The 72,089-nt window shown below is 44.2% G+C and overlaps 2 protein-coding genes across 4 annotated transcripts in view; one reads left to right on the top strand and one right to left on the bottom strand.

The window, feature by feature from the left end:
* Nucleotides 1-14,613: 14,613 nt before the first annotated feature.
* rgs20 (regulator of G protein signaling 20) lies at nucleotides 14,614-35,696 on the bottom strand. The gene is made up of 5 exons (XM_036986799.1): nucleotides 35,616-35,696; nucleotides 24,104-24,309; nucleotides 17,628-17,705; nucleotides 16,516-16,750; nucleotides 14,614-16,439 (listed from the first exon to the last, which is right to left on the bottom strand). The coding sequence occupies exons 1-5, from the start codon at nucleotides 35,676-35,678 to the stop codon at nucleotides 16,251-16,253; spliced, it is 771 nt and encodes a 256-aa protein (XP_036842694.1). The 5' UTR covers nucleotides 35,679-35,696; the 3' UTR covers nucleotides 14,614-16,250.
* Nucleotides 35,697-67,939: 32,243 nt separating this feature from the next.
* LOC110531054 (V-type proton ATPase subunit H) overlaps nucleotides 67,940-72,089 on the top strand; it is a 103,921-nt gene continuing 99,771 nt past the window's right edge. For all 3 annotated transcript variants that reach the window (XM_036986797.1, XM_036986796.1, XM_036986798.1), the window contains exon 1: nucleotides 67,940-68,069. The gene's annotated coding sequence lies outside the window, so the exon portion shown is untranslated. The remainder of the gene's footprint in view (nucleotides 68,070-72,089) is intronic.

Raw genomic sequence — 72,089 nt, 5'->3', positions numbered from 1 at the left:
ATAGGCTGGGATCCACACTATACAGCTGTTATTCTATAGGCTGAGATCCACACTATACAGCTGTTATTCTATAGGCTGGGATCCACACTGTTATTCTATAGGCTGGGATCCACACTATGCAGCTGTTATTCTGTAGGCTGGGATCCACACTATGCAGCTGTTATTGTATAGGCTGGGATCCACACTGTTATTCTACAGGCTGGGATCCACACTATGCAGCTGTTATTCTATATGCTGGGATGCATACTATAAAGCCGTTATTCTATAGGCTGGGATCCACACTATGCAGCTGTTATTCTATAGGCTGGGATCCACACTATACAGCTGTTATTCTATAGGCGGGGATCCAGACTATGCAGCTGTTATTCTATAGGCTGAGATCCACACGATGCAGCTGTTATTCCATAGGCTGGGATCCACACTATGCAGCTGTTATTCTGTAGGCTGGGATCCACACTATGCAGCTGTTATTCTATAGGCTGGGATCTACACTATGCAGCTGTTATTCTATAGGCTTGGATCCACACTATGCAGCTGTTATTCCATAGGCTGGGATCCACACTATGCAGATGTTATTCTATAGGCTGGGATCTACACTATGCAGATGTTATTCTATAGGCTGGGATTCACACTATGCAGCTGATATTCTATAGGCTGGGATCCACACTATGCAGCTGTTATTCTATAGGCTGGAATACACACTATGCAGTTGTTATTCTATAGGCTGGGATCTAAACTAAACAGCTGTTATTCTATAGGCTGGGATCCACACTATGCAGCTGTTATTCTCTAGGCTGGGATCCACATTATGCAATTGTTATTCCATAGGCTGGGATCCACACTATGCAATTGTTATTCCATAGGCTGGGATCCACACTATGCAGCTGTTATTCTATAGGCTGGGATCCACACTATGCAGCTGTTATTCTATAGGCTGGGATCCACACTATACAGCTGTTATTCTATAGGCTGGGATCCACACTATGCAGCTGTTATTCTATAGTCTGGGATCCACACTATGCAGCTGTTATTCTATAGGTTGGGATCTACACTATACAGCTGTTATTCTATAGGCTGGGATCCACACTATGCAGCTGTTATTCTATAGGCTGGAATCCACACGATGCAGCTGTTATTCTATAGCCTGGGATGCACACTATGCAGCTGTTATTCTACAGGCTGGGATCCACACTATGCAGCTGTTATTCTATAGGCTGGGATCCACACTGTTATTCTATAGGCTGTGATCCATACTGTTATTCTATATGCTGGTATCCACACTATGCAGCTGTTATTTTATAGGCTGAGATCCACACTGTTATTCTATTGGCTGGGATCCACACTGTTATTCTATAGGCTGGGATCCACACTGTTATTCCATTGGCTGGGATCCACACTATGCAGCTGTTATTCTATAGGCTGAGATCCACACTATGCAGCTGTTATTCTATAGGCTGGAATCCACACTGTTATTCTATAGGCTGGGATCCACACTATGCAGCTGTTATTCTATAGGCTGGGATCCACACTGTGCAGCTGTTGCAAGAGCGCATAGTTTCAAAAACAATGATTTATAGGGTTCAAATACACATTTAGGTATGTGAACAGCCATCCACAACAACCACAATCTGTAAGGCACAAATAGCTAAATGAGAGAGCAGCAGTGTGATTCACATCAATGCTCTATATAGATATCAATAATAAGTGATACCCGTATCGCCGTAGACTACACCACTGCTGTCATCCTCACCTCCAAGAGTTTATTCAAGTTGGATAATCTTTGGACGCCGACAGCAGTCGCACCATTGGAAGACATAGCTTGGACTGTAGCCTACAAAAGCCTATTTCTGCTCTCTTTTCCCACGATCCATCAAACACATTTGGTGTGTCATCATAGCTGTCTCTGACATGTGGTCAGACTTGCTAGGGTGGAACAAACTTAAACTTGCTGATTTTAATGTCGTCATTGAGAAAACTGAAGTGTCAAAGATGTTTTTCCCGCAAAGCATCCTTTCTGAATTTAAAAGACATCTAGTTTTTCAAAATGATCAATTCTGATTACAATATTTTTGCTGACAATGTAACGGAATACAGTTACTGTTTTTTTTAGTGATCCGTTACTCCCCAACCCTGACCTGTCAGGTGGATGGATTATCTTGACAAAGGAGAAATGCTCAAAAACAGGGTTTGTGAACATTTGAGAGAAATAAGCTTTTTGTGCATATGTACAATTTCTGGGATCGTTTATTTCAGCTCATGAAATATGGGACCAAGACTTTACATGTTGTGTTTATATTATTGTTTAGTGTATATAATTTCTGTTCCCCTTCATTGATACACTGTAATATATATAGTCGATGTTCCTGTCCATTGATGTTGTGTCATTGAGTCTGGTCTGATGAATGTTAATATCCCCGCATATGGATGAGGCCAGATAACTGCTTGGAGGGCTGTGATTGGTTGAGCCAGTAGGACACAATAGAGCCTCTTCCTTTGTGGTGTCCAGGTGCAGACACTTCAAGGCATGAAGAGAGGTGGGGGCTCTGTACTCTTCTACACACAACACTGCAACAAACACACCGGATCACCCACAGAAGAACAAACAGTCCAGGAAGGAGTCACTCTCCTCCAGCCTGTTTTAAACAATACATTACCACCCAGTACAATAATTGTGCTTAATTTGATCTTTATTTTATCTTAAAGACTTTAAATGCCCACATCATTTTCTTGGAATAAAACAGAAAAAAACTAAACCATATATACTGTAAACATTCACATTTGATTAAAAGGTATCCCCTAGTTAGTAAACTTACCACAAAAGAGCACAGTTGATTATGAACAGAAAACATGAACCTGTATAGCAGTGGCTCTCCAAACCTAAACCTTTGCATTTTGAAGTTGATCTATGTTCAATTCATCAGCTCGTCCCAAATGGCACCAATAGTGCTCTACTTTTGACCAGGGCCTATAGGGCTCAGGTCAAAGGTAGTGCCCTATATAGGGGCTAGAGTGCCATTCGGACACATGATTTCCCAACCCTCCTGGGGAAACACCAGGCTGCAAGTATTAGTTCTAGCTCTGCCCTATTTGACACCTAGGTCAGCTGACCAAGGGTTTGGCGGTGAGGTAATCAGGTGTGTTAGTATAGGGCTGGAACAAAGATGTGGACTGTCTGGTCTCCCAAGACGAAGGTTGAGACGCTGTTGTAGAACAATTCGAAGTACTGTACCACCATGAAGCATGATAGCAGACCGAGGACTGCACACGGATACATCCCGATCCTCCAAGGATGCACTTGCACACTCCACATTGTGGCTTTAAAGGCTAGAGGGAGTTTCCACCATTGTGAAATCCATGACCGTTTGCACCTGTGCACTTCGGAAGAAGGGTAGAGAATCGGGACACAGTCAACCTCTCCATCCTTGCCTCATAAAGGTCTAGCTCATCAAAGAGAGTCAACCTGTCCTTCTCTGATTCATTAAGAAATGTGATTCCTTATCCCTCCATGATAGATGAACCTAACCTGAGGACTAGTGTTTTTCCTTCCCCACTCATAATGATAGATGAACCTAACCTGAGGACTAGTGTTTTTCCTCCCCCACTCATGATGATAGATGAACCTAACCTGAGGACTAGTGTTTTTCCTTCCCCACTCATGATGATAGATGAACCTAACCTGAGGACTAGTGTTTTTCCTTCCCCACTCATAATGATAGATGAACCTAACCTGAGGACTAGTGTTTTTCCTTCCCCACTCATGATGATAGATGAACCTAACCTGAGGACTAGTGTTTTTCCTCCCCCGTCCATCGTGATGATAGATGAACCTAACCTGAGGACTAGTGTAAGATCCAAAGCTAGGGCCTATCAAGCCTCTAGCTCTGTGGACGAATGTGGTCTTGAGGCACTCAAATGACTCTGGTTCGATACCCGGTTTGTTTGGTCACGTCTAGAATGAATAAACACAAACCTCATGCAGTCCTTCAGCCAATTAGAAGGACTGGTCTCCCCAGCACCCTATTCCCTATATAGTGCACTACTTTAGAGCAGGACCCATTATCACCCTGTTCCCTATAAAGTGCACTTCTTTAGAGCAGGGCCCATTAGCACCCTGTTCCCTATATAGTACACTAGGGTACCATTCCCGATGCAGACGTGGTAAACACTATTGCCTGGTGGAGAAATGACGTCACAACAGGAGCTGATGTCAAGGCACTTCCCCAGAGAGAGAGGATCTTATTTTTCAGTGTCTGTGAGGCACCAACATATTAAACTAGATAATAAAACAGAATAATGTCATTATTAAACACTTGGCTAGTTCAGAGAACTGGATTTCTAAATAATAATAATAACACTGTTTATTTGGTAGGTTTGGTGTAACTTTTAAGCTGGCGAGCCTGGTCTGTTGCTGGGCTGTCTGCATTTGGTAGTCCCTTTTGATTAGAAACTCATCTGGCTTTTGAAACGCAGCACTAACTGTGAGATATACTGTAAGGGACGGTATCCTGGTACACAGATTAAGCTTAGTCCTGTATCAAACACCAATCTCATTTGAGAATCTTCATTGAAAGTGGGTTTTTTTCATCCAGGAATAGGCTTAATTTCTGTTCGGAAAACAGGCCACAACTGTGGAGCCGTTGCAGTGTCACACCGCTGTTCAACTGGCCATCAGGAGAAACTATTGTTAACAGATCATTATCTAGCCCTAACTGGGCTACTGTTAACAGAGATCATTATCTAGCCCTAACTGGACTACTGTTAACATGTCATTATCTAGCCCTAACTGGACTACTGTTAACAATGGTATTATCTAGCCCTAACTGGGCTACTGTTAACAGAGATCATTATCTAGCCCTAACTGGGCTACTGTTAACAGAGATCATTATCTAGCCCTAACTGGACTACTGTTAACAGAGATCATTATCTAGCCCTAACTGGACTACTGTTAACAGAGATCATTATCTAGCCCTAACTGGACTACTGTTAAAAGAGATCATTATCTAGCCCTCACTGGAATACTGTTAACAGAGATCATTATCTAGCTCTAACTGGACTACTGTTAACATGTCATTATCTAGCCCTAACTGAACTACTGTTAACATGTCATTATCTAGCCCTAACTGGACTACTGTTAACATGTCATTATCTAGCCCTAACTGGGCTACTATTAACAGAGATCATTATCTAGCCCTAACTGGACTACTGTTAAAATGCCATTGTCTAGCCCTAACTGGACTACTGTTAACATGTGATTATCTAGCCCTAACTGGACTACTGTTAACATGTCATTATCTAGCCCTAACTGGACTACTGTTAACAATGGTATTATCTAGCCCTAACTGCGCTACTGTTAACAGAGATCATTATCTAGCCCTCACTGGAATACTGTTAACAGAGATCATTATCTAGCTCTAACTGGACTACTGTTAACATGTCATTATCTAGCCCTAACTGAACTACTGTTAACATGTCATTATCTAGCCCTAACTGGACTACTGTTAACATGTCATTATCTAGCCCTAACTGGGCTACTATTAACAGAGATCATTATCTAGCCCTAACTGGACTACTGTTAAAATGCCATTGTCTAGCCCTAACTGGACTACTGTTAACATGTGATTATCTAGCCCTAACTGGACTACTGTTAACATGTCATTATCTAGCCCTAACTGGACTACTGTTAACATGTCATTATCTAGCCCTAACTGGGCTACTGTTAACATGTCATTATCTAGCCCTAACTGGGCTACTGTTAACAGAGATCATTATCTAGCCCTAACTGGACTACTGTTAACAGAGATCATTATCTAGCCCTAACTGGACTACTGTTAACAGAGATCATTATCTAGCCCTCACTGGACTACTGTTAACAGAGATCATTATCTAGCTCTAACTGGACTACTGTTAACATGTCATTATCTAGCCCTAACTGGACTACTGTTAACATGTCATTATCTAGCCCTAACTGGACTACTGTTAACAGAGATCATTATCTAGCCCTCACTGGACTACTGTTAACAGAGATCATTATCTAGCCCAAACTGGACTACTGTTAACATGTCATTATCTAGCCCTAACTGGAATACTGTTAACAGAGATCATTATCTAGCCCTAACTGGACTACTGTTAACAGAGATCATTAACTAGCCCTATCTGGACTACTGTTAACAGAGATCATTATCTACCCTTAACTGGGCTACTCTTAACATGTCATTATCTAGCACTAACTGGACTACTGTTAACAGAGATCATTATCTAGCTCTAACTGGACAACTGTTAACATGTCATTATCTAGCCCTAACTGGACTACTGTTAACATGTCATTATCTAGCCCTAACTGGACTACTGTTAACATGTGATTATCTAGCCCTAACTGGACTACTGTTAACATGTCATTATCTAGCCCTAACTGGACTACTGTTAACAATGGTATTATCTAGCCCTAACTGCGCTACAGTTAACAGAGATCATTATCTAGCCCTAACTGGACTACTGTTAACATGTCATTATCTAGCCCTAACTGGACTACTGTTAACATGTCATTATCTAGCCCTAACTGGGCTACTGTTAACATGTCATTATCTAGCCCTAACTGGGCTACTGTTAACAGAGATCATTATCTAGCCCTAACTGGACTACTGTTAACAGAGATCATTATCTAGCCCTAACTGGACTACTGTTAACAGAGATCATTATCTAGCCCTCACTGGACTACTGTTAACAGAGATCATTATCTAGCTCTAACTGGACTACTGTTAACATGTCATTATCTAGCCCTAACTGGACTACTGTTAACATGTCATTATCTAGCCCTAACTGGACTACTGTTAACATGTCATTATCTAGCCCTAACTGGACTACTATTAACAGAGATCATTACCTAGCCCTAACTGGACAACTTTTAACATGTCATTATCTAGCCCTAACTGGACTACTATTAACAGAGATCATTACCTAGCCCTAACTGGACAACTTTTAACATGTCATTATCTAGCCCTAACTGGACTACTGTTAACAGAGATCATTATCTAGCACTAACTGGACTACTGTTAACAGAGATCATTATCTAGCTCTAACTGGACAACTGTTAACATGTCATTATCTAGCCCTAACTTGACTACTGTTAACTTGTCATTATCTAGCCCTAACTGGACTACTGTTATCAGAAATCATTATCTAGCCATAACTGGACTACTGTTAACAGAAATCATTATCTAGCCATAACTGGACTACTGTTAACAGAGATCATTATCTAGCCCTAACTGGACTACTGATAACATGTCATTATCTAGCCCTAACTGGACTACTGTTAACATGTCATTATCTAGCCCTAACTGGACTACTGTTAACATGTCATTATCTAGCTCTAACTGGACTACTGTTAACATGTCATTATCTAGCCCTAATTGGACTACTGTTAACATGTCATTATCTAGCCCTAACTGGACTACTGTTAACATGTCATTATCTAGCCCTAACTGGACTACTGTTAACATGTCATTATCTAGCCCTAACTGGACTACTGTTAACATGTCATTATCTAGCCCTAACTGGACTACTGTTAACAGAGATCATTATCTAGCCCTAACTGGACTAGTGTTAACAGAGATCATTATCTAGCCCTAACTGGACTACTGTTAACATGTCATTATCTAGCCCTAACTGGACTACTGTTAACAGAGATCATTATCTAGCCCTAACTGAACTACTGTTAACATGTCATTATCTAGCCCTAACTGGACTACTCTTAACATGTCATTATCTAGCCCTAACTGGACTACTGTTAACAGAGATCATTATCTAGCCCTAACTGGACTACTGTTAACACGTCATTATCTAACCCTAACTGGACTACTGTTAACATGTCATTATCTAGCCCTAACTGGACTACTGTTAACAGAGATCATTATCTAGCCCTAACTGGACTACTGTTAACATGTCATTATCTAGCCCTAACTGGACTACTGTTAACAGAGATCATTATCTAGCCCTAACTGGACTAGTGTTAACAGAGATCATTATCTAGTCCCAACTGGACTACTGTTAACATGTCATTATCTAGCCCTAACTGGACTACTGTTAACATGTCATTATCTAGCCCTAACTGGACTACTATTAACAGAGATCATTACCTAGCCCTAACTGGACAACTTTTAACATGTCATTATCTAGCCCTAACTGGACTACTATTAACAGAGATCATTACCTAGCCCTAACTGGAAAACTTTTAACATGTCATTATCTAGCCCTAACTGGACTACTGTTAACAGAGATCATTATCTAGCACTAACTGGACTACTGTTAACAGAGATCATTATCTAGCTCTAACTGGACAACTGTTAACATGTCATTATCTAGCCCTAACTTGACTACTGTTAACTTGTCATTATCTACCCTAACTGGACTACTGTTAACAGAAATCATTATCTAGCCATAACTGGACTACTGTTAACAGAAATCATTATCTAGCCATAACTGGACTACTGTTAACAGAGATCATTATCTAGCCCTAACTGGACTACTGTTAACATGTCATTATCTAGCCCTAACTGGACTACTGTTAACATGTCATTATCTAGCTCTAACTGGACTACTGTTAACATGTCATTATCTAGCCCTAATTGGACTACTGTTAACATGTCATTATCTAGCCCTAACTGGACTACTGTTAACATGTCATTATCTAGCCCTAACTGGACTACTGTTAACATGTCATTATCTAGCCCTAACTGGACTACTGTTAACATGTCATTATCTAGCCCTAACTGGACTACTGTTAACAGAGATCATTATCTAGCCCTAACTGGACTAGTGTTAACAGAGATCATTATCTAGCCCTAACTGGACTACTGTTAACATGTCATTATCTAGCCCTAACTGGACTACTGTTAACAGAGATCATTATCTAGCCCTAACTGGACTACTGTTAACATGTCATTATCTAGCCCTAACTGGACTACTGTTAACAGAGATCATTATCTAGCCCTAACTGGACTACTGTTAACACGTCATTATCTAACCCTAACTGGACTACTGTTAACATGTCATTATCTAGCCCTAACTGGACTACTGTTAACAGAGATCATTATCTAGCCCTAACTGGACTACTGTTAACATGTCATTATCTAGCCCTAACTGGACTACTGTTAACAGAGATCATTATCTAGCCCTAACTGGACTAGTGTTAACAGAGATCATTATCTAGTCCCAACTGGACTACTGTTAACATGTCATTATCTAGCCCTAACTGGACTACTGTTAACAGAGATCATTATCTAGCCCTAACTGGACTACTGTTAACATGTCATTATCTAGCCCTAACTGGACTACTGTTAACAGAGATCATTATCTAGCAATCACTGGACTACTGTTAACAGAGATCATTATCTAGCCCAAAGTGGACTACTGTTAACATGTCATTATCTAGCCCTAACTGGAATACTGTTAACAGAGATCATTATCTAGTCTAACTGGACTACTGTTAACAGAGATCATTATCTAGCCCTAACTGGACTACTGTTATCAGAGATCATTATCTAGCCCTAACTGGGCTACTCTTAACATGTCATGATCTAGCTCTAACTGGACTACTGTTAACAGAGATCATTATCTAGCCCTAACTGGACTACTGATAACATGTCATTATCTAGCTCTAACTGGACTACTGTTAACATGTCATTATCTAGCCCTAACTGGACTACTGATAACATGTCATTATCTAGCTCTAACTGGACTACTGTTAACATGTCATTATCTAGCTATAACTGGACTACTGTTAACATGTCATTATTTAGCCCTAACTGGACTACTGTTAACAGAGATCATTATCTAGCCCTAACTGGACTACTGTTAACATGTCATTATCTAGCCCTAACTGGACTACTGTTAACATGTCATTATCTAGCCCTAACTGGACTACTGTTAACAGATATCATTATCTAGCCCTAACTGGACTGCTGTTAACATGTCATTATCTAGCCCTAACTGGACTACTGTTAACATGCCATTATCTAGCCCTAACTGGACTACTGTTAACAGAGGTCATTATCTAGCCCTAACTGGACTAGTGTTAACAGAGATCATTATCTAGCCCTAACTGGACTACTGTTAACATGTCATTATCTAGCCCTAACTGGACTACTGTTAACAGAGATCATTATCTAGCCCTAACTGGACTACTGTTAACAGAGATCATTATCTAGCCCTAACTGGACTACTGTTAACAGAGATCATTATCTAGTCCTAACTGGACTACTGTTAACATGCCATTATCTAGCCCTAACTGGACTACTGTTAACAGAGATCATTATCTAGCCCTAACTGGACTACTGTTAACATGTCATTATCTAGCCCTAACTGGACTACGGTTAACAGAGATCATTATCTAGCCCTAACTGGACTACTGTTAACAGAGATCATTATCTAGTTCTAACTGGACTACTGTTAACATGTCATTATCTAGCCCTAACTGGACTACTGTTAACAGAGATCATTATCAAGCTCTAACTGGACTACTGTTAACAGAGATCATTATCTAGCCCTAACTGGACTACTGTTAACATGTCATTATCTAGCCCTAACTGGACTACTGTTAACAGAGATCATTATCTAGCCCTCACTGGACTACTGTTAACAGAGATCATTATCTAGCCCAAAGTGGACGACTGATAACATGTCATTATCTAGCCCTAACTGGAATACTGTTAACAGAGATCATTATCTAGTCTAACTGGACTACTGTTAACAGAGATCATTATCTAGCCCTAACTGGACTACTGTTAACAGAGATCTTTATCTAGCCCTAACTGGACTACTGTTAACATGTCATTATCTAGCCCTAACTGGACTACTGTTAACATGTCATTATCTAGCCCTAACTGGACTACTGTTAACAGAGATCACTATCTAGCCCTAACTGGACTACTGTTAACATGTCATTATCTAGCCCTAACTGGACTACTGTTAACAGATATCATTATCTAGCCCTAACTGGACTACTGTTAACATGTCATTATCTAGCCCTAACTGGACTACTGTTAACATGTCATTATCTAGCCCTAACTGGACTAGTGTTAACAGAGATCATTGTCTAGCCCTAACTGGACTACTGTTAACATGTCATTATCTAGCCCTAACTGGACTACTGTTAACAGATATCATTATCTAGCCCTAACTGGACTACTGTTAACATGTCATTATCTAGCCCTAACTGGACTACTGTTAACATGTCATTATCTAGCCCTAACTGGACTACTGTTAACATGTCATTATCTAGACCTAACTGGACTACTGTTAACAGAGATCATTATCTAGCCCTAACTGGACTACTGTTAACATGTCATTATCTAGCCCTAACTGGACTACTGTTAACATGTTATTATCTAGCCCTAACTGGACTACTGTTAAAATGTCATTATCTAGCCCTAACTGGACTACTGTTAACATGTCATTATCTAGCCCTAGCTGGACTACTGTTAACAGAGATCATTATCTAGCCCTAACTGGACTACTGTTAACATTTCATTATCTAGCCCTAACTGGACTACTGTTAACATGTCATTATCTAGCCCTAACTGGACTACTGTTAACATGTAATTATCTAGCCCTAACTGGACTACTGTTAACAGAGATCATTATCTAGCCCTAACTGGACTACTGTTAACATAGATCATTATCTAGTCCCAACTGTACTACTGTTAACAGAGATCATTATCTAGCCCTAACTGGACTACTGTTAACATAGATCATTATCTAGTCCCAACTGGACTACTGTTAACAGAGATCATTATCTAGCTCTAACTGGACTACTGTTAACAGAGATCATTATCTAGCCCTAACTGGACTACTGTTAACATGTCATTATCTAGCCCTAACTGGACTACTGTTAACATGTCATTATCTAGCCCTAACTGGACTACTGTTAACATGTCATTATCTAGCCCTAACTGGACTACTGTTAACAGAGGTCATTATCTAGCCCTAACTGGACTAGTGTTAACAGAGATCATTATCTAGCCCTAACTGGACTACTGTTAACATAGATCATTATCTAGTCCCAACTGGACTACTGTTAACAGAGATCATTATCTAGCTCTAACTGGACTACTGTTAACAGAGATCATTATCTAGCCCTAACTGGACTACTGTTAACATGTCATTATCTAGCCCTAACTGGACTACTGTTAACATGTCATTATCTAGCCCTAACTGGACTACTGTTAACATGTCATTATCTAGCCCTAACTGGACTACTGTTAACAGAGGTCATTATCTAGCCCTAACTGGACTAGTGTTAACAGAGATCATTATCTAGCCCTAACTGGACTACTGTTAACATAGATCATTATCTAGTCCCAACTGTACTACTGTTAACATGTCATTATCTAGCTCTAACTGGAATACTGTTAACAGAGATCATTATCTAGCCCTAACTGGACTACTGTTAACATGTCATTATCTAGCCCTAACTGGACTACTGTTAACAGAGATCATTATCTAGTCCTAACTGGACTACTGTTAACATGTCATTATCTAGCCCTAACTGGACTACTGTTAACATTTCATTATCTAGCCCTAATTGGACTACTGTTAACAGAGATCATTATCTAGCCCTAACTGTACTACTGTTAACAGAGATCATTATCTAGCCCTAACTGGACTACTGTTAACAGAGATCATTATCTAGCCCTAACTGGTCTACTGTTAACATGTCATTATCTAGCCCTAACTGGACTACTGTTAACATGTCATTATCTAGCCCTAACTGGACTACTGTTAACATGTCATTAACTAGCCCTAACTGGACTCCTACACCGGCTCTGATGCTCATCGAATGTGGCATGGCTTGCAAACTATTACGAATTACAAAGGGAAGCCCAGCCGTGAGCTGCCGAGTGATGCATGCCTGTCAGACGAGCTAAATTACTTATATGCGCGTTTTGAGTCAAGTAACACTTAATCATGCATGAGAGCACCGGCTGTTACGGACGACTGTGTGATCACACTCTCCGTATTCGATGTGTGTAAGACCTTTTCAACAGGTCAACATTCACAAGGCCGCAGGGCCAGATGGATTACCAGGACTTGTACTCAGAGCATGGGCTGACCAACTGGCAAGTGTCTTCACTGATATTTTCAACCTCTCCCTGTCTGTAATACCGTCAAGGTAACCTGCCTAAATGACTCCTTACCCGTAGCACTCACATCTGTAGCCATGAAGTGCTTTGAAAGGCTGGTTAAGGCTTAAGGCTCACATCAACATTATCATCCCAGAAACCAGTAGCATACCACCCTGCATCCCACTGCTGGCTTGCTTCTGAAGCTAAGCAGGGTTGGTCCCTGGATCGGAGACCAGATACTGCTGGATGTGGTGTTGGAGGGCCAGTGCTGTTCATTGACTACAGCTCAGCGTTCAACACCATAGTGCTTACGAAGCTAAGGACCCTGGGACTAAACGCCTCCCTCTGCAATTGGATCCTGGACTTCCTGACGGGCCTCCCCCAGGTGGTGAGGGTTGGCAACAACATATCCACCACGCTGATGTTCAACACAGGTTCAGTCCCCTCCTGTACACCCTGTTCAACCACGACTGCATGGCCAAGCATAACTCCAACAGTTTGGTGCTAGGCCTGATCACAATGGTGCTAGGCCTGATCACCCACAATGATGAGAAAGCCCATAGGGAGGAGGCCAGAGACCTGGCAGTGTGGTGCCAGGACAACAACCTCAACTTCACCAAGACAACAGAGCTGATTGTGGACTATGGGAAACTGATCACACCCCCATTCACATCAACAGGGCTGTTGTGGAGCGGGTCGAGAGCTTCAAGTTGCTCGGTGTCCACATCACTGAAGATCTATCCTGGTCCACACACACCAACACAGTCGTGAAGAGGGCACGACAATGGCTCTTCCCCCTCAGGAGGCTGAAAAGATTTGGCATTTGGCTTTCAGATCCTCAAAAAGCTCTACAGCTGCACCATCGAGAGCATCCTGCCCGGTTGCATCACCACCTGGAATGGCAGCTGCTTGATATCCGACCGTAAGGTGCTACAGAGGGTAGTGGGTACGGCCCAGTACATCACTGGGGCCAAGCTTCCTGTCATCCAGGGCCTCTATACCAGGCGGTGTCAGAAGAAGGCCCTACAAATTGTCAAACACTACAGCTACATAGACTTTTCTCTCTGCTGCCGCATGGCAAGCGCTACCGATGCACCAAGTCTGGAACCAACAGGACCCTGAACAGCTTCTACCTTCAAGCCATAAGATTGTTAGTCTGGGTAGCTACTGGTTAACTATTTAACTATCTGCATTGACCCTTTTTGCAAACACTTTTTTTTTTACTCATCATATACGCTGCTGTTGTTTATTATCTATCCTGTTGCCTAGTCACTTTATCCCTACCTACATGTACATATCTACCTCGACTACCTCGTACCCCTGCACACTACCCCGTGTATATAGCCTCGTTACTCATTGACTTGGTACTGGTACCCTGTGTATATAGCCAAGTTATCTATCGTTACTTATTGTGTATTTACTATTACTTTTATTATTGTTATCTTTTCTATTATTTTTCTATTTTCTCTCTCTGCATTGTGGGGAAGCATTTCACTGTTAGTCTACACCAGTTTACGAAGCATGTGACGAATATAATTTGATTTGATTATTCCCATAGATTATAATGTAGTAGTGCTCTATGTAGGGGATAGGGAGCCATTTTGGAGGAAATAAATGTATAACGTAGATTTGACTTGGGTCCCAAACTGCACCCTATTGCCTATATAGTTCACTACTTTAGACCAGGGCCCATTAGGCAGTGCACTATATAGTGAATCAAGGGTGTCAATTGGGAGACCCACTTGATTCTCATATGCAGTTTACCCACAATTCCCTTTTGTCTATTTACAAACGCATAAATATATATAATATTGCCCACAAGTAGGCATCATTTGCCCGTCCAAACAATTATACAAATAATAAACAATCATAACACACAATAAAATAACTTGTACACAAATAAAATGTAGATTATTTTTTTCTAAAACTATATATTCCTTTGGAGTGTGTTGATCTGGAGCAGTAATGGTGGTGTGGAGTAGAGCCCTGGGGGGAATGGAGCCTTAAGGGAGCAGAGCCCTGGAGGGAATGGAGCCTTAAGGGAGTAGAGGCCTGGGAGGAATGGAGCCTTAAGGGAGTAGAGCCCTGGGGGGAATGGAGCCTTAAGGGAGTAGAGCCCTGGGGGGAATGGAGCCTTAAGGGAGTAGAGCCCTGGGGGGAATGGAGCCTTAAGGGAGTAGAGCCCTGGGGGGAATGGAGCCTTAAGGGAGTAGAGTCCTGGGGGGAATGGAGCCTTAAGGGAGTAGAGCCGCTGTGGAATAGAGAGCTGGGACCGTAGAGCCTTAGGTGGAGTAGAACCCTCACCCTCAGGGGAGTACAGCCTTCAGAAGAGTAGAACCCTCAGAACAGTAGAGCCCTAGGTGGAGTAGAACCCTCAGGACAGTAGAGACCTAGGTGGAGTAGAACCCTCAGGACAGTAGAGCTCTAGGTAGAGTAGAACCCTAAGGATAGTAGAGACCTAGGTGGAATAGAGCCCTTGGGGAGTAGAGCCCTCGGGAGAGTAGAGCCCTCACCCTCAGAGGAGCTGAGCCCAGTAGAATAGAGCCTTCAGAATAGTATAGCCCTAGGCGAGTAGACTTCTCGGACAGTAAAACCCTGAGTGTCTTTAGTCAGGTGACATCTCTGTAGCGCGGAGCCAGGTCATGGGGACAGCGCTAGGTCAGGTCAGAGGCCCGCTTCACATCCTCTACACTCCTGGAGAGCTACTGGGTGTGCAGGCAGTTATAGCACACCTAATAGCTCTCCAGGAGGAAGGTTGGCCACCCCTTCTCTTCACTAACATTCAAACCAAATGGAAATGAGAAAAGAGAGACGATCCCAGGTTTATTGTCACCTAAGACTCTAGAACAAAGAGTGTTGACTTAGGACTCGGAGACCTACTCTGAGATTGCTGAGTTAGGACTCAGGGGCCTGCTCTGAGAGTGCTGAGTTAGGACTCAGGGGCCTGCTCTGAGAGTGCTGAGTTAGGACTCAGGGGCCTGCTCTGAGAGTGCTGAGTTAAGCCTCGGGGGCCTGCTCTGAGAGTGCTGAGTTAGGACTCGGGGGCCTGCTCTGAGAGTGCTGAGTTAGGACTCAGGGGCCTGCTCTGAGAGTGCTGAGTTAGGACTAAGGGGCCTGCTTGACAGTGCTGAGTTAGGACTCAGGGGCCTGCTCTGAGAGGGAGTTGAGCAGGTTCTTGTAGGCGGGGGAGTTCATGTATCGGGGGTAGGAGTCTCTTTGCATCAGCGTGTAGATCTGCACCTGAGCATCAACGAAGGTCTGGGACGACGGCTCCAACATGTTCTTGTTGATCACCTCCCGAACACGGGAGTCCAGACTCACCTGGGGAAACACAGCATGAAAAGACTAGATACATATAATATCACATGAAGAAGAAGGAGGAGAAGTCTTTACTCACCTCTTTGGGTGAGAGGATGGAGACGTAGTCCTCGTAGATGACCCGTGCCTTCTCCTCAATGGAGGTCTTGTTGGTTTCCTTGGTGAACTCCTCACAAGCCAGCCAGAACAACATGTTCTCCTCACTGAACTCTGTACACAGGAACAACCTAAACGCCACTCGGCCAGCAGCGCACGACATCAGTCGGTCAAACGACTGGGCCCAGGAACGGACCTCCTCCAGAGTGGGAGGGGGGCTGCAGAGAACACATGCCAATCAGAGAAGAACAGCAGGCACCAGGTAAGGCACTAACACACTGGACTTACAGGGGCTGACACCGTTTCACCAACACCAGGCACTAACACACTGGACTTACAGGGGCTGACACCGTTTCACCAACACCAGGTACTAACACACTGGACTTACAGGGGCTGACACCATTTCACCAACACCAGGCACTAACACACTGGACTTACAGGGGCTGACACCATTTCACCAACACCAGGTACTAACACACTGGACTTACAGGGGCTGACACCGTTTCACCAACACCAGGCACTAACACACTGGACTTACAGGGGCTGACACCATTTCACCAACACCAGGCACTAACACACTGGGCTTACAGGGGCTGACACCGTTTCACCAACACCAGGTACTAACACACTGGACTTACAGGGGCTGACACCGTTTCACCAACACCAGGCACTAACACACTGGACTTACAGGGGCTGACACCATTTCACCAACACCAGGTACTAACACACTGGACTTACAGGGGCTGACACCGTTTCACCAACACCAGGCACTAACACACTGGACTTACAGGGGCTGACACCATTTCACCAACACCAGGCACTAACACACTGGGCTTACAGGGGCTGACACCGTTTCACCAACACCAGGTACTAACACACTGGACTTACAGGGGCTGACACCGTTTCACCAACACCAGGTACTAACACACTGGACTTACAGGGGCTGACACCGTTTCACCAACACCAGGCACTAACACACTGCTAGCCATTAAGCCCTTGATCAGTTATCCAATGTACTAATGCAGGACTGGAGGTGAGCAACTCAACAGAACTCATCTTTAACATTCTCTACACAGGAATACTGCTGTGACTAACCTGTCCTCACAGTCGGCCGTTCCCTCAGCCTTGAGGTCGTAGGATGCCCGCCGGTTCCTCTCCTCACGCTCCTCGTTCCTATAGGAGAGAACGATGGGCAACAGGACAGAGCTCAGACGACATCTAGGAGTGAATATATATGATGTACCAGTCAGGAGGTTACACATGTCATCACTGACCCTATCAACCTCATAATGATGCACATCCAATCAACTGTGTGATGATGTACTGTAGGGTGATGTACTGTAGTGTAGTGTATTGTAGGGGGATATACTGTAGGGTGATGTGTAGATGAAGGGTGCTGTGTGGATGAAGGGTGCTGTGTAGATGAAGGGTGCTGTGTAGATGAAGGGTGCTGTGTAGATGATCCTATGTACTGTAGGATGATGTACTGTAGTGTATTGTAGGATGATGTACTGTAGTGTATTGTAGGGGGATGTACATTAGGGTGCTGTGTGATTATTTATTTATTTTTCACCTTTATTTAACCAGGTAGGCAAGTTGAGAACAAGTTCTCATTTACAATTGCGACCTGGCCAAGATAAAGCAAAGCAGTTTGACACATACAACAACACAGAGTTACACATGGAGTAAAACAAACATACAGTCAATAATACAGTAGAAAAATAAGTCTATATACAATGTGAGCAAATGGGGTGAGATAAGGGAGGTAAAGGCAAAAAAAAGGCCATGGTGGCGAAGTAAATACAATATAGCAAGAAAAACACTGGAATGGTAGATTTGCAGTGGAAGAATGTGCAAAGTAGAGAGAAATAATGGGGTGCAAAGGAGCTAAATAAATAAATACAGTAGGGGGAGAGGTAGTTGTTTGGGCTAAATTATAGATGGGCTATGTACAGGTGCAGTAATCTGTGAGATGCTCTGACAGCTGGTGCTTAAAGCTAGTGAGGGAGATAAGTGTTTCCAGTTTCAGAGATTTTTGTAGTTCGTTCCAATCATTGGCAGCAGAGAACTGGAAGGAGAGGCGGCCAAAGGAAGAATTGGTTTTGGGGATGACCAGTGAGATATACCTGCTGGAGCGTGTGCTACGAGTGGGTGCTGCTATGGTGACCAGCGAGCTGAGATAAGGGGGGACTTTACCTAGCAGGGTCTTGTAGATGATCTGGAACCAGTGGGTTTGTCGACGAGTATGAGGCGAGAGCCAGCCAACGAGAGCGTGCAGGTCGCAGCGATGGGTAGTATATGGGGCTTTGGTGACAAAACGGATGGCACTGTGATAGACTGCATCCAATGTATTGAGTAGGGTATTGGAGGCTAATTTGTAAATGACATCGTCGAAGTCGAAGATCGGTAGGTGCATTTAGTTTTACTTGTATTTTAGAGCAATTGGAGGCCACGGAAGGAGAGTTGTATGGCATTGACATTCGTCTGGAGTGTTGTTAATACAGTGTCCAAAGAAGGGCCAGAAGTATACAGAATGGTGTCGTCTGCGTAGAGGTGGATCAGAGACTCACCAGCAGCAAGAGCGACACCATTGATGTATACAGAGAAGAGAGTCGGTCCAAGAATTGAACCCTGAGGCACCCCCATAGAGACAGCCAGAGGCCCGGACAACAGGCCCTCCGATTTGACACACTGAACTCTATCTCTACTCTCTCTAACTAGTTGGTGAACCAGGCGAGGCAATCATTTGAGAAACCAAGGCTATCGAGTCTGCCGATGAGGATGTGGTGATTGACAGTCGAAAGCCTTGGCCAGATCAATGAATACGGCTGCACAGTATTGTCTCTTATCGATGGCAGTTAAGATATCGTTTAGGACCTTGAGGTGTGGCTGAGGTGCACCCATGACCAGCTCTGAAACCAGATTGCATAGGGGAGAAGGTATGGTGGGATTCGAAATGGTCGGTAATCTGTTTGTTGACGACTTGGCTTTCGAAGACCTTAGAAAGGCAGGGTAGGATAGATATAGGTCTGTAGCAGTTTGGGTCAAGAGTGTCCCCCCCTTTGAAGAGGGGGATGACCGCAGCTGTTTTCCAATCTTTGGGAATCTCAGACGACACAAAAGAGAGGTTGAACAGGCTGGTAATAGGGGTTGCAACCATTTCTGCAGATAATTTTAGATTTGTAGGGGTCCATATTTTGCAGCTCTTTCATCAGCTGACTGGATTTGGGAGAAGGAGAAATGGGGAAGGTTTGGGCAAGTTGCTGTGGGGGGTGCAGTCCTGTTAACCGGGGTAGGGGTAGCCAGGTGGAAAGCATGGCCAGCCGTAGAAAAAGGCTTATTGGAATTCTCAATTATAGTGGATTTATCAGTGGTGACAGTGTTTCCTATCCTCAGTGCAGTGGGCAGCTGGGAGGAGGTGTTCTTATTCTCCATGTACTTTACAGTGTCCCAAAACTTTTTTGAATTTGTGTTGCAGGAAAAATCTTTAAAAAGTTAGCCTTGGCTTTTCTAACTGCCTGTGTATATTGGATTCTAGCGTCCCTGAAAAGTTGCATATCACGGGGGCTGTTCGATGCTAATGCAGAACGCCATAGGATGTTTTTGTGCTGGTCAAGGGCAGTCAGGTCTGGAGAGAACCAAGGGCTATATCTGTTCCTGGTTCTACATTTCTTGAATGGAGCATTCTTATGCTTATTGATGATGAACTATAGGGTGATATGTAGATGAACGGTGCTGTACTATAGGGTGATATGTAGATGAATGGTGCTGTGTAGAGTTCTGTACTATAGGGTGATGTGTAGATGAATGGTACTGTACTATAGGGTGATGTGTAGATGAACGGTGCTGTGTAAAGTGCTGTACTATAGGGTGATGTGTAGATGAACAGTGCTGTACTATAGGGTGATGTGTAGGTGAACGGTGCTGTGTAGAGTGCTGTACTATAGGGTGATGTGTAGCTGAATGGTGCTGTGTAGAGTGCTGTACTATAGGGTGATGTGTAGATGAACAGTGATGTACTATAGGGTGATGTGTAGAGTGCTGTACTATAGGGTGATGTGTAGATGAACGGTGCTGTACTATAGGGTGATGTGTAGATGAATGGTGATGTGTAGATGAATGGTGCTGTGTAGAGTGCTGTACTATAGGGTGGTGTGTAGATGAACAGTGCTGTACTATAGGGTGATGTGTAGATGAACAGTGATGTACTGTAGGGTGATGTGTAGAGTGCTGTAATATAGGGTGATGTGTAGATGAACAGTGATGTACTGTTGGGTGATGTGTAGAGTGCTGTACTATAGGGTGATGTGTAGATGAACAGTGATGTACTGTAGGGTGCTGTGTAGAGTGCTGTACTATAGGGTGATGTGTAGATGAACAGTGATGTTCTGTAGGGTGATGTGTAGAGTGCTGTACTATAGGGTGATGTGTAGATGAACGGTGCTGTACTATAGGGTGATGTGTAGATGAATGGTGCTGTGTAGAGTGCTGTACTATAGGGTGATGTGTAGATGAACAGTGATGTACTGTAGGGTGATGTGTAGTGTGCTGTACTATAGGGTGATGTGTAGATGAACAGTGATGTACTGTAGGGTGATGTGTAGAGTGCTGTACTATAGGGTGATGTGTAGATGAACAGTGATGTACTGTAGGGTGATGTGTAGATGAATGGTGCTGTGTAGAGTGCTGTACTATAGGGTGATGTGTAGATGAATGGTGCTGTGTAGAGTGCTGTACTATAGGGTGATGTGTAGATGAACAGTGATGTACTGTAGGGTGATGTGTAGAGTGCTGTACTATAGGGTGATGTGTAGATGAACGGTGCTGTACTATAGGGTGATGTGTAGATGAATGGTGATGTGTAGAGTGCTGTACTATAGGGTGATGTGTAGATGAACAGTGCTGTACTATAGGGTGATGTGTAGATGAACGGTGCTGTGCAGAGTGCTGTACTATAGTGTGATGTCTAGATGAACAGTGCTGTACTATAGGGTGATGTGTAGATGAACAGTGATGTGTAGAGTGCTGTACTATAGGGTGGTGTGTAGATGAACAGTGTTGTACTATAGGGTGATATGTAGATGAACAGTGCTGTACTATAGGGTGATGTGTAGATGAACAGTGATGTACTGAGTGCTGTACTATAGGGTGATGTGTAGAGTGCTGTACTATAGGGTGATGTGTAGATGAACAGTGCTGTACTATAGGGTGATGTGTAGAGTGCTGTACTATAGGGTGATGTGTAGACGAACGGTGCTGTACTGTAGAGTATTGTAGGGGGATGTACTGTAGTGTATTGTAGGGGGATATACTGTAGTGTATTGTAGGGGGATATACTGTAGTGTATTGTAAGGGATGTACTGTAGTGTAGGGGATGTACTGTAGTGTATTGTAGGGGGATGTACTGTAGTGTATTGTAGGGGGATGTACTGTAGGGTGACGTACTGTAGGGTATCTACTGTAGGATGACGTATTGTAGGGTGATCTACTGTAGGATGACGTATTGTAGGGTGACGTACTGTAGGGTGACGTATTGTAGGGTGATCTACTGTAGGGTGACGTACTGTAGGATGACGTATTGTAGGGTGATCTACTGTAGGGTGATGTACTGTAGGATGATGTACTGTGTGATATACTGTAGTACATTAGGGTGCTGTATGATTCCTAATTGTTTACATGTATTTAACTAGGCAAGTCAGTGAAGAACAAATTCTTATTTTCAATGAAGGCCTAGGAACGGTAGGTTAACTGCCTTTTTCAGGGGCAGAAAGACAGATTTCTACCTTGTCAGCTCGGGGATTCGATCTTGCAACCTTTCGGTTACTAGTCCAACGCTCTAACCACTAGGCTAGCTGCCACCCTATAGTACATCACCCTACAGTACATCCCCCTACAATACACTACAGTAAATCACCTTACAGTACATCCCCCTACAGTACATCACCTTACATCTACACAGCACCCTACAGTACAGCACCCTACAGTACAGCACCATACACCTACACAGCACACTACGTCACACAGCACCCTTCATAGCACACTTCATCACACAGCACCCTTCCTCTACACAGCACCCTACAGTACAGCACCCTACATCACACAGCACCCTACAGTACATAAGGGTAGGGTTATGTACTGTAGGGTGCTGTGTGATGTAGGGTGCTGTACTGTAGGGTGATGTACTATAGGGTGCTGTACTGTAGGGGGATGTACTGTAGGGGGATGTACTATAGGGTGATGTACTGCAGGGTGATGTACTGTAGGGTGCTGTACTGTAGGGTGCTGTACTGTAGGGGGATGTACTGTAGGGGGATGTACTGTAGGGTGATGTACTGTAGGGGGATGTTCTGTAGGGTGCTGTACTGTAGGGTGCTGTACTGTAGGGGGATGTACTGTAGGGTGATGTACTGTAGGGTGATGTACTGTAGGATGATGTACTGTAGGATGATGTTCTGTAGGGTGCTGTGTAGCTGTAGGATGATGTACTGTAGGGTGCTGTGTAGATGTAGGGTGGTGTACTGTAGGATGATGTACTGTAGGGTTATGTACTGTAGGGTGCTGTGTAGATGTAGGGTGACGTACTGTAGGGTGCTGTGTAGATGTAGGGTGATGTACTGAAGGCTGGTGTGTGATGTAGGGTGCTGTGTGATGTAGAGTGATATCCTGGAGGGCGTTGTGTGATGTAGGGTGCTGTGTGATGTAGGGTGTTGTGTGATGAATGGTGCTGTGTGATGTAGGGTGCTGTGTGATGAAGGGTGCTCTGTGATGAAGGGTGCTGTGTGATGTAGGGTGCTGTGTGATGAAGGGTGCTGTGTGATGTAGAGTGATATCCTGGAGGGTGTTGTGTGATGTAGGGTGCTGTGTGATGTAGGGTGCTGTGTGATGAATGGTGCTGTGTGATGAAGGGTGCTGTGTGATGAAGGGTGCTGTGTGATGAAGGGTGCTGTGTGATGGATGGTGCTGTGTGATGAATGGTGCTGTGTGATGTAGGGTGCTGTGTGATGTAGGGTGCTGTGTGATGTAGGGTGCTGTGTGATGGAGGGTGCTATGTGATGAATGGTGCTGTGTGGTGAAGGGTGCTGTGTGGTGAAGGGTGCTGTGTGGTGAAGGGTGCTGTGTGATGAATGGTGCTGTGTGGTGAAGGGTGCTGTGTGATGAATGGTGCTGTGTGATGAATGTTGCTGTGTGATGAATGGTGCTGTGTGATGAAGGGTGCTGTGTGATGAATGGTGCTGTGTGATGAAGGGTGCTGTGTGATGAATGGTACTGTACTGAAGGGTGCTGTGTGATGAATGGTGCTGTGTGATGTAGGGTGCTGTGTGATGAAGGGTGCTGTGTGATGAATGGTACTTTACTGAAGGGTGCTATGTGATGAATGGTGCTGTGTGATGTAGGGTGCTGTGTGATGTAGGGTGCTGTGTGGAACAATGCTGGGTGTGTGACACACTACTAGAAGTGCATGACAGAGTTTGCGTCCCAATGGCACCCTATTCCCCATAGGATTTTAATCAAAAGTAGTGCACTATAAAGCAAACCAGGTGCTGTCTGGGATGAATCCATACTGTTCGTACCAGGAACAGCTACAGCAGCAGCACCAGCAGAAGCAACAGGCGTTGTTCCCTCTCTGGTTCACCTGGCTCTGATTCCCCTGGTTCTGGTTCCCCTGGTTCTGGCTCTGGTTAGGGTCCTGCTGGGTCGGTGTCGTGCCACCCGCCATCGACTCCTGCTGCACCGACATCTGACGCTTTCGCATCTCCATACGCTCTGATCCCATGGGCTGGAGGGACACAGAGATACAGAGAGTTACAGCCCATGGGCTGGAGGGACACAGAGATACAGAGAGTTAGAACCCATGGGCTGGAGGGACACAGAGATACAGAGAGTTAGAACCCATGGGCTGGAGGGACACAGAGATACAGAGAGTTAGAACCCATGGGCTGGAGGGACACAGAGATACAGAGGGTTAGAGCCCATGGGCTGGAGGGACACAGAGATACAGAGGGTTAGAGCCCATGGGCTGGAGGGACACAGAGATACAGAGGGTTAGAGCCCATGGGCTGGAGGGACACAGAGATACAGAGAGTTACAGCCCATGGGCTGGAGGGACACAGAGATACAGAGGGTTAGAGCCCATGGGCTGGAGGGACACAGAGATACAGAGGGTTAGAGCCCATGGGCTGGAGGGACATAGAGACACAGAGAGTTAGATCCCATTGGCTGGAAGGACATAGAGACAGAGGGTTAGATCCCATTGGCTGGCGGGACACACATGGTTAGATCCCGTTGGCTGGAGGACAAAGAGACAGAGAGGGTTAGATCCCATTGGCTAGAGGGACACACAGAGGAGTGGGACAGACAGACAGGGCTGATTCTATGGGGCTAAGACAGACAGACAGACAGACAGACAGACAGACAGACAGACAGACAAGGCTGATCCCATGAGGCTGAGGACAGACAGACAGACAGACAGACAAGGCTGATCCCATGGGGCTGAGGACAGACAGACAGACAAGGCTGATCCCATGGGGCTGAGGACAGACAGACAGACAGACAAGGCTGATCCCATGGGGCTGAGGACAGACAGACAGACAAGGCTGATCCCATGGGGCTGAGGACAGACAGACAGACAGACAAGGCTGATCCCATGGGGCTGAGGACAGACAGACAGACAAGGCTGATCCCATGGGGCTGAGGATAGACAGGCAGACAGACAGACAAGGCTGATCCCATGGGGCTGAGGACAGACAGACAGAGGAGGATAATATGCTGCATAATATTGTAATAACAGTCATGTGATGACATGCAAATGAACTAAGACTAGGTTTCTATTATACAGTATTAGTCTTTGAAACAGCATCAGTAATACTACAACCAATCTGGCCTTGCAATATGTGTAACACAAAGCTAGAGCTCCATCAGTGCTCTACTGTATGGTCCTGATAATGTCGCTACAACATCTACGGACGGTTCCTTCATGGTATAGTTTCTGCTATGACACGCTCTGTTGGGACCCTATAGTGGACTCCAACAGTATTGGGACAGTGAGACGTGTTGTTTTGGCCTCCAGCACTTTGAATTTGAAATGATACAATGATTATGAGGATAAAGGGCAGGCTGTCAACTATAATATAGAGGATATTTTCATCCATATTGGGTGAACCGTTTCGAAATTACACAACGTTTTGTACATATTGGCTCCATTTTAGGGGAACAAAAGTATTGGGACAAATTCACTTATGTGTATTAAAGTAGTGAAAAGTTAAGTATTTGGTCCCATATTCATAGCAAATGGTGACTACATCAAGCTTGTGACTCTACACATTTGTTAGATGTATTTGCTGTTTGTTTTGGTTGTGTTTGAGTTTATTTTGTGCCCAATAGAAATTAATGGGAAATACACTGAACTAAAATATAAACGCAACATGTAAAGTATTGGTCCACAGCTCGCAGAAATGTTCCATACGCACAAAGATTATTTATCTCAAATGTTATGCACACAAATGTTAACATCCCTTTCAGTGTACAAAAATACAGTGACAAAATCCCGAGGCCCATTGTGAAATCCATAGATGGTTTTATTTAACCTTTATTTAACCTTGGCAAGTCTGTAAATACGAAATTGTTCTTAACTATGACGGCCTACCCCAGCCAAACCCTCCCCTAACCCGGACGACGCCCTATGGGACTCCCGATCACGGTCGGTTGTGATACAGCCTGGGATCAAACCAGGGTCTGTAGTGACACCTACAGCACTGAGATGCAGGGCCTTAGACTGCTGCGCCACTCGGGAGCTAAATTACAACCTAATAAATGAATTTATATCAATTGACTGATTTCCTAATTTGAACTGTAAAATCAATGAAATTGTTGCATGTTGCATTATATTTTAGCTCAGTATAATTAATTGTAATTCTTTTGTAATTTGTATTGTAAATAAGAGTATAATGTTTCTAAACACTTCTACGTACATTAATGTGAATGCTACCATGGTTACAGGTAATCCTGAATGAATCGTGAATAATGATGAGTGAGGAAGTTACAGATGCACAAATATCATACTCCTAAGACATGCTAACCTCTCACCATTACAATAACAGGAGAGGTTAGCATTTTATATCATACCCCCAAGACATGCTAACCTCTCACCATTACTATAACAGGGGAGGTTAGCATTTTATATCATACCTCCAAGACATGCTAACCTCTCCCCATTACTATAACAGGGGAGGTTAGCATTTTATATCATACCCCCAAGACATGCTATCCTCTCACCATTACTATAACAGGGGAGGTTAGCATTTTATATCATACCCCCAAGACATGCTAACCTCTCACCATTACAATAACAGGGGAGGTTAGCAGTTTATATCACACCCCCAAGACATGCTAACCTCTCACCATTACTATAACAGGAGAGGTTAGCATTTTATATCATACCCCCAAGACATGCTAACCTCTCACCATTACTATAACAGGGGAGGTTAGCATTTTATATCATACCCCCAAGACATGCTAACCTCTCACCATTACAATAACAGGGGAGATTGGCATTTTATATCATTCCCCCAAGACATGCTAACCTCTCACCATTACAAAACAGGGGAGGTTAGCATTTTATATCATACCCCCAAGACATGCTAACCTCTCACCATTACAATAACAGGGGAGGTTAGCATTTTATATCACACCACCAAGACATGCTAACCTCTCACCATTACTATAACAGGGGAGGTTAGCATTTTTTGGGGGGTATGATATTTGTGTGTCTAACTTTCTCACTATCCGTTATCATGGTAGTATTCACATTAATGTAGAAGTGTATAGAAACATATTCTATTCTTATTTACAATAAAAGTGAATCCAAAATGACACAATACATTATTTACCATTAATTTCTATTGGTCACAAAATAATCTAAACAACCTAAACAAACAGCAAATGCATCCAACAAATGTGTAGAGTCACAAGCTTGATGTCATCATTGTGTGCTGGGAATAATGGACCAAATACTCAACTTGAGTCATTGTATCATTTCAAAGCGCTGGAGTACAGAGCCAAAACAACTAAACATGTGTCCCTGTCTCAACCCTTTTGGAGCTCACTGTATATAGACGTGTGTTTCTTTCTAAATCATGTATTGGCCAAAGGTGGTCTCCAATCACGTTTTAGTGATGTGGTCTCCAATCAAGTTTTAGTGATGTGGCCTCCAATCACGTTTTAGTGAGGTGGCCTCCAATCACGTTTTAGTGATGTGGCCTCCAATCACGTTTTAGTGAGGTGGCCTCCAATCACGTTTTAGTGAGGTGGCCTCCAATCACGTTTTAGTGATGTGGCCTCCAATCACGTTTTAGTGATGTGGCCTCCAATCACGTTTTAGTGAGGTGGCCTCCAATCACGTTTTAGTGAGATGGCCTCCAATCACGTTTTAGTGATGTGGCCTCCAATCACGTTTTAGTGATGTGGCCTCCAATCACGTTTTAGTGTTTGGAGGTTTTCACTTTGTCATTATGGGGTATTTTGTATGGATGGGTGAGGGAAAACAAATGTTTAACCCTTTCATGCGTTAGTTCCAAATATCTGTAACGGTCGCGTGAGTTTTTATGCACGTGATGTTAGAACGTTCCTTCCATTCCAGAATGTGATTGTTACTCAACAGTACATTTTATTCATGCTGCCCTCAAACCAAGGCACGCAGCCTGTTTTTATTTATAGGTTGTTTTCAACTTGTCAATTTCAAATTATTTTCGAGCAAGTTTTTTATTTTCTAAGAACAGCTTGAATTGAGGTGGGTTCCGCCTAATTCATTCACTGTCACGACTTTCGCCGAAGTCGGTCCCTCTCCTTGTTCGGGCGGTGTTCGGAGGTTGACGTCACCGACCTTCTAGCCATCACTGATCCATTTTTTGTCTTGTCTTCCTTCACACCTGGTTCCAATCCCAATTCTGATTCCGGATCGCGGTGGAAACATGGGAGGCCGCCCATGTCCACCTTCAGCGCGCCGTACTGCGCCAGAAAGTTGGCGCAGACTGTCACCGCAGTGATGCACCGGGGGACCGGGTCTGGCTCTCGACCCGAAATGTGCCCATCCGCCTGCCCTGTCAGAAGCTGGGTCCGCATTTTGTGGGGCCATTTAAAGTCCTGAGGAGAGTGAACGAGGTATGTTACAGGTTACAGCTTCCCCCCAATTACCATATTAACCCCTCGCTCCATGTGTCTCTCCTCAGGCCGGTGGTGACTGGTCCACTCCAGGAGTCTGAGGTGCGGGAGGTTCCTCCGCCCCCTCTGGACATCGAGGGGGCCCCAGCGTACTCTGTTCGCTCCGTACTGGATACGAGATGTCGGGCGAGGGGCCTTCAGTACCTCGTGGACTGGGAGGTGTATGGTCCGGAGGAGAGATGCTGGGTTCCGGTGGAGGACGTGTTGGATCCTTCTATGCTGCGAGATTTCCACCGTCTCCATCCGGATCGCCCTGCGCTTCGCCCTCCTGGTCATCCCCGAGGTCGGGGGGTACTGTCACGACTTCCGCCAAAGTCGGTGCCTCTCCTTGTTCAAGTGGTGTCCGGAGGTCGACGTCACCGACCTTCTACCCATCACTGATCCATTTTTCATTTTCTATTGGTTTTTCTTGTCTTCCTTCACACCTGGTTCCAATCCCATCAATTACATGTTGTGTATTTAACCCTCTGTTATCCCCTCATGTCAAATCAAATCAAATCAAAGTTTATTTGTCACGTGCGCCGAATACAACAGTGAAATGTTTTCTTACAGGCTCTAACCAATAGTGTGGAAAAAAGGGTCCTTGTCGGAGATTGTTTTATTATATGTGTTGAGGTATGTGTTGGTGTGCAACGGGTTTTGTACCCACTTTTGATATTTTGTATATTTTGGAGGTCTGTCAGCACTGATTAAACGACTCCATTTATAACAAGTTTGTTCTCCTGCGCCTGACTTCCCTGCCACCAACACACAGCTTTTACATTCACATAAAAATACTCATTTTTACTTTTACTTTTGGACCAATTCATTTTTTAGACATTTCTGACCCGAACAAAATTCCCCAAACACTTCCCAATTGTTTGTGCAATTCAAGTCTGCAGACATTTGCTCATCTCCTGTCCTGCACACACTTGTTCACATTTTCCGTCTGTTGCCTGCATCTCAGTCATAGTTGTTTTCATAACAAATAATAACTTTGGAAATGTGTGCGTTTCTATCAAAGTAAGTGTCTTATTACGTTATAATAGTTTCTGCATGTCGTTTCTACTGTAGCATAATATATTTGTGTATATTCCTTATAACCATGGACACGAAAGGTAACGTTACTAATTTCATAACCTTTGTGGTGTATTCAATGCTTAGGTAGCTAGCTACAATGCTAATTGCTTCAGAGAAGTATTAGCATGTGTTGTATTTTGACGCTACCCTGGCCTTATGACTCCCAAGTGGCGCAGCTGTCTAAGACACAGTGTCTCAGTGCTAGAGGTGTCACTACAGACACCCAGCTTCAAATCCAGACTGTGTTTCTATCAAAGTAAGTGCCTTATTACGTTATAATAGTTTCTGTGTGTTATGTTATACCGTTTCTACTGTAGCTCACTGTGTGTATGGAGCATAATATATTTGTGTATATTCCTTATAACCGCGGACAAGCGAGGTAACGTTACTAATTTCATAAGGTCAGTTAGGATCACTACTTTATTTTAAGAATGTGAAATGTCAGAATAATAGTAGAGATAATTATTTATTTAAGCTTTTATTTCTTTCATCACATTCCCAGTGGATCAGAAGTTTACATACACTCAATTAGTATTTGAAAGCATTGCCTTTAAATTGTTTAACTTGGGTCAAAGCTTTCGTGTAGCCTTCCACAAGCTTCCCACAATAAGTTGGGTGAATTTTGGCCCATTCCTCCTGACAGAGCTGGTGTAACTGAGTCAGGTTTGTAGGCCTCCTTGCTCGCACACACTTTTTCAGTTCTGCCCACAAATATTCTATAGGGTTGAGGTCAGGGCTTTGTGATGGCCACTCCAATACCTTGACTTGGTTGTCCTTAAGCCATTTTGCAACAACTATGGAAGTATGTTTGGGGTCATTGTCCATTTGAAAGACTAATTTGCGACTAAGCTTTAAATTCCTGACTGATGCCTTGAGATGTTGCTTCAATATATCCACATAATGGATAATCCACATAATCCACATTTTTTTATGGCGGTTTTGGAGCAGTGGCTTCATCCTTGCTGAGCGGACTTTCAGGTTATGTCGATATAGGACTCATTTTACTGTGGATATAGATACTTTTGTAACTGTTTACTCCAGCATCTTCACAAGGTCCTTTGCTGTGTTTCTGGGATTGATTTGCACCTCATACCTGAGCGGACTTTCAGGTTATGTCGATATAGGACTTGTTTTACTGTGGATATTGATACTTTTGTAACTGTTTACTCCAGCATCTTCACAAGGTCCTTTGCTGTGTTTCTGAGATTGATTTGCACTTTTCGCACCGAAGTACGTTCATCTTTAGGAGACAGAACGTGTCTCCTTCCTGAGCGGAAGGATGGCTGTGTGGTCCCATAGTGTTTATACTTGCATACTATTGTTTGTACAGATGAACGTGGTACCTTCAGGCAATTGGAAATTTCTCCCAAGGATGAACCAGACTTGTGGAGGTCGACAATTTTTTTCTGAGGTCTTGGCTGATTTCTTTTGATTTTCCCATGATGTCAAGCAGAGGCACTGAGTTTGACGGTAGGCCTTGAAATACATCTACAGGTACACCTCCAATGATGACAATTAGCCTATCAGAAGCTTCTAAAGCCATTAAATAATTTTCTGGAATTTTCCAAGCTGTTCAAAGGCATAGTCAACTTTGTGTATGTACATTTCTGACCCACTGGAATTGTGATACAGTGATTTATAAGTGAAATAATCTGTCTGCAAACAATTGTTGGAAAAATTACTTGTGTTATGCACAAAGTAGATGTCCTAACTGACTTGCCAAAACTTTAGTTTGTTAACAATACATTTGTGGAGTGGTTGAAAAACGAGTTTTAATGACTCCAACCTAAGTGTATGTAAACGAGTTTTAATGACTCCAACCTAAGTGGATGTAAACTAGTGTTAATGACTCCAACCTGAGTGGATGTAAACTAGTTTTAATGACTCCAACCTAAGTGTATGTAAACTAGTGTTAATGACTCCAACCTGAGTGTATGTAAACTAGTTTTAATGACTCCAACCTAAGTGGATGTAAACTAGTTTTAATGACTCCAACCTAAGTGGATGTAAACTAGTTTTAATGACTCCAACCTAAGTGTATGTAAACTAGTGTTAATGACTCCAACCTGAGTGGATGTAAACTAGTTTTAATGACTCCAACCTAAGTGGATGTAAACTAGTTTTAATGACTCCAACCTGAGTGTATGTAAACTAGTTTTAATGACTCCAAGCTAAGTGTATGTAAACTAGTTTTAATGACTCCAACCTGAGTGTATGTAAACTAGTTTTAATGACTCCAACCTAAGTGTATGTAAACTAGTTTTAATGACTCCAACCTAAGTGTATGTAAACTAGTTTTAATGACTCCAACCTAAGTGGATGTAAACTAGTTTTAATGACTCCAACCTAAGTGTATGTAAACTAGTGTTAATGACTCCAACCTAAGTGGATGTAAACTAGTTTTAATGACTCCAACCTAAGTGTATGTAAACTAGTTTTAATGACTCCAACCTAAGTGTATGTAAACTTATTTTAATGACTCCAACCTAAGTGGATGTAAACTAGTTTTAATGACTCCAACCTAAGTGTATGTAAACTAGTGTTAATGACTCCAACATGAGTGGATGTAAACTAGTGTTAATGACTCCAACATGAGTGGATGTAAACTTCCGACTTCAACTGTATACGTTGAAAATTCCACATAGAAACTTTACACTTCTTTTTCATCCTATCTTCAATATACTGTATATCGGGTTGTTGAAATTGTTGAATTTTATATTTGATTAGATCTTGTTTCAATGTCATGCCATAAATCTAAATAAAGAGCTATATTGAAATAAAGTAAGAAGCCACAGTATTTTCTGAACAGAGACTCCTAATAGTATATGAGGGGTAATGCACTTCAAAACAAGTCTGCCATCCAGATGCCTATCTCTACAGACCCTGCTTGGCTTTGTAAACAATTGTGTACGTTTCAGCTGAGCTATCATGCCAACACGTTTAGACATTGGTCAGCCTCCAACCTCATTTGTGCGGACTACCTAAATAACATTGAATATTGGAAAGGAACTCCTTTAACTTCTCTTACACAGGCTGTATGAGGTTGGGTTTATGTAGGCTACATTGCCATGTGATTTGCCCAATACCATAATTTCAACGTGACGCTAGATATGCTATCATTCATCCATGGTTGATTCAATCTTTGGAAGCTTATAAGTAGTTATCATTCACCCTATAAATAGGATGCCAAAGATATTAATAATACAATTTCCTTTGGATATTGTCTTGTATATTAAGGATGGTTGGTTGATTTCAAATGTAATCTACAAGTTTTTAAAATGTTGGATTCACGCCTCCATCTCAACCAAAAATCCAAGTTAAAGAATAGGACTACATCAAATCAAACTTTATTTGAAGTGCATTTAAAGTTTGATTTGCGCAACATGATGGTGTTGGGCAAATCAGATGTCAACGTAGCCTACATAAACCCAACCCCAGCTAACAACAAACATTCCCCCAACTTTAGAGTTCCCTTATTAAGAGTCTCTTAAGAGGTTTTCATATGAATGTTCCCGTGATGTGCATGGAATGTTTTCAAGAGACCATTCCCTTAATATGAAGTAGAACTTAGCCAGAACATAGTTACCATGTTCTCAGAACCTACTATATTAATGTTCTAGACATGTTTCATTGGAACGTTGCAAGAACATTGGTGTCCGAAGAAAAAATCTTTACACATCACATTACCGAGCCAATCAAGGCCCTGATTGGTTAACCACTGATCCATTCATAGCTCTCTGTCTGTTGGCAAGGTTAGGGATACACACACACTGTTTTAACATAGTGTTTTTAACATTTCATTTTTAACATATAGTGCTTTTAACATTATTTTTTAAACATAGCGGTTTTAACTTACATATTTGACTTACATGATTACATTGTGGATGTTCATTTATAAAGTAATTATTATTCAGCATGTCCTCACCTGGGATTTGAACTCCCAACATTGGTTCACGGTACTCCGATCTCTGTTTCAGGTATTAGTTCATCTGACTATTCTTATCATTGATTTGATCAAAGGCCCTTTCCTGAAGAAACCCTACCCCCTCCTCCCTAGGTACTTGTGTAGATCTGAAACAACCTGATTGGTGTAATCAATAGGGTGAATGCACTTTGAAGTCAGTCTCAGCTCTGTTAAAAGTACACTCATGGTGATTCAGGAGTATCATTAAAACAGGTTAACATGCCCCACCAACATTAGACAACAATACAGAAAACCATTCAATTGTTGAAATAAGTAAATCAAATCAATGATGAGAGAACAGTCAAATTGACTGCTAACTGACAGACATGGTGGTGGAGCAGGAATATCTGAAAGCTGTAAACCAAGAGGTTGTTTTGAGCTCAGATCCCAGGTGTTGGATAATAATTACTGTATAAATGAACATTCACAATGTAATCAGGTATGTCAAATATGGAAGTTAAAAGCACTGTGTGAGTATCCCTAACCAACAGACAATGTCTAAATGATAACTCCACTGTCTCGAACATAGATGGGTTACAAAGTTAACAGGGTACACAGAGGTAGGCATCTGGGTTAGAGCTGGTCGATATGGACAAAAATCCATATTGCATTAAATTGCCTGAATTGATACGGTAAATAGAATGCTTTAGAACACCCTGGACCACTGTTTCTACCCTTGAAACTACTACTACTAATGTGGTGGTTGTAGCCATTCATTGTCCCATTAACAATCACCCATATTAGCAAACTTATTTCATTTTAAACTTCACATGTCTCTAGTATAGGCTTCTTATCATAATGAACAAAATCAGCAAAATGCCTGCGATAAGTGGTCAGTGTGGTCGGTGTTGAAAATGGTTTGTTTATCATCCCGGCTCTAATCTGGATGGTACATTTGTTACCGCTCATATACCAGTAGGAGTCACTGTTCAGACAGGAAATGTAGGACTGTGGCTCCACATTTTATTTCAATATACCACTAATGTTTACTGTGTTTAGGTTCATTGAAACAATCTTTTTTACATTTCTGTGTGAAATTTTCAATGCAATTTTCAATGTATACATAGTTCTGATGATTATGTTGAAATTAGATTGACTTAATCGGGTTGTTACATCAATGTTAATTAAATTGAAGTTTTGCCCCAATTTACAACGCTGGTTGAAATGAGATGAAAATAGCACTGGTTGATGACTTTTTAAAACCAATGTATTTTTTTTACATTGATTCCACGTCACAATACGTTGGCAAAGTGCATTGAAACAACGTTGATTCAGCCAGTATGTGCCCAGTGGGTGGTGTCTGCATGTTCGCTAGTAAAATGGACCCAGACCAGGGAAAATAGGGAGATGGGGGATGATATTTGGATATTTGTAGCATTACCAAACAGCCTCTTTACGATTTGTATGTTGGTTCATTAAGAACTGACATACGAGGAATATCGGTAGGCTGACTTCACCATCACCAGCTGGATGGGGGTGGAGGAGGAGGAAGAGGAGGAGGGGGGGATTCCGTACAGGAAAAAAATCCTGATGTCACTCAATCACAACTCGTATTACAGAATAAAACCTATAGATATCTACATGGCATAGGCTGTTGTGCGAGACGAACACAGAGAACCCGTTGAATAACCATCAGCCCAGAACACAACATCACATCAATAGAAAGTGCCATGATGAAGAGTGAACAGAAAAAGACGCAGTCGTTACGAAGCTTACAGCTCCATCCATCCATCGCCCTCTACCACCACTCGGCACAACCACCGTGACAGACCGTTTTAACCCGCCTAGCCCGCTCTTCTCCCGACCAGACCAGACCAGGACCCATCGGGAAACCAAATACTCACAGTTTCACCATGTATGCCCAGGGAGAAGAGGGAATTCTCTGCCAAGATTACATCCGTCGGCATACGACTTCTTCCACCCGACCGGCTGGGTGCTGTCAGTGCGCATGCGCATTCTGTAGTAGTAGTAGTAGCGGGAGCATAGCTCGGACGGTGGATGTCACAGATTGATCTCACAGCTCTACAGATGGAGACTGCTGCTGCTGTGCAGTATTTTAGATACCGAGGCGGTGCTACCGAGAGAGATGGACTCTCACTGTGGTGGAGGGGGGATTGGGCTAGGGTACTTCTGCTGTCATCTCGAGTCATATCCAATATGATGGACATAGGCCTTCCTTCATGTGTTTAGTAGAGGGACAGTCAAGCATAAGTATGTTCAAGCCAGAAACATAGGCTAGAACCCGACATGATCAGAAAGAAACCACAGTGTTCTCAGTGGATTAATAGGTTCCGATGAGAAGATACACAATTAAAGTCATGCTGCTGTCTATGGTGCTGAAACAGCAAGGCTTGAACAGACAACTGGAGTAACCAGTTAAAAGGTTCACAGTAGCAGTCTGGTTAGAAGGGTTACTATAGTTCCTAACTCTAGGAGTCTGAAACAGGTTCACAGTAGCAGTCAGACTGGTTAGAAGGGTTACTATAGTTCCTAACTCTAGGAGTCTGAAACAGGTTCACAGTAGCAGTCAGACTGGTTAGAAGGGTTACTATAGTTCCTAACTCTAGGAGTCTGAAACAGACTGTATCCTCTGGAATGAGCTGATCACTCTCCTTCAGTGACATCTTCTGTCCTCATAGGCCTACAGTCTGTCACTGAGGTGAAAGACAACAGTGATCTCTACAGGATAACTGGCATACTGGAGCAAACTCAAACCTTGCTTAAAAAATTATTTATATGCCTTTATTTAACTAGGCAAGTCAGTTAAGAACAAATTATTATTTAGAATGACAGCCTACCCCAGTGAGCCACCCTATGGTTCTCCGAATCACAGCTGGTTGTGAACCTGCCTGGATTTGAACCAGGGTGTCTGTAGTGACACCTCAAGTGCTGAGATGCAGTGCCTTAGAGTGCTGTGCCACTCAGGAGCTCCCTGAGTTTCAGTGGAATAATTAGCTGGAATAATGTTTGAAACATGTTTGTGTCTTCATGTTTTCCAGATGTCTCAGTAGAGTTGTGTGAAAACAGGTAGCCTGTTGGTATGTTGCATTTATGTGAATGAGTGAGTAAAAAATAAATAATACTCACACAGTGCTGAGGATGTTCTCTTTTTAACAAGCTGAATATGACGCATTGTTGAGCATAATCTCAATCACTAGACGGACACTAGATGGCCCTGTGTGCTCACCAACACACTATCAGACACTACATATACTAATACTAAATGCAGAATGTTGTAAAAAAAGCAATCAAGCCTGGAATTCATGTCATTTTGGCATTTGTCTGTTACGGCTACTGACGTATCAGTTATGGTAGCCTATTGGTAATCTCTACTACATGACCAAAGGCTTTCCACTAGATGTTGGGACATTGCTGCGGGGACGTGCTTCCATTCAGCCAAAAAAGCATTAGTGAGGTCGGCACTGATGTTGAGCGATTAGGCCTGACTCGCAGTCGGCGTTCCAATTCATCCCAAAGGCTTCGATGGAGTTGAGGTCAGGGCTCTGTGTAGGACAGTCAAGTTCTTCCACAAACCATTTCATTATGGACCTTTGTGCACGGAGGCATTGTCATGCAGAAACAGGAAATGGCCATCCCCAAACTGTTTCTACACGCTTGGAAGCTCAGAATTGTCTAGAATGTTATTGCATGCTGTAGTGTTAAGATTTTCCTTCACTGGAACTAAGGGGCCTAGCCCGAACCATGAAAAACAGCCCCAGACCATTATTCCAGTGCCAAACTTTACAGTTGGCACTGCATTCGGGCAGGTAGCGTTTTCCTGGCATCCATCAAACCCAGATTCGTCTATCGGACTGCCAGATGGTGAAGTGTGATTCCTCACTCCAGAGAATGCATTTCCACAGCAATGGCGGCGAGCGTTACATCAATTCAGTCGACGCTTGGCATTGCACATGGTAACCTTAGACTTGTGTGCGGCTGCTCGGACATGGAATCCCATTTCATGAAGCTCCCGGCGAACAGTTCTTGTGATGACGTTGCTTCCAGAGGCAGTTTGAAACTTGGTAGTGAGGTTTGCAACCGAGGACAGCACTCCGCCCTTCAGTACTCTGCGGTCCCGTTCTGTGAGCTTGTGCGGTCTACCACTTCGCAGGCTGACCCATTGCTGCACCTAGATGTTTCCACTTCACATTAACAGCACTTACAGTTGACCAGGGCAGCTCTAGCAAGGCATGGCTGTGTGCTCGATTTTATACACCTGTCAGCAATGGGTGTGACTGAAATACCAAAATCCACTAATTTAAAGGGGTGTCCACATACACTATACTGCATATACAAAGTATTTCCAAAGTTAGTCCTATTATATGTTAGATCTAAGACAGGTCTTGTCTTGCCATTGAGTTCACATTGGTTTCATCCAAAATGGCACCCTACTCCCTATATAGTGCACTTGCCCTGGTCAAAAGAAGTACACTGCATAGGGAATAGGGTAGCATTTAGGATGCAGCCCCCCGACAGTCCCTGAGTACTCCCTGCCTGGGGGAAGTGTATGATCAGAAAGACAGGAGGGTGATGGATCCATATGAAGTCTGTGGAAACACCCCAGCAGAAGTTCTGACTACTAGATAGTCAAATCAAAAAGTATTTGTCACGCGCTGAATACAACAAGTGTAGACTTTACCGTTAAACACTTACTTATAAGGCCTTTCCCAACAATGCAGTTAAGCAGTAAGAAAATGAACACATAGATACAAATAAAATAACACAATAAAATAAAGACCACGAGGCTATATACAGGCTATACAGGAGTACTGGAGTACTGGTACTGGGGCAGTTGGGGTGAGTGATTAAAGTACTATGTACATGTAGGTTTGGTTAGGTGATTGATTGAGGTAATATGTACATGTAGGTTTGGTTAGGTGATTGATTGAGGTAATATGTACATGTAGGTATGGTTAGGTGATTGGGGTATTATGTACAGTCGTGGCCAAAAGTTTTGAGAATGACACAAATATTAATTTCCACAAAGTTTGCTGCTTCAGTGTCTTTAGATATTTTTGTCAGATGTTACTATGGAATACTGAAGTATAATTACAAGCGTTTCATAAGTGTCAAAGGCTTTTATTGACAATTACATGAAGTTGATGCAGAGTCAATATTTGCAGTGGTGACCCTTCTTTTTCAAGACCACTGCAATCTGCCCTGGTATGCTGTCAATTAACTTCTGGGCCACATCCTGACTGATGGCAGCCCATATTTGCATAATCAATGCTTGGAGTTTGTCAGAATTTGTGTGTTTTTGTTTGTCCACTCGCCTCTTGAGGATTGGACAATGGGATTAAGGTCTGGGGACACAAAATATCAATGTTTTGTTCCCCGAGCCACTTAGTTATCACTTTTGCCTTATGGAAAGGTGCTCCATCATGCTGGAAAAGGCATTGCACGTCACCAAACTGTTCCTGGATGGTTGGGAGAAGTTGCTGTGCTTTGGCAAAGTGGGTGGGGTTATATCCTTTCTGTTTGTCCCTGTCTGGGGGTGTCCTCGGATGGGGCCACAGTGTCTCCTGACCCCTCCTGTCTCAGCCTCCAGTATTTATGCTGCAGTAGTTTATGTGTCGGGGGGCTAGGGTCAGTTTGTTATATCTGGAGTACTTCTCCTGTCCTATTCGGTGTCCTGTGTGAATTTAAGTGTGCTCTCTCTAATTCTCTCTTTCTCTCTTTCTTTCTCTCTCTCGGAGGACCTGAGCTCTAGGACCATGCCTCAGGACTACCTGACATGATGACTCCTTGCTGTCCCCAGTCCACCTGGCCGTGCTGCTGCTCCAGTTTCAACTGTTCTGCCTTATTATTATTGGACTATGCTGGTCATTTATGAACATTTGAACATCTTGGCCATGTTCTGTTATAATCTCCACCCGGCACAGCCAGAACAAGACTGGCCACCCCACATAGCCGGGTTCCTCTCTAGGTTTCTTCCTAGGTTTTGGCCTTTCTAGGGAGTTTTTCCTAGCCACCGTGCTTCTACACCTGCATTGCTTGCTGTTTGGGGTTTTAGGCTGGGTTTCTGTACAGCACTTTGAGATATCAGCTGATGTACGAAGGGCTATATAAATACATTTGATTTGATTTGATTTGATTTTGCTCTCAGAGGATGTGTTGGTACCATTCTTTATTCATGGCTGTGTTCTTAGTCAAAATTGTGAGTGAGCCCACTCCCTTGGCTGAGAAGCAACCCCACACATGAAAGGTCTCAGGATGCTTTACTGTTGGCATGACACAGGATTGATGGTAGTGCTCACCTTGTTTTCTCTGGACAAGCTTGTTTCAGGATGCCCCAAACAATCGGAAAGGGGATTCAGAGAAAATGACTTTACCCCAGTCCTCAGCAGTCCAATCCCTGTACCTTTTGCAGAATATCAGTCTGTCCCTGATGTTTTTCCTGGAGAGAAGTGGCTTCTTTGCTGCCCTTCTTGACACCAGGCCATCCTCCAAAAGTGTTCGCAAAACTGTAAGTGCAGATGCACTCACACCTCCCTGCTGCCATTCCTGAGCAAGCTCTGTACTCGTGGTGCCCCGATCCCACAGCTGAATCAACTTTAGAAGACGGTCCTGGCGCTTGCTGGACTTTCTTGGGCGCCTGAAAGCCTTCTTCACAACAACTGAACCGCTCTCCTTGAAGTTCTTGATGATCCGATAAATGATTTAGGTGCAATCTTACTGGCAGCAATATCCTTACCTGTGAAGCCCTTTTTGTGCAAAGCAATGACGGCATGTGTTTCCTCGCTGGTGAGGGTTAGAGCAGAGGTGACTGTGTGTATCAGTGAGGGTTAGAGCAGTGGTGACTGTGTGTATCTGTTAGAGCAGAGGTGACTGTGTGGATCTGTTAGAGCAGTGGTGACTGTGTGTATCAGTGAGGGTTAGAGCAGTGGTGACTGTGTGTATCTGTTAGAGCAGAGGTGACTGTGTGGATCTGTTAGAGCAGTGGTGACTGTGTGTATCAGTGAGGGTTAGAGCAGTGGTGACTGTGTGTATCAGTGAGGGTTAGAGCAGTGGTGACTGTGTGGATCTGTTAGAGCAGTGGTGACTGTGTGTATCAGTGAGGGTTAGAGCAGTGGTGACTGTGTGTATCAGTGAGGGTTAGAGCAGTGGTGACTGTGTGTATCAGTGAGGGTTAGAGCAGAGGTGACTGTGTGTATCAGTGAGGGTTAGAGCAGAGGTGACTGTGTGTATCAGTGAGGGTTAGAGCAGAGGTGACTGTGTGTATCAGTGAGGGTTAGAGCAGTGGTGACTGTGTGTATCAGTGAGGGTTAGAGCAGTGGTGACTGTGTGTATCAGTGAGGGTTAGAGCAGAGGTGACTGTGTGTATCAGTGAGGGTTAGAGCAGAGGTGACTGTGTGTATCAGTGAGGGTTAGAGTAGTGGTGACTGTGTGTATCAGTGAGGGTTAGAGCAGTGGTGACTGTGTGTATCAGTGAGGGTTAGAGCAGAGGTGACTGTGTGTATCAGTGAGGGTTAGAGCAGAGGTGACTGTGTGTATCTATTAGAGCAGTGGTGACTGTGTGTATCTGTTAGAGCAGAGGTGACTGTGTGTATCTGTTAGAGCAGTGGTGACTGTGTGTATCTGTTAGAGCAGTGGTGACTGTGTATATCTGTGAGGGTTAGATCAGTGGTGACTGTGTGTATCTGTTAGAGTTGTGGTGACTATGTGTATATGTTAGAGCAGTGGTGACTGTGTGTATCTGTGAGGGTTAGAGCACATGTAACTGTGTGTATCTGTTAGAGCAGTGGTGACTGTGTGTATCTGTTAGAGCAGTGGTGACTGTGTGTATCTGTTAGAACAGTGGTGACTGTGTGTATCTATTAGAGGAGTGGTGACTGTGTGTATCTGTTAGAGCAGTGGTGACTGTGTGTATCTATTAGAGCAGTGGTGACTGTGTGTATCTGTTAGAGCAGTGGTGACTGTGTATATCTGTGAGGGTTAGATCAGTGGTGACTGTGTGTATCTGTTAGAGCAGTGGTGACTGTGTGTATCTGTGAGGGTTAGAGCACATGTAACTGTGTGTATCTGTTAGAGCAGTGGTGACTGTGTGTATCTGTTAGAACAGTGGTGACTGTGTGTATCTATTAGAGGAGTGGTGACTGTGTGTATCTGTTAGAGCAGTGGTGACTGTGTGTATCTATTAGAGCAGTGGTGACTGTGTGTATCTATTAGAGCAGTGGTGACTGTGTGTATCTATTAGAGGAGTGGTGACTGTGTGTATCTGTTTGAGCAGTGGTGACTGTGTGTATGTATTAGAGCAGTGGTGACTGTGTGTATCTGTGACGGTTAGAGCAGGGGTGACTGTGTGTATCTGTGACGGTTAGAGCAGGGGTGACTGTGTGTATCTATTAGAGCAGTGGTGACTGTGTGTATCTGTTAGAGCAGTGGTGACTGTGTGTATCTGTGAGGGTTAGAGCAGTGGTGACTGTGTGTATCTGTTTGAGCAGTGGTGACTGTGTGGATCTGTTAGAGCAGTGGTGACTGTGTGTATCTGTTAGTGCAGTGGTGACTGTGTGTATCTGTGAGGGTTAGAGTAGTGGTGACTGTGTGTATCTGTTAGAGCAGAGATGACTGTGTGTATCTGTGAGGGTTAGAGCAGCGGTGACTGTGTGTATCTGTGAGGGTTAGAGCAGAGGTGACTGTGTGTATCTGTTAGAGCAGTGGTGACTGTGTGTATCTGTTAGAGCAGAGGTGACTGTGTGCATCTGTGAGGGTTAGAGCAGAGGTGACTGTGTGTATCTGTTAGAGCAGTGGTGACTGTGTGTATCTGTGAGGGTTAGAGCAGTGGTGACTGTGTGTATCTGTTTGAGCAGTGGTGACTGTGTGGATCTGTTAGAGCAGTGGTGACTGTGTGTATCTGTTAGAGCAGTGGTGACTGTGTGTATCTGTGAGGGTTAGAGTAGTGGTGACTGTGTGTATCTGTGAGAGCAGTGGTGACTGTGTGTATCTGTTAGAGCAGTTGTGAATGTGTGTATCTGTGAGGGTTAGAGTAGTGGTGACTGTGTGTATATGTGAGGGTTAGAACAGTGGTGACTGTGTGTATCTGTGAGGGTTAGAGCAAATGTAACTGTGTGTATCAGTTAGAGCAGATGTAACTGTGTGTATCTGTTAGAGCAGTGGTGACTGTGTTTATCTGTTAGAGCAGTGGTGACTGTTTGTATCTATTAGAGCAGTGGTGACTGTGTGTATCTGTTAGAGCAGTGGTGACTGTATATATCTGATAGAGCAGTGGTGACTGTGTGTATCTGTTAGAACAGTGGTGACTGTGTGTATCCATTAGAGGAGTGGTGACTTTGTGGATCTGTTAGAGCAGTGGTGACTGTGTGTATGTTAGAGCAGTGGTGACTGTGTGTATCTATTAGAGCAGTGGTGACTGTGTGTATCTGTGAGGGTTAGAGCAGAGGTGACTGTGTGTATCTGTTAGAGCAGAGGTGACTATGTGTATCTGTTAGAGCAGGGGTGACTGCGTGTATCTGTTAGAGTAGTGGTGAATGTGTGTATCTATTAGAGTGGTGGTGACTGTGTGTATATGTTAGAGCAGTGGTGAATGTGTGTATCTATTAGAGCAGTGGTGACTGTGTGCATCTGTTAGAGCAGTGGTGACTGTGTGTATCTGTGAGGGTTAGAGCAGTGGTGACTGTGTGTATCTGTTTGAGCAGTGGTGACTGTGTGTATCTGTTAGAGCAGTGGTGACTGTGTGTATCTGTGAGGGTTAGAGTAGTGGTGACTGTGTGTATATGTGAGGGTTAGAACAGTGGTGACTGTGTGTATCTGTGAGGGTTAGAGCAAATGTAACTGTGTGTATCAGTTAGAGCAGATGTAACTGTGTGTATCTGTTAGAGCAGTGGTGACTGTGTGTATCTGATAGAGCAGTGGTGACTGTGTGTATCTGATAGAGCAGTGGTGACTGTGTGTATCTGTTAGAGCAGAGGTGACTGTGTGTATCTGATAGAGCAGTGGTGACTGTGGGTATCTGTTAGAGCAGTGGTGACTGTGTGTATCTGTTAGAGTAGTGGTCACTGTTTGTATCTGTGAGGGTTAGAGTAGTGGTGACTGTGTGTATATCTGAGGGTTAGTGCAGTGGTGACTGTGTGTATCTGTTAGAGCAGTGGTGACTGTGTGTATCTGTGAGCGTTAGAGCAGTGGTGACTGTGTGTATCTGTTAGAGCAGAGGTGACTGTGTGTATCTGTTAGTGCAGTGGTGACTGTGTGTATCTGTTAGAGCAGAGGTGACTGTGTGTATCTGTTCGAGCAGTGGTGACTGTGTCTATCTGTTAGAGCAGTGGTGACTGTGTGTATCTGTTAGAGCAGTGGTGACTGTGTTTATCTCTTAGAGCAGCTGTGACTGTGTTTATCTGTGAGGGTTTGAGCAGTGGTGACTGTGTGATCTGTTAGAGCAGTGGTGACTGTGTCTATCTGTTAGAGCAGAGGTGACTGTGTGTATCTGTTAGAGCAGTGGTGACTGTGTCTATCTGTTAGAGCAGTGGTGACTGTGTGTATCTGTTAGAGCAGTGGTGACTGTGTGTATCTGTTAGAGCAGTGGTGACTGTGTCTATCTTATAGAGCAGTGGTGACTGTGTGTATCTGTTAGAGTAGTGGTGACTGTGTTTATCTCTTAGAGCAGCTGTGACTGTGTTTATCTGTGAGGGTTTGAGTAGTGGTGACTGTGTATATCTGTTAGAACAGTGGTGACTGTGTGTATGTTTTAGAGCAGTGGTGACTGTGTGTATCTATGAGGGTTAGAGCAGTGGTGACTGTGTGTATCAGTGAGGGTTAGAGCAGTGGTGACTGTGTGTATGTTTTAGAGCAGTGGTGACTGTGTGTATCTGTGAGGGTTAGAGCAGTGGTGACTGTGTGTATCTATTAGAGGAGTGGTGACTGTGTGTATCTGTTAGAGCAGTGTTGACTGTGTGTATCTGTTAGAGCAGTGGTGACTGTGTGTATATGTTAGAGCAGTGGTGACTGTGTGAATCTGTTAAAGCAGTGGTGACTGTGTGTATCTGTGAGGGTTAGAGCAGAGGTGACTGTGTGTATCTGTTAGAGCAGGGGTGACTGCGTGTATCTGTTAGAGTAGTGGTGAATGTGTGTATCTATTAGAGTGGGGTTGACTGTGTGTATATGTTAGAGCAGTGGTGACTGTGTGTATCTATTAGAGCAGTGGTGACTGTGTGTATCTGTTAGAGCAGTGGTGACTGTGTGTATCTGTGAGGGTTAGAGCAGAGGTGACTGTGTGTATCTGTTAGAGCAGTGGTGACTGTGTGGATCTGTTAGAGCAGTGGTGACTGTGTGTATCTGTTAGTGCAGTGGTGACTGTGTGTATCTGTGAGGGTTAGAGTAGTGGTGACTGTGTGTATCTGTTAGAGCAGAGATGACTGTGTGTATCTGTGAGGGTTAGAGCAGCGGTGACTGTGTGTATCTGTGAGGGTTAGAGCAGAGGTGACTGTGTGTATCTGTTAGAGCAGTGGTGACTGTGTGTATCTGTTAGAGCAGAGGTGACTGTGTGCATCTGTGAGGGTTAGAGCAGAGGTGACTGTGTGTATCTGTTAGAGCAGTGGTGACTGTGTGTATCTGTGAGGGTTAGAGCAGTGGTGACTGTGTGTATCTGTTTGAGCAGTGGTGACTGTGTGGATCTGTTAGAGCAGTGGTGACTGTGTGTATCTGTTAGAGCAGTGGTGACTGTGTGTATCTGTGAGGGTTAGAGTAGTGGTGACTGTGTGTATCTGTGAGAGCAGTGGTGACTGTGTGTATCTGATAGAGCAGTTGTGAATGTGTGTATATGTGAGGGTTAGAACAGTGGTGACTGTGTGTATCTGTGAGGGTTAGAGCAAATGTAACTGTGTGTATCAGTTAGAGCAGATGTAACTGTGTGTATCTGTTAGAGCAGTGGTGACTGTGTTTATCTGTTAGAGCAGTGGTGACTGTGTGTATCTATTAGAGCAGTGGTGACTGTGTGTATCTGTTAGAGCAGTGGTGACTGTATATATCTGATAGAGCAGTGGTGACTGTGTGTATCTGTTAGAACAGTGGTGACTGTGTGTATCCATTAGAGGAGTGGTGACTTTGTGGATCTGTTAGAGCAGTGGTGACTGTGTGTATGTTAGAGCAGTGGTGACTGTGTGTATCTATTAGAGCAGTGGTGACTGTGTGTATCTGTGAGGGTTAGAGCAGAGGTGACTGTGTGTATCTGTTAGAGCAGAGGTGACTATGTGTATCTGTTAGAGCAGGAGTGACTGCGTGTATCTGTTAGAGTAGTGGTGAATGTGTGTATCTATTAGAGTGGTGGTGACTGTGTGTATATGTTAGAGCAGTGGTGAATGTGTGTATCTATTAGAGCAGTGGTGACTGTGTGTATCTGTTAGAGCAGTGGTGACTGTGTGTATCTGTGAGGGTTAGAGCAGTGGTGACTGTGTGTATCTGTTTGAGCAGTGGTGACTGTGTGGATCTGTTAGAGCAGTGGTGACTGTGTGTATCTGTTAGAGCAGAGGTGACTGTGTGTATCTGTGAGGGTTAGAGCAGCGGTGACTGTGTGTATCTGTGAGGGTTAGAGCAGAGGTGACTGTGTGTATCTGTTAGAGCAGTGGTGACTGTGTGTATCTGTTAGAGCATAGGTGACTGTGTGCATCTGTGAGGGTTAGAGCAGAGGTGACTGTGTGTATCTGTTAGAGCAGTGGTGACTGTGTGTATCTGTGAGGGTTAGAGCAGTGGTGACTGTGTGTATCTGTTTGAGCAGTGGTGACTGTGTGGATCTGTTAGAGCAGTGGTGACTGTGTGTATCTGTTAGAGCAGTGGTGACTGTGTGTATCTGTGAGGGTTAGAGTAGTGGTGACTGTGTGTATCTGTGAGAGCAGTGGTGACTGTGTGTATCTGTTAGAGCAGTTGTGAATGTGTGTATCTGTGAGGGTTAGAGTAGTGTTGACTGTGTGTATATGTGAGGGTTAGAACAGTGGTGACTGTGTGTATCTGTGAAGGTTAGAGCAAATGTAACTGTGTGTATCAGTTAGAGCAGATGTAACTGTGTGTATCTGTTAGAGCAGTGGTGACTGTGTGTATCTGATAGAGCAGTGGTGACTGTGTGTATCTGATAGAGCAGTGGTGACTGTGTGTATCTGTTAGAGCAGAGGTGACTGTGTGTATCTGATAGAGCAGTGGTGACTGTGGGTATCTGTTAGAGCAGTGGTGACTGTGTGTATCTGTTAGAGTAGTGGTCACTGTTTGTATCTGTGAAGGTTAGAGTAGTGGTGACTGTGTGTATATCTGAGGGTTAGTGCAGTGGTGACTGTGTGTATCTGTTAGAGCAGTGGTGACTGTGTGTATCTGTGAGCGTTAGAGCAGTGGTGACTGTGTGTATCTGTTAGAGCAGAGGTGACTGTGTGTATCTGTTAGTGCAGTGGTGACTGTGTGTATCTGTTAGAGCAGAGGTGACTGTGTGTATCTGTTCGAGCAGTGGTGACTGTGTCTATCTGTTAGAGCAGTGGTGACTGTGTGTATCTGTTAGAGCAGTGGTGACTGTGTTTATCTGTGAGGGTTTGAGCAGTGGTGACTGTGTGATCTGTTAGAGCAGTGGTGACTGTGTCTATCTGTTAGAGCAGAGGTGACTGTGTGTATCTGTTAGAGCAGTGGTGACTGTGTCTATCTGTTAGAGCAGTGGTGACTGTGTGTATCTGTTAGAGCAGTGGTGACTGTGTCTATCTTATAGAGCAGTGGTGACTGTGTGTATCTGTTAGAGTAGTGGTGACTGTGTTTATCTCTTAGAGCAGCTGTGACTGTGTTTATCTGTGAGGGTTTGAGTAGTGGTGACTGTGTATATCTGTTAGAACAGTGGTGACTGTGTGTATGTTTTAGAGCAGTGGTGACTGTGTGTATCTATGAGGGTTAGAGCAGTGGTGACTGTGTGTATCAGTGAGGGTTAGAGCAGTGGTGACTGTGTGTATGTTTTAGAGCAGTGGTGACTGTGTGTATCTGTGAGGGTTAGAGCAGTGGTGACTGTGTGTATCTATTAGAGGAGTGGTGACTGTGTGTATCTGTTAGATTAGTGTTGACTGTGTGTATCTGTTAGAGCAGTGGTGACTGTGTGTATATGTTAGAGCAGTGGTGACTGTGTGAATCTGTTAGAGCAGTGGTGACTGTGTATATCTGTGAGGGTTAGAGCAGTGGTGACTGTGTGTATCTGTTAGAGCAGTGGTGACTTTGTGTATCTGTTAGAGCAGTGGTGACTGTGTGTATCTATTAGAGCAGTGGTGACTGTGTGTATCTGTTAGAGCAGTGTTGACTGTGTGTATCTGTGAGGGTTAGAGCAGTGGTGACTGTGTGTATCTATTAGAGGAGTGGTGACTGTGTGTATCTGTTAGAGCAGTGTTGACTGTGTGTATCTGTTAGAGCAGTGGTGACTGTGTGTATATGTTAGAGTAGTGGTGACTGTGTGAATCTGTTAGAGCAGTGGTGACTGTGTATATCTGTGAGGGTTAGAGCAGTGGTGACTGTGTTTATCTGTTAGAGCAGTGGTGACTGTGTGTATCTGTTAGAGTAGTGGTGACTGTGTGTATCTGTTAGAACAGTGGTGACTGTGTGTATCTGTGACGGTTAGAGCATATGTAACTGTGTGTATCTGTTAGAGCAGTGGTGACTGTGTGTATCTGTTAGAGCAGTGGTGACTGTGTGTATCTGTTAGAGCAGTGGTGACTGTGTGTATCTGTGAGGGTTAGAGCAGTGGTGACTGTGTTTATATCTTAGAGCAGTGGTGACTATGTTTATCTGTTAGAGCAGGGGTGACTGTCTGTATCTGTTAGAGTATTGGTGACTGTGTGTATCTGTGAGGGTTAGAGCAGTGGTATCTGTGTGTATCTATTAGATCAGTGGTGACTGTGTGTATCTGTTAGAGCAGAGGTGACTATGTGTATCTGTTAGAGCAGGGGTGACTGTGTGTATCTGTTAGAGTAGTGGTGAATGTGTGTATCTATTAGAGTGGTGGTGACTGTGTGTATATGTTAGAGCAGTGGTGACTGTGTGTATCTATTAGAGCAGTGGTGACTATGTGTATCTGTTAGAGCAGTGGTGACTGTGTGTATCTGTGAGGGTTAGAGCAGTGGTGACTGTGTTTATATCTTAGAGCAGTGGTGACTGTGTTTATCTGTTAGAGCAGTGGTGACTGTCTGTATCTGTTAGAGTATTGGTGACTGTGTGTATCTGTGAGGGTTAGAGCAGTGGTATCTGTGTGTATCTATTAGATCAGTGGTGACTGTGTGTATCTCTTAGAGCAGTGGTGACTCTGTGTATCTGTGAAGACAGTGGTTACTCTGTGTATCTGTGAAGACAGTGGTGACTCTGTGTATCTGTGAAGACAGTGGTGACTGTGTATATCTGTGATTTTTACAGCAGTGGTGACTGTGTGTATCTGTGAAGACAGTGGTGACTCTGTGTATCTGTGAAGACAGTGGTGACTGTGTATATCTGTGATTTTTACAGCAGCGGTGACTGTGTGTATCTATTAGAGCAGTGGTGACTGTGTGTATCTGTTAGAGCAGTGGTGACTGTGTGTATCTGTGAAGGTTAGACCAGTGGTGACTGTGTGTATCTTTGAGGGTTAGAGCAGTGGTGTCTGTGTGTATCTTTGAGAGTTAGAGCAGTGGTGACTGTGTGTATCTGTTAGAGCAGTGGTAACTGTGTGTATATATTAGAGCAGTGGTGACTGTGTGTATCTGTTAGAGCAGTGGTGACTGTGTGTATCTATTAGAGCAGTGGTGACTGTGTGTATCTGTTAGAGCAGTGGTGACTGTGTGTATCTGTGAAGGTTAGACCAGTGGTGACTGTGTGTATCTTTGAGGGTTAGAGCAGTGGTGACTGTGTTTATATCTTAGAGCAGTGGTGACTGTGTTTATCTGTTAGAGCAGTGGTGACTGTCTGTATCTGTTAGAGTATTGGTGACTGTGTGTATCTGTGAGGGTTAGAGCAGTGGTATCTGTGTGTATCTATTAGATCAGTGGTGACTGTGTGTATCTCTTAGAGCAGTGGTGACTCTGTGTATCTGTGAAGACAGTGGTTACTCTGTGTATCTGTGAAGACAGTGGTGACTCTGTGTATCTGTGAAGACAGTGGTGACTGTGTATATCTGTGATTTTTACAGCAGTGGTGACTGTGTGTATCTGTGAAGACAGTGGTGACTCTGTGTATCTGTGAAGACAGTGGTGACTGTGTATATCTGTGATTTTTACAGCAGCGGTGACTGTGTGTATCTATTAGAGCAGTGGTGACTGTGTGTATCTGTTAGAGCAGTGGTGACTGTGTGTATCTGTGAAGGTTAGACCAGTGGTGACTGTGTGTATCTTTGAGGGTTAGAGCAGTGGTGTCTGTGTGTATCTTTGAGAGTTAGAGCAGTGGTGACTGTGTGTATCTGTTAGAGCAGTGGTAACTGTGTGTATATATTAGAGCAGTGGTGACTGTGTGTATCTGTTAGAGCAGAGGTGACTGTGTGTATCTGTTAGTGCAGTGGTGACTGTGTGTATCTGTTAGAGCAGAGGTGACTGTGTGTATCTGTTCGAGCAGTGGTGACTGTGTGTATCTGTTAGAGCAGTGGTGACTGTGTTTATCTGTGAGGGTTTGAGCAGTGGTGACTGTGTGATCTGTTAGAGCAGTGGTGACTGTGTCTATCTGTTAGAGCAGAGGTGACTGTGTGTATCTGTTAGAGCAGTGGTGACTGTGTCTATCTGTTAGAGCAGTGGTGACTGTGTGTATCTGTTAGAGCAGTGGTGACTGTGTGTATCTGTTAGAGCAGTGGTGACTGTGTCTATCTTATAGAGCAGTGGTGACTGTGTGTATCTGTTAGAGTAGTGGTGACTGTGTTTATCTCTTAGAGCAGCTGTGACTGTGTTTATCTGTGAGGGTTTGAGTAGTGGTGACTGTGTATATCTGTTAGAACAGTGGTGACTGTGTGTATGTTTTAGAGCAGTGGTGACTGTGTGTATCTATGAGGGTTAGAGCAGTGGTGACTGTGTGTATCAGTGAGGGTTAGAGCAGTGGTGACTGTGTGTATGTTTTAGAGCAGTGGTGACTGTGTGTATCTGTGAGGGTTAGAGCAGTGGTGACTGTGTGTATCTATTAGAGGAGTGGTGACTGTGTGTATCTGTTAGATTAGTGTTGACTGTGTGTATCTGTTAGAGCAGTGGTGACTGTGTGTATATGTTAGAGCAGTGGTGACTGTGTGAATCTGTTAGAGCAGTGGTGACTGTGTATATCTGTGAGGGTTAGAGCAGTGGTGACTGTGTGTATCTGTTAGAGCAGTGGTGACTTTGTGTATCTGTTAGAGCAGTGGTGACTGTGTGTATCTATTAGAGCAGTGGTGACTGTGTGTATCTGTTAGAGCAGTGTTGACTGTGTGTATCTGTGAGGGTTAGAGCAGTGGTGACTGTGTGTATCTATTAGAGGAGTGGTGACTGTGTGTATCTGTTAGAGCAGTGTTGACTGTGTGTATCTGTTAGAGCAGTGGTGACTGTGTGTATATGTTAGAGTAGTGGTGACTGTGTGAATCTGTTAGAGCAGTGGTGACTGTGTATATCTGTGAGGGTTAGAGCAGTGGTGACTGTGTTTATCTGTTAGAGCAGTGGTGACTGTGTGTATCTGTTAGAGTAGTGGTGACTGTGTGTATCTGTTAGAACAGTGGTGACTGTGTGTATCTGTGACGGTTAGAGCATATGTAACTGTGTGTATCTGTTAGAGCAGTGGTGACTGTGTGTATCTGTTAGAGCAGTGGTGACTGTGTGTATCTGTTAGAGCAGTGGTGACTGTGTGTATCTGTGAGGGTTAGAGCAGTGGTGACTGTGTTTATATCTTAGAGCAGTGGTGACTATGTTTATCTGTTAGAGCAGGGGTGACTGTCTGTATCTGTTAGAGTATTGGTGACTGTGTGTATCTGTGAGGGTTAGAGCAGTGGTATCTGTGTGTATCTATTAGATCAGTGGTGACTGTGTGTATCTGTTAGAGCAGAGGTGACTATGTGTATCTGTTAGAGCAGGGGTGACTGTGTGTATCTGTTAGAGTAGTGGTGAATGTGTGTATCTATTAGAGTGGTGGTGACTGTGTGTATATGTTAGAGCAGTGGTGACTGTGTGTATCTATTAGAGCAGTGGTGACTGTGTGTATCTGTTAGAGCAGTGGTGACTGTGTGTATCTGTGAGGGTTAGAGCAGTGGTGACTGTGTTTATATCTTAGAGCAGTGGTGACTGTGTTTATCTGTTAGAGCAGTGGTGACTGTCTGTATCTGTTAGAGTATTGGTGACTGTGTGTATCTGTGAGGGTTAGAGCAGTGGTATCTGTGTGTATCTATTAGATCAGTGGTGACTGTGTGTATCTCTTAGAGCAGTGGTGACTCTGTGTATCTGTGAAGACAGTGGTTACTCTGTGTATCTGTGAAGACAGTGGTGACTCTGTGTATCTGTGAAGACAGTGGTGACTGTGTATATCTGTGATTTTTACAGCAGTGGTGACTGTGTGTATCTGTGAAGACAGTGGTGACTCTGTGTATCTGTGAAGACAGTGGTGACTGTGTATATCTGTGATTTTTACAGCAGCGGTGACTGTGTGTATCTATTAGAGCAGTGGTGACTGTGTGTATCTGTTAGAGCAGTGGTGACTGTGTGTATCTGTGAAGGTTAGACCAGTGGTGACTGTGTGTATCTTTGAGGGTTAGAGCAGTGGTGTCTGTGTGTATCTTTGAGAGTTAGAGCAGTGGTGACTGTGTGTATCTGTTAGAGCAGTGGTGACTGTGTGTATCTATTAGAGCAGTGGTGACTGTGTGTATCTGTTAGAGCAGTGGTGACTGTGTGTATCTGTGAAGGTTAGACCAGTGGTGACTGTGTGTATCTTTGAGGGTTAGAGCAGTGGTGTCTGTGTGTATCTTTGAGAGTTAGAGCAGTGGTGACTGTGTGTATCTGTTAGAGCAGTGGTAACTGTGTGTATATATTAGAGCAGTGGTGACTGTGTGTATCCATTAGAGCAGTGGTGACTGTGTGTATCTATTAGAGCAGTGGTGACTGTGTGTATCTGTTAGAGCAGTGGTGACTGTGTGTATCTGTTAGAGCAGTGGTGACTGTGTTTATCTGTTAGAGCAGTGGTGACTGTGTGTATCTGTGAAGACAGTTGTGACTGTGTGTAACTGTGAGGGTTAGAGCAGTGGTGACTGTGTGTATCTGTGAAGACAGTGGTGACTGTGTGTATCTGTGAGGTCAATGGTGTATAAGTGGGGCATGTCCTTAGTGACTAACATATCAAGCCTCATAAATGAAGCAAATAACATGCCTCTTAAATGGTTGGGCAACATCATCGATGGGGCTGTTGTGGAGCGGGTCGAGAGTGTCAATATCCTCGTTGTCCACACCAATATGGAATTAAAATGGTCCACACACATCCAAACAGCACATCACATGCCTCTTTCCCCTCAGGAGGCTGAAAAGTGTGTCATGGGCCCTCAGATCTCTAAAGAATTCTACAGCTGCCCCATTGAGAACATCTTGACTGGCTACGTCACAGCTTGGTATGGCAACTGCAAGGTGCCCGACCGTAAAGCGCTACAGAAGGTGGTGAGTACGGCACAGTATGTCACTGGGGCCGAGCTCCCTGCCATCCAGGACCTCTATACCAGGCGGTGTCAGAGACTCCAGCCACCCAAGCCATAGACAGGTCTTTCTGCTACTGTTCTCTCTGCTACCGCACGGCAAGCTGTTCCAGTGCACCAAGTCTGGAACCAACATATATAAAGCAGCATAACAAGCTGCTCAGTTGAAGCAGATGCTAATCTACAGAACTGTTTTGCTAGCACAGACTGGTATTTGTTCCTGGATTCCTCCAATGGCATTGTGGAGTACACCACATCAGTCATTGACTTCATCAATAAGTACATCGATGACGTAGTCCCCACAGTGACTGTACGTACATACCCCAACCAGAAACCATGGATTTCAGGCAACATCCGCACTGAGCTAAAGGGTAGCTGCTGCTTTCAAGGAGAGGGACTCTAACCCGGAAGCTTATAAGAAATCCTGTTATGCCATCCAACGAACCATCAAACAGGCAATACAGTGTCAATACAAGACTAAGATCGAAACGTACTACACCGGTTCTGAAGGATGTGGCAGAGCTTGAAAACTATTACAGACAACAAAGGGAAGCACAGCCGAGAGCTGCCCAGTGACACGAGCCTACCTGACGAGCTAAATTACTTCTATGCTCGCTTTGAGGCAGGTAACAATGAAACATGCATGAGAGCATCAGCTGTTCCGGATGACTGTGTGTCTGCTTAAAACATGTTGGTATTACAGACTCAGACAGGGAGAGGTTGAAAATGTCAGTGAAGACACTAGGACAGTCGGTACGGTCATGCTCGGAGTACACATCCTGGTAATCACAGAGAGCGTGATCACACCATAGTCCCTGTGCCCAAGAACACTAAGGTAACCTGCCTAAATGACTACCAACCTGTGGCACTCAGGTCTTTTGCCATGAAGTGCTTTGTAAGGCAAGTTATGGCTCACATCAACACCATTAACCCAGAAACCCTAGACCCAATCAATTTGCATATCGCCCCAACAGATCTACAGATGATGAAATCTCTTGCACTCCACACTGCCCTTTCCCACCTGGACAAAAGGAACACCTATGTGAGAATGCTATTCATTGACTACAGCTCAGTGTTCAACACCATTATGTCCTCAAAGCTCTTTACTAAGCTAAGGATCCTGGGACTAAACACCTCTCTCTGCAACTGGATCCTGGACTTCCTGACGGGCCGCCCCCAGGTGGTAAGGGTAGGTAACATCACATCTGCTGCGCTGACCTTCCACATGGGGGCCCCTCAGGGGTGTGTACTTAGGTCCCTCCTGTACTCCCTGTTCACTCATGACTGCATGGTTAGGCACGACTCCAACACCATAATTAAGTTTGCAGATGACAAAACAGTGGTAGGCCTGATCACTGACAACGACGAGACAGCCTGTAGGGAGGAGGTCAGAGACCTGGCCGTGTGGTGCCAGGACAACAACCTCTCCTTCAATGTGATCAAGACAAAGGAGATGATTGTGGAACACAGGAAAAGGAGGACTCAGCACGCCCCCATTCTAATTGACAGGGCTGAAGTGGAGCAGGTTGAGAGTTTCAAGTTCCTTGGTGTCCACATCACCAACAAACTAACATGGTCCAAACACACCAAGACCGTTGTGAAGAGGGCACGACAAAACCTATTTCCCCTCAAGAGACTGAAAAGATTTGGCATGGGTCCTCAGATCTTCAAAAGGTTCTACAGCTGCACCATCGTGGTTGCATCACTGCCTGGTAGGGCAACTGCTTGGCCTCAGACAGCGAGACACTACAAAGGGTAATGTGTACGGCCCAGTGCATCACTGGGGCCAAGCTTCCTGCCATCCAGGACCTCTATACCAGTCGGACCTGTATACCCGGCTGATGTCAGAGGAAGGCCCTAAAAATTGTCAAAGACTTCAGCCACCCTGGTCATAGACTGTTCTCTCTGTAAAGGAGCACCAATTCTAGGTCCAGGATGTTTCAAAACAGCTTCTACCCCCAAGCCATAAGACTCCTAAACATCTAATCAAATGGCTACCCAGACTATTTGCATTGCCCCCCCACTCCCTCTTTTACGCTGCTGCTAATCTCTAATCTCTGCTCATCTCTGTTATTATCTATGGTCACTTTAATAACTCTACCTACATGTATTACCACAATTACCTCAACTAACCAGTGGCCCAGCACATTGACTGTGTACTGTTACCACCTGTATATAGCATTGCTATTGTTATTTTACTGCTGCTCTTTAATTATTTGTTACTTTTATTTCTTATTTTTGTAGCTATTTTTCATAAAACTGAATTGTTGGTTAAGGGCTTGTAAGTAAGCATTTCACTGTGAGGTCTACACCTGTTGTATTCGGCGCATGTGACAAATACAATTTGATTTGACCCCCAAGCTAGACAAGGCTGCTAAATAGCTAATAAAATGGCTACCCGGTGCTACTGCATTGACCCTTTTTTAAAAAGTAACTCTCTTGCACTGACTGTGTGCACACACTGGACTCTACCCACACACTGGACTCTACCCACACACTGGACTCTACCCACACACTGGACTCTACCCACACACTGGACTCTACCCAAACACTGGACCCTACCCACACACTGGACTCTACCCACACACTGGACTACCCACACACTGGACTCTACCCAAACACTGGACCCTACCCACACACTGGACTCTACCCACACACTGGACTCTACCCACACTCAGGACTCTACCCACACTCAGGACTCTACCCACACACTGGACTCTACCCACACACTGGACTCTACCCACACACTGGACTCTACCCACACACTGGACCCTACCCAAACACTGGACTCTACCCAAACACTGGACTCTACCCACACACTGGACTCTACCCACACACTGGACTCTACCCACACACTGGACTCTACCCACACACTGGACTCTACCCACACACTGGACCCTACCCAAACACTGGACTCTACCCACACACTGGACTCTACCCACACACTGGACTCTACCCACACACTGGACTCTACCCACACACTGGACTCTACCCACACACTGGACTCTACCCACACACTGGACCCTACCCAAACACTGGACTCTACCCACACACCGGACTCTACCCACACTCAGGACTCTACCCACACTCAGGACTCTAACCACACCTGACTCTACTCACACTCAGGACTCTACCCACACACTGGACTCTACCCACACACTGGACTCTACCCACACACTGGACTCTACCCACACACTGGACTCTACCCACACACTGGACTCTACCCACACACTGGACTCTACCCACAGTATACTGCTGTTACTGTCTATTATCTATCCTTTACCCCTACCTACAGTACACTGCTCTTACTGTCTATTATCTATCCTTTACCCCTACCTACAGTACACTGCTTTTACTGTCTATTATCTATCCTTTACCCCTTCCTGTCACGTTCTGACCTTAATTATTTTGTTATGTCTTTATTTTAGAATGGTCAGGATGTGACATGGGTGGGTTGTCTATGTTCGTTTTTCTATGTTGTGTTTTGAGTTTGGCCTGGTATGGTTCTCAATCAGAGGCAGGTGTCGTTAGTTGTCTCTGATTGAGAATCATACTTAGTTAGCCTTTTTCCACCTGTGTTTCGTGGCTGTTTATTTTCTGTTCTCTGTTTGTATTTCACCGTTCAGGACCGTTTTCGTTTCATTCTCGTGTATTGTTGTTTTTGTTCATTTCCATTAAAAGAGAATATGAATACTTAGCACGCTGCACCTTGGACCTCCTCTCTCTCTCCCAACGATGAGCGTTACACTACCTACAGTATAATGCTGCTACTGTCTATTATCTATCCTTTACCCCTACCTACAGTATACTGCTGTTACTGTCTATTATCTATCCTTTATCCCTACCTACAGTATACTGCTGTTACTGTCTATTATCTATCCTTTATCCCTACCTACAGTATACTGCTGTTACTGTCTATTATCTATCCTTTACCCCTACCTACAGTATACTGTTGTTACTGTCTATTATCTATCCTTTACCCCTACCTACAGTATACTGCTGCTACTGTCTATTATCTATCCTTTACCCCTACCTACAGTATACTGCTGCTACTGTCTATTATCTATCCTTTACCCCTACCTACAGTATACTGCTGTTACTATCTATTATCTATCCTGTTGTCTAGTCACTTTACCCCTACATATATGTATATAGCTACCTGAATGACCTCGTACTCCTGCACATCTACTCCCTGTATATTGCCATGTTGTACCTGTTGTACCATGTTGTACCTGGTACCTGGTACTCCCTGTATATAACCATGTTATTACCAGGTACTTCCTGTATATAGCCATGTTATTACCTTCCTGTATATAGCCATGTTATTACCTTCCTGTATATAGCCATGTCATTACCTGGTACTCCCTGTATATAGCCATGTTATTACCTGATACTTCCTGTATATAGCCATGTTATTACCTGGTACTCCCTGTATATAGCTGTGTTGTTACCTCCCTGCATATAGCCATGTTATTCCCTGGTACTCCCTGTATATAGCCATGTTATTACCTGGTACTCCCTGTATATAGCCATGTTATTACCTGATACTCCCGGTATATAACCATGTTATTACCTGGTACTCCCAGTATATAGCCATGATATTACCTGGTACTCCCTGTATATAACCATGTTATTACCTGGTACTCCCTGTATATAGAAATGTTATTACCTGGTACTCCCTGTATATAGCCATGTTATTACCTGGTACTCCCTGTATATAGCCATGTTATTACCTGGTACTCCCTGTATATAGCCATGTTATTACCTGGTACTCCCTGTATATAGCCATGTTATTACCTGGTACTCCCTGTATATAGCCATGTTATTACCTGGTACTCCCTGTATATAGCTATGTTTCTGAGGACAAGGTCACAAGGAGCTAAATGAAGGTCAGATAGGAGAGGTCTGTTGATCAGTAGAGTATCTGATTGATGGTTGTTGCTGTCTGTTGTAATACTCCAGCCAAATACATAAAGCTTCTCAAAGCAGAAATGCTGATTCAGGATCAAGTATATGGACAGTGTGCACCTGATCCTACACCAGCACTCCTTCTCTAAGATACCTGATACATACGGTCTCTCCTGAGGTCCTTTCTGAGGACAGATAGATGTGACTGTCTGGCTGGGTCCTTTCTGAGGACAGATAGATGTGACTGCCTGGCTGGGTCCTTTCTGAGGACAGATAGATGTGACTGCCTGGTTGGGTTTTTCGTAGGAGGCTTGATGTTTCCGTCTCTCCTAGCGATCCATGTTACACATCACAACTGTGGAGCTGGACTCTGCCTCCTGTCATCACAGGACACTGTCTGTCTGTCTGTCTGTCTGTCTGTCTGTCTGTCTGTCTGTCTGTCTGTCTGTCTGTCTGTCTGTCTGGATTCATGCTGCTGGACTCTGACTGACCTTTATTGTAACTGGTCTTGCTACACTCACGCACATCAAGTGTGTGTTTTGGTGAAGTTGGAGGTGAAGTTTGTATCACATCCAATACAACAATCACAATACAACAATCACATTTTTTTTTAATCATCTCTTAACAGATCATAAAGATCAGACACCACCACATGAAATAGATGTTTACTTCACAACAACTCTCTGGCCTCACCAGCCTCCCTCCTCTCCTCTCCTCCTCTCCTTTCCTCCTCTCCTCTCCTCTCCTCCTCTCCTCCTCCTCCTCTCCTCCTCTTCTCCTCCTCCTCTCCTTTCCTCCCTTCTCTCCTCTCCTCTCCTCCTCCTCCTCTCCTTTCCTCCCTCCCTCCTCTCCTCTCCTTTCCTCCCTCCTCTCCTCTCCTCCTCTCCTCCTCCTTCTCTCCTTTCTTCCCTCCTCTCCTCTCCTCTCATTTCCTACTCACTACACTAAAATATCCTGAACAGTACCCTTTATCCATGTCCATAATGGCCTGGTGTTTACCGGAAATCTTCATTTATCCATTTACCTGGAAATAATCAGGCATCTGTCCATCTAACCAAGCCGATCACGTCCTCAGAAGCTGCTCGTCTATTTATGGAATGCCTATTAAAAGGTTAAGTTGTAGCTGGTCTCATGCCAAATACAAGGAGTATCTCTGTAGTAGGATTATGTACTGTGTTGCTCTGAAAGCCTACTTATGTATGAATGGAATATTTGAATGGAACCGCTGAATGGAACAGCTGAATGGAACAGCTGAATGGAACAGCTGAATGGAACCGCTGAATGGAACCGCTGAATGGAACAGCTAATGTGTATAGACATGTAGTTCGAGGTTGTCAGTTAATTATGGCTTCAACATTCCAAGACAACAGTTCTAATCTTCTTAGTGTTGTACAGACAGGAAGCGCAGGGACAGAAATAGACTGTAGGCTTTCAGGAAACAGAATGAATGGCTGCCAACACACAGATTAATATATGTACGAAACAGCCAGGTCCCTCCACTACAGATAGTACAGCCAGGTCTCTCCACTACAGATAGTACAGCCAGGTCCCTCCACTACAGATAGTACAGCCAGGTCCCTCCCCTACAGATAGTACAGCCAGGTCCCTCCCCTACAGATAGTATAGCCAGGTCCCTCCCCTACAGATAGTACAGCCAGGTCCCTCCCCTACAGATAGTACAGCCAGGTCCCTCCCCTACAGATAGTACAGCCAGGTCCCTCCACTACAGATAGTGCAGCCAGGTCCCTCCACTTCAGATACTAATAGATATAGTACAGCCAGGTCCCTCCCCTACAGATAGTACAGCCAGGTCCCTCCCCTACAGATAGTACAGCCAGGTCCCTCCACTTCAGATACTAATAGATATAGTACAGCCAGGTCCCTCCCCTACAGATAGTACAGCCAGGTCCCTCCCCTACAGATAGTACAGCCAAGTCCCTCCACTACAGATAGTACAGCCAGGTCCCTCCCCTACAGATAGTACAGCCAGGTCCCTCCCCTACAGATAGTACAGCCAGGTCCCTCCCCTACAGATAGTATAGCCAGGTCCCTCCCCTACAGATAGTACAGCCAGGTCCCTCCCCTACAGATAGTACAGCCAGGTCCCTCCCCTACAGATAGTACAGCCAAGTCCCTCCACTACAGATAGTGCAGCCAGGTCCCTCCACTTCAGATACTAATAGATATAGTACAGCCAGGTCCCTCCCCTACAGATAGTACAGCCAGGTCCCTCCCCTACAGATAGTACAGCCAGGTCCCTCCACTACAGATAGTACAGCCAGGTCCCTCCACTACAGATAGTGCAGCCAGGTCCCTCCACTACAGATACTAATAGACATAGTACAGCCAGGTACCTCCACTACAGATACTAATATATATAGTACAGCCAGGTCCCTCCACTACAGATACTAATATATATAGTACAGCCAGGTACCTCCACTACAGATACTAATAGATATAGTACAGCCAGGTCCCTCCACTACAGATACTAATAGATATAGTACAGCCAGGTCCCTCCACTACAGATACTAATAGATATAGTACAGCCAGGTACCTCCACTACAGATAATAATCGATATAGTACAGCCAGGTCCCTCCACTACAGATACTAATAGATATAGTACAGCCAGGTCCCTCCACTACAGATACTAATATATATAGTACAGCCAGGTACCTCCACTACAGATACTAATAGATATAGTACAGCCAGGTCCCTCCACTACAGATACTAATAGATATAGTACAGCAAGGTCCCTCCACTACAGATACTAATAGATATAGTACAGCCAGGTCCCTCCACTACAGATACTAATAGATATAGTACAGCCAGGTACCTCCACTACAGATACTAATAGATATAGTACAGCCAGGTCCCTCCACTACAGATACTAATAGATATAGTACAGCCAGGTCCCTCCACTACAGATACTAATAGATATAGTACAGCCAGGTCCCTCCACTACAGATACTAATAGATATAGTACAGCCAGGTCCCTCCACTACAGATACTAATAGATATAGTACAGCCAGGTCCCTCCACTACAGATACTAATAGATATAGTACAGCCAGGTCCCTCCACTACAGATACTAATAGATATAGTACAGCCAGGTCCCTCCACTACAGATACTAATAGATATAGTACAGCCAGGTCCCTCCACTACAGATACTAATAGATATAGTGCAGCCAGGTCCCTCCACTACAGATACTAATAGATATAGTACAGCCAGGTCCCTCCACTACAGATACTAATAGATATAGTACAGCCAGGTCCCTCCACTACAGATACTAATAGATATAGTACAGCCAGGTCCCTCCACTACAGATACTAATAGATATAGTACAGCCAGGTCCCTCCACTACAGATACTAATAGATATAGTACAGCCAGGTCCCTCCACTACAGATACTAATAGATATAGTACAGCCAGGTCCCTCCACTACAGATACTAATAGATATAGTACAGCCAGGTCCCTCCACTACAGATACTAATAGATATAGTACAGCCAGGTCCCTCCACTACAGATACTAATAGATATAGTACAGCCAGGTCCCTCCACTACAGATACTTATAGATATAGTACAGCCAGGTCCCTCCACTACAGATACTAATAGATATAGTACAGCCAGGTCCCTCCACTACAGATACTAATAGATATAGTACAGCCAGGTCCCTCCACTACAGATACTTATAGATATAGTACAGCCAGGTCCCTCCACTACAGATACTAATAGATATAGTACAGCCAGGTCCCTCCACTACAGATACTTATAGATATAGTACAGCCAGGTCCCTCCACTACAGATACTAATAGATATAGTACAGCCAGGTCCCTCCACTACAGATACTAATAGATATAGTACAGCCAGGTCCCTCCACTACAGATACTTATAGATATAGTACAGCCAGGTCCCTCCACTACAGATACTAATAGATATAGTACAGCCAGGTCCCTCCACTACAGATACTTATAGATGTATAACTGTCCAAGTCATTCTATAACAACAATACTATAACCAGCAGCACAGAGTTTCACTTCTTCTCTCTTGGTTTGTCTCTTCGTATTTGATATTCAAGACCTAAACTTCTACCATTTTCATGGTTGGGAGTGGGGATATCATTCTAATTGGTCATATTTCTGCGAGGCATAGATCGTTACAAAGTTTTCTAAATCAGACATTCCCATTTTCACTCGTTCCACAGTTACAGTTCGGTCAGGCAGGCTACAGTACTAACAAACCATGGCTGTGTCTCATCATGAGGCCTTACCTGGGAGGACACTGCATCCCCGTCCCCATTACCCCCGTCTCCATGCTCCCTTTCATCATGGTCTCTGTTGTCATGGTCTCCGTCTTCTGTCCCTGGGGCTAGGTATCCCTCGCTCTGACGACAGACCCTCAGCAGCCCCAGGATGTGATGCCACATCAAGGCCCGAGTGTGGCCTATCCCTCGAACACACCGGCCTCCCACCATCCACACCCCAGCAGCTAGTATGTGTCAGGGGTGGTCATCAGCAGCATCATCAGAGCCCCACAACCTCAGTGGAGCCTTCAGGACACCCTGAACACATGGGAAGACTCTGCTAGGACACGGCCTCTCAAACTCTCTGTCTCTCTCTCTACCTACTTCTACTGCTATTTCTCCTTCTCTACCCTCTACTCTCTGCCTCTACCTCTCTCTGTCTCTCTACCACTGTCTCCCTACATCCCTACCATGTCCATCCTCTCTGTCAGTCTCTCCACTTCCCTTCTTCTCTCTGCCTCTGTCTGTAACTCTCTGCCTCTCTACTCTCTCTCTCCACCTCCCAGTCTCTCTACCCCTCTCTCTCTCTACCTCTCTCTCTCTCTCTCTCTCTCTCTCTCTCTCTCTCTCTCCACCTCCCAGTCTGTCTCTCTCTCTCTCTCTCTCTCCACCTCCCAGTCTCTCTACCCCGCTCTCTCTCTCTCTCTCTCTCCACCTCCCAGTCTCTCTACCCCTCTCTCTCTCTCTCTTTCTCTCAGTCTGTCTCTCTCTCTCTCTCTCTCTCTCTCTCTCACTCTCACTCTCTTCACCTCCCAGTCTCTCTACCCTGCCTCTCTAACACTGCCTAGGAGTTAACACTCTGTCCCAGGCGTGTATCGTTCTTTGTATCATACCTCTGCAGCATTGTTGCAGATCCTCTCTCTAACTACCTAGCTTGACCAGAGAAGAGCTAGCTATCTAGCCTATCGTAGTATAGTGTTTCTGACCAGAGAAGAGCTAGCTATCTAGCCTATCGTAGCATAGTGTTTCTGACCAGAGAAGAGCTAGCTATCTAGCCTATCCTAGCATAGAGTTTCTGACCAGAGAAGAGCTAGCTATCTAGCCTATCGTAGCATAGTGTTTCTGACCAGAGAAGAGCTAGCTATCTAGTCTATCGTATCAGCTTTGTGTTGACAGTGAGCCTGGTGAGAAGACAGGACACGAGGGGATTATGACCATGTTATCCTGATTCCACAGTACTGCTGTGGTTCAATGCATCCCACAGGCTTAGGGCAGATTAAGACAAACGTAGTCTTAGTGTGTATGGCACAGTCAGAACGATGGGCAGTGCTGTAATGATGTCTGCCTGATTGTGTGAACATGGCCAGTGATGTAATGATGTCTGCCTGATTGTGTGAACATGGCCAGTGCTGTAATGATGTCTGCCTGATTGTGTGAACATGGCCAGTGATGTAATGATGTCTGCCTGATTGTGTGAACATGGCCAGTGCTGTAATGATGTCTGCCTGATTGTGTGAACATGGCCAGTGATGTAATGATGTCTGCCTGATTGTGTGAACATGGCCAGTGCTGTAATGATGTCTGCCTGATTGTGTGAACATGGCCAGTGATGTAATGATGTCTGCCTGATTGTGTGAACATGGCCAGTGCTGTAATGATGTCTGCCTGATTGTGTGAACATGGCCAGTGATGTAATGATGTCTGCCTGATTGTGTGAACATGGCCAGTGATGTAATGATGTCTGCCTGATTGTGTGAACATGGCCAGTGATGTAATGATGTCTGCCTGATTGTGTGAACATGGCCAGTGATGTAATGATGTCTGCCTGGTTGTGTGACGATGGGCAGTGCTGTGATGATGTCTGCCTTATTTTGGGAGGAAGATCTGGTGATATGTGATATGTGCTTATACCATAAGAAAAAATATCTGGTAAAGTGGTCAATGGAACTCCACCAAAACTGGCATTAAACCCCATGGGGGAAAGATCCTGAATCTCCCCATTGCTGTCTTCCCCCCCAGGCAAAATGTGTCTACATTGGATATTATTTATGTGTATTTCACACCAGGTTGAGGTAAAAATCGAGGTATAATACTATTATAGATGTCAACCCCAATACCAGTACGATGTCAACCCCAATACCAGTATAGATGTCAACCCCAATACCAGTATAGATGTCAACCCCAATACCAGTATAGATGTCAGGCCCAATACCAGTATAGATGTCAGTCCCAATACCAGTATAGATGTCAACCCCAATACCAGCATAGATGTCAACCCCAATACCAGTATGGATGTCAACCCAAATACCAGTATAGATGTCAACCCCAATACCAGCATAGATGTCAACCCCAATACCAGTATAGATGTCAACCCCAATACCAGTATGGATGTCAACCCAAATACCAGTATAGACGTCAACCCCAATACCAGTATGGATGTCAACCCAAATACCAGTATAGATGTCAACCCCAATACCAGTATAGATGTCAACCCCAATACCAGTATAGACGTCAACCCCAATACCAGTATGGATGTCAACCCCAATACCAGTATAGATGTCAACCCCAATACCAGTATAGATGTCAACCCCAATACATGTTCATCACCAATCAACTGCATTTCAGTAAAAAAATACTATGACTACCACTACTGATTTCGGTATGCTACCTATGCTACCAACTAATACAAACAGGAGTTAGCATTTAGCAGTCACTCCAAACTTCTAAGGGACAATTTCTATCCAAATCAGACTATAGTAATCACATTGTGGGCCAGTTACAACAGTCATGATGGATTTGATGGATATCCACTTAGTTAGATCTGATTAGTTGAATGTGAGTCAATCCGACGTTGTTCTTCCATCCTCCACGGTCTGCGTTCCATTGACCTCTTTATCGCTCTAATCCACAGCATAACATACACATGGACATATAGACTGTAGGGTAGAGGAAGGCTGTAGAGTAGAGGTAGGCTGCAGAGTAGAGGAAGGCTGCAGGGTAGAGCAAGGCTGTAGGGTAGAGGAAGGATGTAGGGTAGAGGAAGGCTGTAGGGTAGAGGAAGATGGTGGGGTAGAGGAAGGCTGTAGAGGTAGGCTGTAGAGTAGAGGAAGGCTGCAGGGTAGAGGAAGGATGTAGGGTAGAGGAAGGCTGTAGGGTAGAGGAAGATGGTGGGGTAGAGGAAGGCTGTAGAGTAGAGGTAGATTGTAGGGTAGAGGAAGGCTGTAGGGTAGAGGTAGAGGTAGGCTGTAGAGTAGAGGTAGAGGCAGGCTGTAGGGTAGAGGAAGGATGTAGGGTAGAGGAAGGCTGTAGAGTAGAGGTAGATTGTAGGGTAGAGGAAGGCTGCAGGGTAGAGGTAGAGGAAGGCTGTAGAGGTAGAGGAAGGCTGTAGAGTAGAGGTAGGCTGTAGAGTAGAGGAAGGCTGCAGGGTAGAGGAAGGATGTATGGTAGAGGAAGGCTGTAGGGTAGAGGAAGGATGTAGGGTAGAGGAAGGCTGTAGAGTAGAGGTAGATTGTAGGGTAGAGGAAGGCTGTAGGGTAGAGGTAGAGGAAGGCTGTAGAGGTAGAGGAAGGCTGTAGAGTAGAGGTAGACTGTAGAGTAGAGGAAGGCTGCAGGGTAGAGGAAGGATGTAGGGTAGAGGAAGGCTGTAGGGTAGAGGAAGATGGTGGGGTAGAGGAAGGCTGTAGGGTAGAGGTAGAGGTAGGCTGTAGGGTAGAGGTAGAGGTAGGCGGTAGAGGTAGAGGTAGGCTGTAGGGTAGAGGTAGGCTGTAGGGTAGAGGTAGGCTGTAGGGTAGAGGTAGGCTGTAGGGTAGAGGTAGGCTGTAGAGTAGAGGAGGGCTATAGGGTAGATGTAGGCTGTGGGGTAAAGGAAGGCTGTAGGGTGGTGGTAGAGGTAGGCTGTAGAGTAGAAGAAGGCTGGAGAGTAGAGGTAGGCTGTAGAGTAGAGGTAGCCTGAAGGGTAGAGTAGAGGAAGGCTGTAGGGTAGAGGCTGTAGGGTAGAGGTAGGGTGTAGGGTAGAGGTAGGCTTTAGGGTAAGGTAGAGGTAGAGGTAGGGTGTAGAGTAGAGGTAGACTGTAGGGTAGAGGAAGGCTGTAGGGTAGAGTTAGGGGGTAGGCTGTAGAGTAGAGGAAGGCTGTAGGGTAGACGTAGACTGTAGCGTAGAGGAAGTCTGTATGGTAGAGGTAGAGTGCAGAGTAGAGGTAGGCTGTAGAGTAGAGGAGGGCTGTAGGGTAGAGAGGCTGTAGAGTAGAGGAAGGCTGTAGAGTAGAGGAGGGCTGTAGGGTAGTGGAAGGCTGTAGGGTTGAGGAAGAATGTAGGGTAGAGGTAGACTGTAGGGTAGAGGTAGACTATAGAGTAGAGGTAGACTGTAGGGTAGAGGTAGACTGTAGGGTAGAGGTAGGTTTTCGGGTAGAGGAAGGCTGTAGGGTAGAGGTAGACTGTAGGCTGTAGAGTAGAGGAAGGCTGTAGGGTACAGGTAGAATGTAGGGTAGAGGTAGGCTGTAGAGTAGAGGTAGACTGTAGAGTAGAGGTAGGCTGTAGAGTAGAGGTAGACTGTAGAGTAGAGGTAGGCTATAGAGTAGAGGTAGACTGTAGAGTAGAGGTAGGCTGTAGAGTAGAGGTAGGCTGTAGAGTAGAGGTAGACTGTAGAGTAGAGGTAGACTGTAGGGTAGAGGTAGACTTTAGGGTAGAGGTAGACTAGTGTAGAGGTAGATTGTAGAGTAGAGGTAGGTTGTAGAGTAGAGGTAGGCTGTAGAGTAGAGGTAGACTGTAGAGTAGAGGTAGACTGTAGGGTAGAGGTAGGTTGTAGAGTAGAGGTAGGCTGTAGAGTAGAGGTAGACTGTAGAGTAGAGGTAGACTGTAGGGTAGAGGTAGGCTGTAGAGTAGAGGTAGGCTGTAGAGTAGAGGTAGGCTGTAGAGTAGAGGTAGACTGTAGAGTAGAGGTAGGCTGTAGAGTAGAGGTAGGCTGTAGAGTAGAGGTAGACTGTAGAGTAGAGGTAGACTGTAGGGTAGATGTAGACTGTAGGGTAGAGGTAGACTTTAGGGTAGAGGTAGACTAGTGTAGAGGTAGATTGTAGAGTAGAGGTAGACTGTAGAGTAGAGGTAGACTGTAGAGTAGAGGTAGACTGTAGAGTAGAGGTAGATTGTAGAGTAGAGGTAGACTGTAGAGTAGAGGTAGACTGTAGAGTAGAGGAAGACTGTAGAGTAGAGGTAGGCTGTAGAGTAGAGGTAGACTGTAGAGTAGAGGTACAGGTAGTCTGTAGGGTAAAGGTAGACTGTAGGGTAGAGGTAAACTGTAGAGTAGAGGTAGTCTATAGAGTAGAGGTAGGCTATAGAGTAGAGGTAGGCTAGGATTTTTTCGGGGGGGGGGGGGGGGGGGGGGGTTAGACCTATCCAGTTGGTGGCGGCAGCACACCTTTTTGGGTTGTCGTCCGCCATTAAACCCACAGAAGAAGAAGAAAAAGAATCCTCTTCCTACTGGCTCGTGACGTGCAGAACACCATCACATGATATGTGTCTCGTGACGTCGTCTTGTAGTTTGTCAGCTGTCAGGTAGGTGATGTTAATGGTGTTTAGCTTTAATTAATGTTTTATTTTGGTTGTGTCAGTGGTGGGAAGACAGCATTGTAATGTTTCTTTGAGATTCTAGGTTGTGTATTGTCGGTACATTATCTTTACGTTGACGACTTAACTAAGCTAGCCTGCTCCAGAATCATAAAGCTAACCGTTATACTGTATATGGTTCTGACTTGCACCATAGTATTGACATTAGCCAGTTATTGTAGCTGTCGAGAAACGACTCAATCCAATTCAGTAACAACGCTTACTATATTTATCTCGGGATTTGTTGACAATTGCTGTCGATTTAGCCAAATTATAACGTTACAGCTTATGTTTTGTCAATGACAAGCCAACTGAACTCCACGATTGTGTTTAGTCGGCTAGTCGACGTGACTGCACCAGCAACATTAATCATATTGCATTGGCAAAATTAGCTAGCTAACGTTACTTATGTCCTGAGTTGCCTGGCAAAGCTACTGGCAAGCGTTAGCTCATGCCGCGTTCAAGACAACTTGGAAGTGCTTCCAATCACTTGAAATGTAAACAGTTTCTCAGTCATCCAATCAAAATCGTACATTTACTTGGGCTGCGTTCAATTTAAGAGCACTCTTGTCTGAGTGAGCGAGGGCGCAGAATAACTGTGTTCTCTCATTTGTGTCTGGAAGGAGCTAGCCAACATTAGCCAGTTAGCTTGGATGTTTGACTGACGTTGTAAGGTCAGAATGCTCGGATCAACCCTACTCCTCGGCCAGAGTGTCCAGTGTGCGCTCTGAACTCTCCGAGAGGTAAAAGGCTGAATTTACCAACGCTCACTTTGAGTGGTCTCTGGCACTTCGGATTGAATTTACGAACACACCTTTGGATGTAGTAGAACGATGCATTGTAGTTGGCATAGAATAAGAACACTAGGATGGATGGTCATGAACCATTTTATGATGTGATGAATGGTCAGCTACGCTAATATATGTACACACACACAAACTACTGTTCAAAAGTTTGGGGTCACTTACAAATGTCCTTGTTTTTGAAAGAAAGTCAACCTTTTTGTCCAATAAAATAACATCAAATTGATCAGAAATACAGTGTAGAGTTGCAAAGAAAAAGCCATATCTCAGACTGGCCAATAACAATAAAAGATTAAGATGGGCAAAATATCAGACACTGGACAGAGATGGCTTTTTCTTTGCAACTCTGCCTAGAAGGCCAGCATCCCGGAATAGTCTCTTCACTATTGACGTGGAGACGGTGTTTTGTGGATACTATTTAATGAAACCGCCAGTTGTGGACTTGTGAGGCATCTGTTTCTTAAACTAGACACTCTAATGTACCAGTGCTCTTGCTCAATTGTGCACCGGGGCCTCCCACTCCTCTTTCTATTCTGGTTAGTGCCAGTTTGCATGTCTGTGTGTTTCATCTCGAGAATCGGGATGTTAGATTTGCTCAGTGGATTTTTATTAAAATGTAAGAAAATAATAATTCAGGCCCTCATTTCTGCGTACTTTTAACTCGGGTCTCGTACATGGACAGAGAAATGCGTAGTTGGTACGCAAACGCGTGCATGTTTGCAGGTCTGGTTAAACCAAACTTTTTGGCCTTTTTGTCCTCCATCCATTTTCATGGGATTTCCTCAGCATTCTAAAGGCCCAATTGTGACAATCACTTCCATTTGCTGTAAATGCAACAATGAAACTTTTGACGCAAATCAACTACTTTTGTTTTATTTAACCTCTTATTTAACTAGGCAAGTCAGTTGAACAAATCTTATTTACAATGACGGCCTACCCTTGCCAAACCCTCCCCTAACCTGGACGACGCTGGGCCAGTTGTGCGCCGCCCTATGGGACTCTCGATCACAGCCGGTTGTGATACAACCTGGGTCTGTAGTGACTCCTCTAGCACTGCGACGCAATGCCTTAGACCGCTGCGCCACCCAGGATCCCACTAACTTTTTGTCTAAGTTGTGGGAAAAGTGGTCAGAGGGTATGACATGGTCGACTTCCCTGCTATTCAAGAAACCAGAACAGAATTATCCGGTACTGATTCAACTTTACAGATGTTTTAGTAACTGCATCAACAACATTTTCTAACTATGTAAACAAACTTAATTTTTTACCACTTTCCCAACAAGCTAGACAAAAGGTTAGTGTATGAGATCTTCTACTTCTTTGCTGAAAACAAATTAAGAATAGCTTCTTCTGTCAATAGAGCTGTTTTAGTAACCCATCATCTGCTTTCATTATAGATTTAGTAAGTCATGTCAGAAGCTAGCAGATTCATAACTTACCAACAACCACTGGAAATTCCAATAAAACTACATCTAGTTTTGAAGTTCACTTCCCTTGCTTTGTCTAACAACTCTCATGAATCTGTGTTTTAGCAATGTGTTTCTCACACTGGCTTTAGCCATGAAGGGAGCAGGCCTGCCAAGGCAACTGTTGCCAAGCAACATGTGCCTCGATGGGAGGACAACGCTTAGCGTGACAGAATTCCCATTTAAAAAAAAAAAATCTGTTTCGGACTGAACTTTGTCCTTCTCAGGATTGTCCCCCTTGCTCTAAATAACCACGGGCTAGTTTGCCTGTCTGTGAAGAGAAGGGCAGCTGTACTTTGATCCTGCTGCTCTGATTGGATAGAGCAAAGCAATCTTCATTCACTTGCTTCATATTTTACCCAATCACTTCTCATTGCACTTCTTTCAGTTTTTCACATGCAACAACTGTAGTTTAGACACTGACCCCAACCACACAGCTACTGATCAGAAGCGCACAACTCGATCTAGATATGTGTTTACATCTGACTAGTCATTTCTTTGCTATCAGTTGAAGCAGCAGACTCAAACTAACGTTGAAAAACAACCTAGCTTGTGAACAAAATTAGACTAACTTAAAGTTGAAGTCGGAAGTTTACATACACTTAGGTTGGAGTCATTAACACTTGTTTTTTCAACCACTCCACAAATTTCTTGTTGACAAACTATAGTTTTGGGAAGGCTGTTGGACATCTACTTTGTGCATGACACAAGTAATTTTTCCAACAATTGTTTACAGACAGATTATTTCACTTATAAATCACTGTATCACAATTCCAGTGGGTCAGAAGTTTACATACACTTAGTTGACTGTGCCTTTAAACAGCTTGGAAAATTCCAGGAAATTATGCCATGGCTTTAGAAGCTTCTGATAGGCTAATTGTCATCATTGGAGGTGTAGCTGTGGATGTATTTCAAGGCCTACCGTCAAACTCGGTGCCTCTGCTTGACATCATGGGAAAATCAAAAGAAATCAGCCAAGACCTCCACAAGTCTGGTTCATCCTTTGGGAGCAATTTCCAATCGCCTGAAGGTACCACGTTCATCTGTACAAACAATAGTATGCAAGTATAAACACCATGGGACCACGCAGCTGCCATACCGCTCAGGAAGGAGACGCATTCTGTCTCCTAGAGATGAATGTACTTTGGGGCGAAAAGTGCAAATCAATTACAGAACAACAGCAAAGGACCTTGTGAAGATGCTGGAGGAAACGGGTACAAAAGTATCAATATCCACTGTACAACGAGTCCTATATCAACATAACCTGAAAGGCCACTCAGCAAGGAAGAAGCCACTGCTCCAAAACCGCCATAAAAAGAGCCTTGCAAACTGACCACCCACCAATGTAGCTGGTGAAATAGACATTCTTACCTGCCAATACCTAAATCCAGTGTTGTAGTACTTCAGACTGGTCTTGTGGTGTTTACATGTTTCTCTGTCTCGGACGGTGACGACTCGTAATTTCCAGCGGTGTAAAAAACAGCTTCCACTGTCAGCACATAAAACCTCTTCACCAGGCCAAATATATACATGTTTCTTGAAACATATCTTATCGCATATTTAATCCTGGGATTCCTACTTTACTCTTAATATTACTGATTTACTTTCATAGAAAAATAGCCTCAAACTTAGTCTGAAGAAATTGTTGGAATGTTGTGCTTTCACTATTAGTAAAGATGTAAACAAATGTGTGCACAAAA

The sequence above is a fragment of the Oncorhynchus mykiss genome, chromosome 8 (genome assembly GCF_013265735.2).
Source record: "Oncorhynchus mykiss isolate Arlee chromosome 8, USDA_OmykA_1.1, whole genome shotgun sequence".
Lineage (NCBI taxonomy): Eukaryota > Metazoa > Chordata > Actinopteri > Salmoniformes > Salmonidae > Oncorhynchus > Oncorhynchus mykiss.
This window is presented reverse-complemented; position numbering and strand designations above follow the sequence as displayed.

Coding starts and splice junctions, on each gene's coding strand:
- rgs20 (XM_036986799.1), bottom strand. CDS start 35,678: ATGCCGACGGATGTAATCTTGGCAGAGAATTCCCTCTTCTCCCTGGGC. Junction 17,706..24,103: donor TGCTGCTGTAGCTGTTCCTG/GTACGAACAGTA, acceptor TCTCTCCTATAG/GAACGAGGAGCGTGAGGAGA. Junction 16,751..17,627: donor ACGGCCGACTGTGAGGACAG/GTTAGTCACAGC, acceptor TGTTCTCTGCAG/CCCCCCTCCCACTCTGGAGG.